We start from the raw sequence: 60,683 nt of genomic DNA, 5'->3' as shown, positions 1-60,683 counted from the left end.
TGAACATAGGAAATAATGCGGTGATCAAATGGGATAGTATATTGTGCAGTCACCTCCCTTTTCCGACAATTCAACACTATAGTGGAAGAACTATCTCATACTATCTGTGAACGATGCGTATTTTGTTGGTATAATTATACAGGATTAGAAGGACCAGGCTCCATTACCTAAAAAGTTCAAATTACATTATATAATAAAATCCATGACATAAAAATACATAAAAAGTACATAAAAAGATAAAATTACATAAAATAAATTTATTATATAAATTCATTACATAAATACATTATAAGTACATAAAGAATACAAGTACATAAAATATACGATTACATGAAAAATATAAGTACATAAAGAATACAAGTACATAAAATATACAATTACATGAAAAATATAAGTACATAGAGAATACAAGTACATAAAATATACAATTACATGAAAAATATAAATACATAAATAATACAATTACATAAAATATACAATTACATGAAAAATATAAGAACATAAAGAATACAAGTACAAAAAATATACAAGTAAAAAAAAAAAACACCTAATGACCCGAAGACGACGAAGCACCCAGTGTACGTTATGGATAAGTGCGTCTATTATGTCCTTTTCTCTTGCAAATTGTACATCATACTTTTTGGCTTGCTTCTCTCCAATCCATTTCATTTTGAATACGCGTACTTTTTGGCTGACCTTGTTCTCTTAGTGAGTCCGCATTTGGACGAACTTCTGTAAATGATAATTCTAGCAATAATCTGGGTGTTGAATTGGTTGGAAGCGACCTTCATAACAACGCTTGTAATTAGACAATTTGTAGCATTCATCAATAAATGGTAGGTATGTCATATGCATATAATTACAAACTACAATTACATGAGAGCATGGAATCTTGAATGATTGCCACTTATTGTAAGGACATGTTCCTTCTTTCAAGCTCAAAACTTGGGTGTGTTGTTCTTTATAGGGAGAAATCATACTTATGCCAGTTTGTACTTCGAAAGTTTGACTTTCCCTGTCAATGGATGTCACCGTATGTGCAGATACTCGTTTTCCCCACCTCTCAAGTTTTTTTAGGGCATATTCTGTATACATGTCTCCACGATCGAGTGCTTCACTTATTTCTTATCTCCGACGTTCAAAATACAGTAGTGTGTGAAAGAATGTTAGCCTAACCAAAGAAGTAATTGGTAACATTCTAGCACCTTTAAAAACACCGTTCATGCATTCAGCTGCATTGCTTGTCATCCACCGTCGTGTGACTGTGTCCATTTTTTCAAGTCAATGTCTGAAAAAAAATTCAAGACATTGAAGGTGACTAAAATTGAATGTCGGTCAACCTTTAATGGCAGGAAGTGACTAAAATTGAAGGTGGTTGTCATTAAACACCAACAATAACATATACTTCGATGTTGGTCACCCATCCTTCATTGTGCCCGATAATATTGTATTAGTATTTAATTTTAGTTTTTATACTTTCAAATCTCAAATTTTAATTTCAATACTTTCAATAAATCTTAAATTTTAGTCTTTTATTATTAGTTTTTGAATTTTTTAAATAATATTTTTTAATATATAATGACAAAAATAGGGTTGGAGAGAAAGTATTCCCAAAAAAAGGTTTTTAAATCGTGTACCAGATACACGATTAGCTCTAAATCGTGTATCGGTACATGAGTTCCTGTCCATCTGGCACATGCAGTCTGTCGTAGCAGTCTGCAGAGTTGACTAAGGTAATCATGTACCCGGTATACGATTACCTTAAGTCGTGTACTCGGTACATGACTTCCTCTCCATTAAATCGTCGTCCGCCCCTTCATCTTCCTCACCGAGCTTTTTGCCTTCCGAATGAAACGTTTCTCCATCCGAACGATTTTGCTTCTTTTGTTGCGTTTCTCCGTCCAAAATTCCGAAATCTTCCTCATTTTGCTTCTGTCTTGTGCATCCAAACGCCTCCATTTGCTCAAAATTGTTCGTCTATTCGTCCATATAACATTTGTGTTTCTCCATTTGTTCCAAACGCCTCCTTCCGTACAAAATTGTTCGAAATCGTCCTCCATTTGTTCGTCCATCCAAAATCGTCCGAACGTTTCTATCCTAATATATGTTTGGGTTGATTTAAACTTAGAAATATATGTATGTTAAAATTAGAAATATATGTATTTGTTGGGCTGATCTTATATGTATATATTTATAAATCTTAAATCTTAGATCTTATATTTTTTTATTTGTTTGGGCTGATTTAAACTTAGAAATATATGTATGTTAAATTTAGAAATATATGTATTTGTTGGGCTGATGATATGTTTATAAATCTTAAATCTTAAATCTTATTTTTTTTTATTTGTTTGGGTTGATTTAAACTTAGAAATATATGTATGTTAAACTTAGAAATATATGTGTTTGTTGGACTGATCTTATATGTATATGTTTATAAATCTTAAATATTAAATCTTAAATCTTATTTTTTTTTATTTGTTTGGGCTAATTTAAACTTATAAATATATGTTTGTTAAACTTAGAAATATATGTATTTGTTGGACTGATCTTATATGTATTTGTTGGGCTGATCTTATATGTATATGTTTATAAATTTTAAATCTTAGGTCTTATATTTTTTTATTTGTTTGGGCTGATTTAAACTTAGAAATATATATATGTTAAACTTAGAAATATATGTATTTTTTGGACTGATCTTATATGTATTTGTTGGGCCGATCTTATATGTATATGTTTATAAATCTTAAATCTTAGATTTTATATTTTTTTATTTGTTCGGGCTGATTTAAATATATAGTTTGTGAATCTTAGATTTGGGCTGATTTAAATGTATAATATTTAGATCATATGTTAAACTTAGAAATTGATTTTGTTGGGTTGATATTTTAACATATTTTTTTTGTCAACTATAACCGTTGAAAAAATCATAATAAATATGTTGATGCATCATAAAGATTTAGTTATTCTTGAACCTGGAAATGATAGAGATAGTGACATTGATGTTGAAGTTGATGAATTATTTGGAAACGACGGTGGGGAACATGATCTTGAGTTGGTACCGTCGAAAATGTTCACCCAAATAGATTGAGAAATGACAAATTCAACTGTATGAACTAGGGTCTACTTTGGAAGAACGAAATATAGGTGTATAATTATTATCTTGGGGTTTAAACTGATACAATTCTCGAAATTCAGGGTTTAAATTGATACAAAAATTAGTTTATAGTTTAAATTGATACAACTCCAAAGTTTAGGAGTATAAATTGATATTTGCCATTTTTTAAATGTCCAATGCATTATCAAGCGTGTAATTGAGATTGCTTTTGGGAGAGATAGAAGCGATTATAAACAAATTTTAAACTTTTTTTACTTTTGGTAAAACAAATTCAATTTAAATATGTTAAAACCACTTTTAAAAAATATGTTAATTTCACGCTTACTTTAAAAATGGTATGCTACTAGCTTTTAGATTCTCTTAAAATCAAGTAGAGTTTTTAATTTTATATTTTAAAAATAAGATTTGTTTTATATATTTGGTTTTTAATACATTACAACATAATGTTCATACAAGTTCAACTCCAACCAAGATAACTTAACCTTAACATTAGATTCATTAACTGCTACAAATTTGGGTTTTAATGTGGGTCTAAAATTGACATTATAGGGATAAAATATCAATTGAGAATCGACATCAAAGATCGTATTATAAAAGGTCTTTAATGTCAGTTTTAAACCGACATTATAGATGACCAAGATTTCAATGCCAATTATCTTCAATGTCAGTTTTTAACTGATATTGAATACTATTTTCAATGTCAATTTTCACCTATTTTGTTGTCAGTAATTGTTCGATATTAAACGTCTATCATCGTGTTGTCATTGAAAAAATAATACATACACACACACACACACACATATATATTTATTGCTTACCCACGTGCAAATCAATAATACTTCTCTTTTACCTGTATAGGTACAAAATAAAATCTTAATCGCTTTCAAAAATTCCCAAAAAGTCACAAAGAAAAATTGGATGATAATTTAATTCTAAAACCAAGATAAAATATATTTTTCATCCAAATCAATTCCATATGGTTTTGACAGCAAATCCCTACGTATCAACCATGAAATTACACATATATATTCTATATTGAATAAGTAGAGTATACATGCTAAGTTACATACAACAATAAAATTCAAAATAAATGAACTACAAAATGGTTAAAATGACTAAAAATAAGCTGAAGATAAATGATGAGTGTTCAACTATCTTCCCAAGTTTCTCTAATGTCAATTTTTGGAACATAGAGACTATTCTCCCACTTACAAAGTAGATAAAACAACAATATGAACAAATAAGTAAAAAATAGAACATAATATCACCCTCAGTGAAGAGTAATAGAAAAACTAGTAAGATAACAAATAAATGCAAGCTTGCCAAACATAAAACTATGATGATATGTAAAATAAATATCAAAATCTCATGTAATTTAAGTGTATAAAATACAAGTGAGCCCCAGAGTAATTACAAATGAGTTTAAAATGACTTACAAGTATTGTTTTATATGAAAACCTTTCCTACAAACACTTCTAAGAAAAGTACTAATTAATGTACTCCAAAAACACCTTAAAATACGTCAAGTAGTCTAGAATTCTACTTACCTAAAAAGTACTTCTAAAATAATCAAAAGGCTCTTGAAATAATAAACCAAAGTCCCAATGTTAGAACTTAGTTCAAAACCTAATTTAGAGACTGAAGAAATATTCCGAATGGGTAATCTTATCCAAAATAACCTTAAACCTCAATTCATACACCTCGAACCAAATCTAAACTATAATTAAAACATATCCATGAGTTAACGATTAATTTATAGAATCTAAATTTAATCCGAAAAGGTCTAAAAAAGAGTTTTCAACCGCTACAGAAACATCTAACCTTTACTTCAAGAGACAGATCATCGACAGTTACCTTTACCTTCACATCTATAACAAAGGCCAACACCAACTCATCACTGAGTAACGAGAGATTAAACTGAAACTAGAAAATTCAATAACCAAAAAGGTAATAAAGAAACCACCTAACAGCAAATCATAGATGAGATTTAATAATAAATCGATACAAGTTGTTTCTCACTCAAGTTGCTTTCAAAAATGAAAAAGTGATACTCTCTCGGAGGATAAGAGCCTGAGCCAAAAGGAAAATTAGAAAAAATGAACAAAACAAATTAGGGAGGGATAAATCTCAAAACAAACAAGAGGAAATGGGAAAATGTTGTTTACATCTTAGTGAAAGAGATGTCAATGAAGATGTTAGGACACTGATCTTTTAAAAGGACTTTATTGACCTAACGAATTGACACAATCGCTCGAAATAACAGGTAAATGATGAACGTGTTCTTCATTAAACGATATGAGTCAAACAAAGACTAGACAATCGCTTACAGTTGTTACTCGATCGCTTACCAAACTCTAAACGATTGTTTACAAACTATATACGATCGCTTACAGACTCTACACGATCGCTGAGTATGCTAGACGATCGCTTACAAAATGTAAAACGATCACTTACCAAATACTACACGATCGTTGGGCTCTGCTACTCGATCGCTTATTAGAAGGGGTAGACGATGAGCGGCACACTACGATTGATTCTACACGATAGAGATTTCTGAACTCCAGATTCCTGAACTCCTACCCTCGAGAGCTCACCTTTTTCACTCCAGATATTCAAACTTCCGTACCTCTCTTTCTGTTTCTTTCTTCTTTTAAACACTCAACTTCCCAAACAGAATTGAAAGTAAATTTAGTTGCGGACCTTAACCTCCTTAACCGACTCAACTGTCAAATTTCCCTTTAACTCTTTTATTCTTCCTTCATTGATATTATAGTATAATTGGAGGTCATCAGAAGACTTACAAATTATTATGGATCCTTTAACTACATCAGCTTATGGATCCTGACAAATTATTGGATTACAAATTTACTTGGCATCTAGATGAGTTAAATAAATTGAGAGGAATGTAACATCCCAAGTTTATTGGTAATTTAAATTCAGTATTTTGTAAAATTTGTGAATATTTTGAATTTTGGAAGTTAAATTGAATTACTATAAAAGGATAATTCTATTTTATTATTTGTTCGGAAGAAAATTTTGAATTTGATTGAAGGAAAATTTAGGATTTATGTCTCGTTATCTCAATTTTAATTTAGTTAGGAGAAATTGAATTAAAATTTGGAGAAGGTATTTCAAATCAAATTGAATCGACTAATTGAGATAATTGGTTAAAATTACTTTCCCAAAAAGATTTGGATTTTTAAATCCAAAAAGATTTGGAATTTGCGTTTGGATTGAGATAATTAGAATGAGAATAAGAGTGGGAATGGGAAGGGATACCAATCCCTTGTTTGATACAAGTTTTGAAGTTTTAGACATGAGAATATGCTTTTCCCATGCATCATTTATACCCATCCAAAAAGGTGAGCTGCTTCATTCCTACTCTCTCCTCTTTTAATACATTTATTTATTCTTTTATTTTTATATATTATTAAAATTGAGTAATTTAAATTATTTATTATATGAAAATTAAATTTATATTTTATAAAATTATATTAAATTTAAAATTATTGGGTATGAATTTAACCATTACTATTTAATAAATTAATTAATTTAAATATATATAAATATAAATTTTTATTTTAGTTTAATAAACTAGTTTATATATACACATATATACCCATAAACTATCAATTAATTAATTATATTTATAGTTAATTAATGATCATTACGATTAATATAATATGAATTAATTTTTTTATAATTATAATTAGTTTATTATTGATTAAATAGAATTTATTGGTTGTTCCTTTAATTAATACATCATAATTATATAAATTCATCAAATCGATCCCATCAAATTATGTAATCAAGTAGCTTTAATTGTAAATTTTTCATTTTACAAATACTTGTAATTAATAATTTAATTAATATTATTATTTGATTGTTAAATAATTAATTTTCTCAAAATTTTGAATTGAATTTTCATTCATTCTCATCAATCTTATTCTCAGGCTTATAATTTCAAGTATCCTTAATTATTGGGCATATATAAAATCTTAAACTAAACCGCCATAATTTTCAAATATCCTTAATTATTGGGCATATATAAAATCTTAAACAAAACGGCTCTAGAGAGGAAAATGATTGGGAATTAAATATGTGTGTTGGAATGAAAGAAAAAAAAAATAATAGTAAAAACTTTATATCCCTCTCGTTTATAGTCCGACGTGTTGTTAATCGGGGGCAATTGGGTGTCCAGATCCGGTAGTGCACCACTGCCTCGTTGCTCTACCGCTGCTCAAACCACCTGTCGTCGTCGCTCGCGTCGTCGCTAATCTGTGGCTAGTTATCGGAATTTTGGGCTTTAGGTAAGGTTGTGCTATTTTTTTTTTTTTTTGGATTCCTTGGAGATTCTTGAAAACCGTTCAATTTTGGTTTAATATTTGGCTTGCACTTGATGTCTTGATGGTAGGATTGAGTTTCAAGACTTTTGGTTCGTTGTCTAGCTTATTCGAGACCGTTTCAATAGATATTTGGGTAAGCGTTATAAAAAAAAGAAAAGAACAAAGTAAGAAAGCAAATAGGATTCGTGAAAATTTCTTTTCACTTCGCGAACTTACCTGGACTCTGTCGAACATATCACCAAGAATTAGCGGTTGGCCACTATAATATGCATCCCTAAACCAAACAACAAAACAAGAACACAAATTAAAGAAGGAGAAGAGAGAGAGAGAAAGGCGGCAAAGTAATCCGTAACCTGAAAGTAGAGAGCTTATAGGGTTTCTTGAGTAGCGATATCGATGTGGCTGACGAATATGCAAGAGGGGCCTTGAGCGACGTCGTTGAAAGAGGAAAAAGGATTACTGGGAGTTTTGGTTGAGAATGGAACAAGATGAAAGAGGTGGTACCGCGGATTGTTCTGGTGAGGGCGGCGGGGGGTCGAGTGGGGTTTAGGGAAAGTGAGAGAGAAAAAAAAAAGGGAGGAAAGGGAAGACGAGGTTGATGGGTTGACAATCAACATGCGGAACTAATCGGATCTTAAATACTTTAACTGCATTCATTTTAGACATAAAGTATGCATGTATATAGGAAGGAGATAGGGTTTCTGAAATACAACATTTATAGAATTTTCCAATTAGCTCTAATCTTCAGCTGTAATCTCTTCTTCAATAGCTTGTAGACCATGATAAGTGTCTTCCCTAATATCCTTTAACCTTAGATTAGATTGGAGATCCAAATGAGAAGTAATTGAAGGGAGAAATTGGAGAACTTGAGTGATTTGGTAGGTTCAACTTGAGAAAACAACTTCTTTCTAAAAATTGAAATTTTGAATGAAAATTATTTCAGCAATTAAACTTCAATTTTATAGAAAGTTAACATGCAATTGATTGCATTAATAGTTGACAACAATCCCACTAAAATAAGAATGAAAATAGGTGTTCATTTTAGTAGAAAATATGGGATAATCCCACTAATATTTCAGTTTGAAGAAATCCTAACGATAAGATCCTTGAGCGGAAGGGGGATCGATAAAAAAATCTCAATTTTATAGAATTGAAATTTTACCAAAAAGAAAAAAAATATGCAATTACAGAGAATATAAAATAGCATGCTTAAAGAAGTGGAGAAAAAAAAGGTAAAAAAAGGATTTACCCTTGAAGATCTCAAAACTTTATGTTAAAACCCATTCTCCATCCGAAATTCACAACCAAAAAACCAAATGGCCAAATGGGCAATGTGGGCTCTAGTGATTTTAGTAAGGGAAAGGAGAAGAGGTTAAGAGAAGAGAGGAGGAGAGGAGAAATTTCTTTTTCTTTTTCTTCTTTGAACACTAAACTTTCTGTGTTGCAGGAGGAAGAAGAAGAAAGCCCAGAAACTCGGTTAACCACTCACATCAAACATGGGTGGAAAGAAAATTGGGGAAGGAAGTTAATTTCCTTCCAATTAAATCAAATATTAGATAATTAATTTACAAAAAATTTAATTAATTAATTAATAAATAATATATATATATATATATATATTTCTGTGTCCATTGGATATAACCAATTAACAGTACGATGACCCTTCACAAATTGCTCGTATGTACAGCTGAGCCAAAATTACCGTTTTGCCTCTATAGTTACATCTAACTCCTTAAGTACCATTGATACCTTTAATGAACAATAAATCATAGTCTAACCATGATTAAACCTCTCTTGAGCCAGAAGAGGGTGTGGCGCCATATTGTTCAAGCCCCATAATCAACCTTTAAGGGAGCAACTGATCTATTTGCCCTGACATTAGGGAAGGAGTGAATTCCTTCTTGTGTAACTATGTTTTCAGCTTCCCAATCAAACGAATCCCCAAAGTGGTAGGCTTGTTGAGTCGGCGATCTAGCCACTCTCACCCATACAAATTAAAGAACCGCCCTCATAAATAGGAGTTCATAACTCACTCAAGATTCAAGTCACGTTACCTATGGTCATCCTGGTGAAATGTAAGTCTCTATTATGAACGACGTTATATAATGAGACAAAACATTTTGTGGTCTGGTCTTATACAAACTTCTTTGTATAAAATATCTCCATTCACATGTCTTCACATGAATAATTAGGATCATATCATTTGTAGCACTTTATTACAATTGTAACACCTACAAAGTGGGCTATACTTGTAGTGTCACCAGGATAAGGTATCCAGCCTTATCCATCTACTATAGATCATTTAGGTTATCACTTAAACATGATTCACCTGTATGTCTCTACATACATGTTTAAGTTACAAGATAACCCTTGATGTTAGTTTATTGGGTTGTGGTTAATGCAACTGATTTTGAAATAAAACATCAAATATTTTATTACATAAATAAATTGTTTGTATATTATAAGGGCATCAACCCCAACAATCTCCCACTTGATGAAAGCTAGTGGAGTGTACAGTGTAAAAATCAAACTATAATACAAAGTACATAAAATAATAAACTAGGGCACAAAACATCTAGTACAAAATCTCCCACTTGCCCTAATCTAAACATGGCCTGTCCCATAGACCCATACGTTGTAGGTGACCCTCAAACACCTTAGCCATGAGGGCCTTTGTAAATAGATCACAATATTGTGCTTCGAAGCAATCTACGTGATGATCACGTCTCCTTGATACACAATCTCTTGGATGAGATGATACCTTTGTTCGATGTGTTTGTTGCGCTTATGACTCCTAGGCTCTCGAGAATTAGCCACATCACCACTATTATCACAATAAAGTGTGATGGGCTTTGACATGTCTGGAACGACTTCCAGATTCATCAAGAATTTCCTGAGCCAAACAGCTTCCTTAGCAGCTTCACAAGCTGCTACATACTCGACCTTCATAGTGAAGCCAACAATGCACCCTTGCTTGGTGCTCTTCTAGACTATTGCTCCTCCGTTAAGAATGAACACTGATCCTGATATGGATTTCCTAGAATTCTTATCAGTCTGAAAATCAGAGTCTGTGTATCCAGTAAAAATTAGATCCTTAGAACCATACACGAGCATGTAGTCTCTCGTTCTCTATAGATATTTGAGAATATTTTTAATGGCGGTCCAGTGATCAAATCTTAGATTAGACTGATATCTATTGACTATCCCCACGGCATAGCAGATGTCAGGTTTCGTACATAACATCGCATACATCAGACTGCCAACAGCCAATGCAAAGGGTTCCATCTCATCTCCTCAACCTCTTGAGGTGTCTTAGGACACTGTTATTTAGACAATATCACTCCATGCCTGAAAGGAAATAAGCCTCTCTTGGAGTTATGTATCGAATACTTGATAAGCATCTTGTCAATATACGATGCTTGAGATAGAGCTAGTGTTTTGTTCTTTCAATCTCGAAAGATTTGAATTCCCAGAACAAACTGAGTTTCTCCCAAATCTTTCATTTGGAATTGGGTCGCTAACCAGTTCTTAACTTTAATCAGTAGACCTACATCATTCCCAATGTGTAGGATATCGTTTACATATAACACTAAGAAAGCTACTGAACTGTTGATCTTTTTGTATACACAAGGCTCATCAACATTTTGATCAAAGTCATAAGATTTGATCGCAGTATCAAACCTTATGTTCCAAGATTGAGAAGCCTGCTTCAGTCCATAAATAAACCAATTAAGCCTGCAAACCTTTTGCTATTGACCTTGGGTTATGAATCCCTCAGGCTACTTCATATAAATGGTCTCCTCAAGATTGCCATTCAAAAAGGCAGTCTTTACGTCCATTTGCCAAATCTCATAGTCATAATATGAGGCAATGGATAGGAGGATTCTGATAGACTTCAGCATGGTAACAGGTGAGAAAGTTTCCTCATAGTTGACTCCCTCAACCTGGGTATAATCCTTTGCCACTAGTCTAGCCTTGAAGGTTTGCATCTTCCTATCAGCACCCTGTTTTCTCTTATAGATCCATTTGCAACCTATAGGTTTTACTCCATCAGGTCGATCTACAAGATCTCATATTGAATTGAAGTACATTAACTCCATCTTGAGATCCATAGTTTTGATTAATTCATCTTTGTTAACATCCTCCATTATCTTTTTGTAAGACAATTGATCCTTGACATCTCTGTCAGTTACCATAACAAGAAGTTCTGTTAAACCCATGTAATAGACAGGTGGATTCACAACCCTCCCACTACGTCAAGGTTCCCTCAACACTTGAGGTGGATTTGACCTATTAGATGATTTAACTTCAACAATTCTTGTTGAGGTTTTGGGTTCTTCAATAACTCTTCTTGAAGGTTTAGTAGTTTCTTTGGAAAGTTCATTCAACACAATTTTACTGTGGGACTTGTGCTCCCTTATGTGGTCTTCTTAAGAAAAGTAGCATTTGTTGATACAAACATTTTGTTTTCTTTTGGGTCAAAGAAGTAACCACCTCTCGTTCCTTTGGGATAGCCTACAAATAGGCACAATTTTGAACTAGATTCCAATTTCTTAGGATTAGGCTTAAGCACATGTGTTGGCCAACCCTGGGTTTTGAAATAACGTAAACTAGCTTTACGACCATTCGATAACTCCAAAGGTATTCTAGTAACACTCTTGGATGGAATGCAGTTCAAAATATACGCTGTAGTCTCTATTACATAACCCCAAAATGAGTCAGGTAAGGAAATGTAACTCATCATAGACCGAACTATGTCCAATAGAGTTTGATTTCTCCTTTCTGATACACCATTCTGCTGAGGTGTACCAGGTGCTGAGAGTTGAGATACAATTCCATGTTCTATCAAATATTTTTGGAATGTTAGATCCATAAACTCTCCACCTCGATAAGATCGAAATGTCTTTATTATTTTACTTAATGCATTTTCAACTTCAGCCTTGAATTCTTTGAACTTTTCAAAAGATTCAGACTTATGTTGCACTAAATAAACGTACCCATATCTTGAATAATCATTAGTAAAGGTGATGAAATATTCATAACCTCCCCTAATTTTTACATTCATCGGACCACAAAGGTCTGAATGTACTAGCTCTAAAGGTTCTTCGGCTCTGTGACCTTTTCAAGTAAAGGGTCTTTTAGTCATTTTTTCTTCAAGGCTTGACTTACACACAGGTAAATAATTTTCTTCTAACTCGCTTAGATGTCCATTTTTTACCAGCCTCTCAATCCTATTTAGATTGATGTGTCTTAACCTTAGGTGCCAAAATTGGGCATTATCTTTAGGAGAAATTTTAAATCTTTTATGTTGATTGACCACAGTTTTAAACATCTCAGTGTTATGGAGGGCTTTAGTAGCTAACGACCTTAACACATATAAATTATTTTCTAGTTCAATTGAACAAATATTGACACCATTCTTAGAAATAAACACTTTATTTACAAGAAAATTAATACAATATTTTTGTTCAAGTAAACACTTTACAGAAATTAGGTTCCTTTTCAAACCAAGAACTACATATATATTTTCTAATAAAATGAATTTATTATGCAAGGTCAACTGGAGACCTCCCACTACCACACCCGACACGACATGCCTAGTTCCAACCCGCATTGTCATTTCACCAGCATCTAATTGCCGCTAGGAACTAATTTCCTGAAATGAAGAACAAACGTGGTTAGTGGTGCTAGAATCTATAATCCAAGCCGAATCATCATTCTCCACTAAACATGTTTCTAATACAAGCAAATCAAATTTACCTTGCTTGGCCTTCTTCTTTTCTACTAAGTATTTGGGGAAGTTTCTTTTCCAATGCCCATCTTGGTTGCAATGGAAACAGATTCCCTTTGCAGCCTTGTCTTTCTATTGAGCAGCGGCCGGTGGGTTAGCTTTCCCCTTTCCATCTTTCTTCTTCTTCCACCTTTTATTGCCGGAGGAAGAAGGTATAAACTTTGTCCCAGAGGTCCAACCTTTGTGGAACTTCTTAGAGAATGAAGCAATATTTGCTTCACCCTTCTATCCCTTTCTTTTCATTAAAGACGGGAAGGTTTGTAGCTCGTTGAGGAGGGTGGTTAGGTTGTAGTCAATCCTGTTCAAAATAGCATTGCCGCAGAAGTGAAGGAAACTTTCATGTAAAGATTTGAAAATGAAGCTAACCTGACTGGCTTCATCATTCATCTCTGCCACGTGAAGTGGACCTCACATTGAGAATATGTTCTCAAATAGATGCCTCTTCTTGCATACGGGCATTGAAGATGTCTTTGAGAGCGTCATGCTTAAGCTGTGCAGACGGTTGTCCGAACATTCCCTTCTAGGACTCCATGATCTCACAGGCTGTGAGTATGGGCTCATGCTTCTTGGCCAAGACTTTAGAAAGACTAGCCAAGATATGTGCTCGAGCCTTTTTGTTTGCCCGTGTCCAACGCTCGTATGCTTCTCGAACATTTTGAGCAGCATTTGGAGCTGGAATAGAAGGACAGTCCTCCATCAGGATGAAACGAGGTCATCGATTATTAAAATTGTGTTGATTGTATTTTTCCATGAAATATAGTTTCACCCATTAACTTTTTAGTGGCAAGTAGATTTAATGTCATGGAAGTCATAGTGAAAAACGTTTGTTGAAACCATATAAATTTTTTTTTTATTAGCTTGTTTGCATTAAACCACCAAGACAACCAATAAGATTTAGTAAAATAGTCTAGTGTATCCTAAGTTACATCTATTTTGCAATGATGTTTTAGTGAGGTAGGAAAAAAGTCACCGTAGAGTGATCAAGTGCCTCTTAACTGAAATGAGACATTCTCAACCATTAGACAGAAACAACACCTTGTCGCTGTAACTAAAAGTCACCATTGTTCGGTCCAGATTTTGTTAACTTGCTTAACAATTCTTGTAAGTGTAACCCCTCATTTTAGGTTCTAGAGTTCTGCCCTAATGAGCCGTTATAGGAAAAAACCGATTGGGACATGAAACTAAAGGAACCTTATCCATTTCTGGAGATTGAATAAAATGTCATGCAAAAATGCCATCCTTTAGTGGAACACCCACGATGTCACGAGATCATGCACGAAACTTTACTTCAACTTAATGAGAGAGACCGAGAGATGTCTTGTCATGCGTCCCACTCTCATTTACTATAAACACTCTCTCTATTCACCTTGATATTGATCTATACAAATGCCACCCGTACGAGGACACCCATAATGCCTCGAGGCCGAGTATAGACCTCACGGTGTGAATTTTAAGGAGAAACGTGAAGAGGATAAAATGAACTATCATATACCTAGGCTAATTAACTTAGGAAAATCTGACTACTGATTTTATCTAAGTGATGTTTAATTTGTCTAAAAATAACAACATTTGTCTTTGGATAGTTAAACAATTTTGATCAAGGACTATTAAACTCTTTAATAAACTTTAATCAAACTTGCATGCATGTAACAAATCTATCTAATTCACCTTTCCAGGTAAGTTCCCAGGTAGGGGTGTTACATTTCAGTCAACCTAAATACCCTAGCCTAGACAAAACTCACCTTAGACAAAAGACCCCTTATAGATATATTTGTTACATTGTTAATCTTTTATTAAGATCAATTTAATCCTAATAAACCGATTAAAAGATTAAACTAAGATTTCTAATCTCATTAGAAACGTGATCTTAGGTGTATGTGAATCATAATTTAAAACAATTTTAAAAGATGATTAAAACATAAAGTTTACAAGCAGTTCTTAATTATAGATTTTAATTTCTAATTCCACTTTGTTATAACAATTATATACAAAAGAAATAAATTAAAACCATACATTGTATGCTTTGACAAACTTTAGTAAATTATAACATTTATAAAATAGCCTAAAGTACTGTCATGCTTCATGAAATTTCATTTCATTACTAAAATATAACATTTATATAATAAAGTAATGAAACCTGCAATAGCATATTTATTGAACTATATATTATAACACTTATAATATAAATTATGCATGAATATGCTATTAATGCATGCATGCATATATTATAACATTAATACTACATGATGCATGAGCATGCTATATAATTTAAATCATGCATATACATATATTATAACAATTATAATATAAAATGATACATGAAACTAAATGCATAACCTATGGTGGAATTTTATATTATATGACATACTATATGACATATATATATAATTAAAACATACATCATATGTATAATTAATAAACAAAATTATTGGACTGGGATTGGACGCTAAACAATTAATTAAATTAATGTAACACTTATATTAATTTAATTAACCAATCTACTAACTATTACAAGCATTGAATCAATCGATTAAACAACAAGCGAACTGGGCCTTGAACCGCTCGAATTGGACCAACAGCTATCGAACCGAACCCGAATCTGTCGAATTGATTGAACTGCAATCGAACCAAGTGAGCCACGAATCGAACCAAACTAGAACTGATTGGTTCTTTTTGCATCGCAGCGTTGCAATGTTATGGAAAGAACACAACACTGTGTAGTTGAGTGAATTCCATATTGTGTAGCTGAGTTCCCTTACCCTTGCTTTGGGATCAGCCCTTAAGGGAGCAATCTATCTACTTACCTCTGCTTCGGGGAACCCATCTTGTGTAGCTGAGTTCCCAGCTCTCAAATCAGACGAATCCCCAAAGTGGTAGGTTTGAGTGGGCGACCTGGCCACTTGTACCCATACAAATCAAAGGACCACCATCAAAGGTAGAAGTTCCTAACTCACTCAGGATTGATGTCATGTTACCTATGGTCATCCTAGTGAAGTGAAGTTTCTATCATGAACGACGTTATATAACGAGACGTTAACACTTCGTGGTCAGGTCTTATACAAACTATTTGTATAGGACACCTTCGCTTGCACGTCCTCACATGAATTATCAGGATTAAACTATCTGTAGCAAGTTACAACATTTGTAATTATTCTACAAAGCGGGCTGTATCCGTAGCATTACCAGGATAAGGTTTCCCTCCTATATCCATATACTATAGATCATTTTGGTTATCACTTAAGACATGATCCACTTGTATGTCTCTACATACATGCTTAAATTACATAATGACAACCAGAGATTTTAGTTTATTGGTTTGTGGTAAAGTAAATAAAACATTAAATGTTCAAAGACAAGTAGTGAAGAGAATATCATATATTATACATCACAAATATTCATACAAAACTGTGTTTACAAATTAAAGGACACGAGAGTTTAGGGCATCATTCCCAACAAGATTAATACAATAAAAGCATAAAAATTACCTATAAACGAGTCTTTATAGTGGTAATACATCACTAGGTACATCCTTCCACTTAGAACAACGCAATGAAATTGTGTCTCGGGTCGTGGTCCCAATGGCATTGCTAAACTTTGTAGCAAAGACGCTTACTGGTTTTCCAACATCCTCAGAAATGGTAATTGGGATCTGCCCATGTCGATGTACATATACATCCAAATTAATGTTTTGACTGTGCCCTCACCCACGTTTTCGTTTTGTTATAGAATTGGATCCTGTAACAAGATCAAATACACTACTTCAATTAGAGGTTACAATAATATTTAGACATTCAACCTAAGACATACTACTATCACCTGATGCGATGGTCGTTCCTACCTCTATCGAGGGATTTGTAGTCAAAGTGTTAGCTTCCCTCATTAGTTCATTTGCTAGACGATCTTGATGTTACCCTACCATAATTCTACAACCACACTTGAAATAATGAATTATTATGAATTACTCGTAGCCAAAACATGAATAACATCAAACATACTTGTACAACTATACAAAACATGAATAACATCAAACATACTTAAACGTACATAACACCTGAAATTTCAAATTACACGTAGTCAACAGAATTTAGATATTGAAATTATGAATTACACTAGTGTTGTTATACAGTTATTCACTATCTCGATCATCAGAATCTAGATATTGATTTGAACTAGAACTCTTCTCAATGGACGCTTCTACATCTTCAGGTTCATTATTTATAAAACCGTCATCGTCTGAATATGGTACACTATGATTCAATTGTTGTGGATTAACTTGAGGTTCTACAGTAGTAGGATTAATAACATCTCGACATAATATGTCATCCTGGATAGATTCATCGACCTCAATCCTTCCAACTACTTCCAACAACTTTAATTCATCATTTTCACCTCCATCTGCTTCTGGAACGTCCCATATGTATTTATTTTGGACAATTTGCACAACTTTCCAACTATTGCCCAGTTTATTGTTGTTGATGTAAAAAACTTGTTTGGCTTTAGTTGCAAAGATGAAAGGTGCATCTGTATACCAATAATGAGATGTATTTATTGACATGAACCCTAAATCCTGTCGTACTTTACTTTTCTTAGGGTTTGTGTCAAACCACTTACATTTGAAAAGGATCACACATCTTTCATTGCTATATTTTAAGTCCAATACATCAACTAGTATACCATAATAATTACTTTCAACTCCTTTTGTTTCTCCAGGCACCATGATGCTACTATTTTGAGTTGATCTTTTATTGTCACGATCAATATAGTGAAAACGAACTCCATTAACAATGCAACCATTGTAGGAGCGAACTTGATTAGAAGGACCAAGTGATATTGAATAAAGATCATCAGATGCTTCTCCTATTTGATGCAGTGAGTAAACCTACTAATACTTAATGGATTATTGGAACTCAATATTTTTTTTAAACTCATTATTGATGTTCAAATATCTAAGTGAAGAAGTATACTTACATGATCTTTGAACCAAGGAATTGTGATTGATGCCTTTGAGATAATTCTGAGGTTGTGTCTGATTGAGTATGAATTAGTCCCAAAGGTTCCCTAGTCATAAATTTAACATTAGATATAATATTGACTTTGAAAACTAAGGATATTAACTAAACATATAGGATCTGAAACATACCTATGATAAGACGTTATCTCAAAGCTGTTGTTCAATATTTATCAATGTGCCATTCTTTTCTCATTTTCAGTTAGCGTCTTCACAATTGACCCCCTTAATGGCCGTACATTTTGCCTAAACACATAAAAATCTCCACAACTTGAGCCATGGAGAATTGAATCATCATTACATGGGTCCTTATTGAATCTAGTTTCATTCCAGATAGATACATGGAACAAAAAGTCAAAGATTCTTTCATGATAAATCCCTCTGCTATTGAACCCTCGGGATGGGCTTGTTTCTTACGTATTGTTTCAAGGTTCGCAAGCTTCTCTCAATAGGGTACATCCAACTATACGTAACTGGACCAACGACCTTTGCTTCGTAAGGCAAGTGAACAACAAGATGAACCATTACATCAAAAAAAGCTGGCAGAATTTTTTTTTTTCAAACATACATAATATGAGTACAATATCTGATTGCAATCGGTCCAAGTCTATGACACATATTACTTTCGCACATAAATCACGAAAAAAATTACATAACTCCATAATAGGTGTATACACATCCATTCGTAATTATGCTTGAACACCAATAGAAATAAGTCACTGGAGTAGAATATGAGAGTCGTGCGTCTTTAATCCCCATAATTTTCCATCATTCACACTAACACATCGTGATATATTTGAGGCAAATCCATCAAGAAACTTAACTGATTTCAAGAACTTACAAAAAGCTATCTTCTCACTTGCAGTAAAAGTATATGCTGCACGTGGTTTTACAAATTTAGATCCTTCTTTTTATAAGTTTAAGTCCTTTTGTATATTTAAATCTTCAAGGTCCAAATGGACATTTGTCGTGTCTTTCGTTTTTCCTTCAATATTCACCAAAGTCCCAAGCAAGCTATCGCATATATTTTTTTTCAATATGCATCACATTTAACTTATGTCGTAACATTAGTTTAGACCAGTATGGGAGCTCAAAAAATATACTTTTTTTTGTCCAATTAATAGTCCTTTTTCTTTTCTTATCTCGTTTGGATGGATACTTACTTAGTACTGGAAAGTTTAGTGCATTGACTTGTTCTAGGATCTCATCTCCATTCATTACAATGGGTGGAAGTCTACGCTCCAATTTACCATCATGTTGCTTACTCTTACGCCAATTGTGGTTATCTGGAAGATAATGTTGATGACCCATGAAAGAGATTTTTCCTCTTATATTAAACGGCGATCTATCTTGTTTACAAATGGGACATGCTTGATAACCTTTGGTACTCCATCCTGACAAGTCCCCATATGCAGGAAAGTCATTAATGGTCCACAACAAACATGCACGTAACTAAAAGTACCCCCCACGCATGCAATCGTAAGTGCGCACACCATTGTTCCATAACTCTTTCAACTCTTCAATTAGTGGTTGTAAATTGACGTCAATTTCTTTTCTAGGAGACTTTTGTCTTGGTATAAGTAAAGACATGAAAAAATTAAATTCCTTCATGCACTTCCATGGTGGCAAATTGTAAGGAACAAGCATCACGAGCCACATACTATATGTAGTACTCATATTCCCAAATGGATTAAATCCATCGGAAGCTAAGGCTAACAGAACATTCCTTGGGTCTGAAGCAAATTCAGGAAACTCTCTATTAAAATGTTTCCACCTTTCAGCATTAGCTAGATGTCGCAACACACCATTGGTTTCAACTTGTTTATCCTTATGCCATCGCATCTCAGAAGCAATATGTTTTGATGAAAACAATTGCTTCAACCTCGGTATTAATGGACAATGACGTAAAATTTTGTTAGGGATATTCTTATTCTTGCCATCTTTTATTTTATATTGAGACTCACCACACACTGGACAACTTTGACAATAGAATATCTTTTCCAAAATAAAACGTAGTTGTACTTGCAAGCATGAATAGAATCATATCCTAGTCTTAGGTCACATAATTTCCTCTTGGCTTCATAAAAAGAACTAGGTATGCATGCACCAGTTGGAAAGACATCTTTCAACAAATCTAGTAACATATCAAAGGATTTGTTACTCCAATTATTGAGAACCTTAATATGCATCAATCTCACCAAGAAGTTCAATGAGAAAAAATTTGTACAACTAGGGTACAACGTGTTACGTGCTTCATCCGTCAACTCCTTAAAAATGTTTGAAGTATCCCTTAGTTTGATGTTCTTAGGAATTTCATCTCCAAGTCTTCTTCATTTTCATCATATCCCCCTTCTCTCATCGGTCCTTGCAAATCATTTAAAAGATTGAACAACTCATCATCATCATTGTGTGCAGTAGGTTCTTCCCTTGATCCATCATCCACTGAAGGAGCTAAAGGAGTCCTGACTCTTTGAAATTGAGCTAAATTTATCGGTTCTCTATGATAAATCCATTGACTATATGGAGGAGATATTCCATTAGCAAATAAATGTCGTTCTACTCCATTTAATGTTTGAGACATTGAATTTTGACAATTTTTACACGGGCATCTCGTTTTCCTCTCTCCATTTACATGACACTTTGTCACTTCCATGAACTTTGCAACTCCGTCAATGTACTCTCGAGAATCTATCTCTAAGCTTAATCTAATCCTTATTGACCGTCGAACCAAATAAATACAGCATGTCTAAGTTTTGGCTATATGAAGGAGATTTTCCATTATCTCTAAGTTTAGGCTTTTATGATGAGAACAAGAGAGAAATCACTATATTTCTAGTGTTCCTTCCCTTCTTACTTTACAAAAGGGTCGGTCTGCATCAAGCATGTGACGAGAATATTAATAAGGAAAAATGGTCAAATATTTACGATTGTGAACCTTTATTGATAAAAACTAAATAAATGAAGCTAAAGGGTCAAATGTTTTCCATTTTCTAATTCTACTAGAGTTTTTTTTTAAAACAACTCTTTACTAGAGTTTTTTTAAATGATATGATATCAAATTTACATTTACCTATCAACTTATATTTTTCGGATCAATCGATGATTTAACATTAGCAAGTAAAAAGTGTGAAATTTAGTAATTTTCTTTAAACATCCTTAGCAATTTCATAAAACTTAAAGCATATTATATCCATAAAAAGGAAAGATTAAACTTCAATCTTAACAAAAGATTAAACTTCAATCTTAACAAAAGATTAAACTTCAATCTTAACAAATGAATCTCATGTACAAAATTAAAATCAAAATACACAAATAATTCATCCTTCATTATATCCATCCACATATAAACCAAAGATAGAACAACAATTTCATTCATAAACAAATCTATATCATAATTCAAATCTGAAACAAAACCATTTATCAGAATAATAATATATACAAAACCTACGAATAATATTTAATAGAAAAAAGCAAAGAGAAAAAGTACCAACCAGTGCGTGCGGTGGCGAAAGTAGTGTGCGACAATGTGCGTTGGCGTTCGGTATTGGAGAGGTGACCGTTTGTGTAAAAAAAAATGGAGGGAGAAAGGGAAAATAATAGGGAAATGAGGGGAGATTTTAATCAGTGGGGAACTTAAAAGAAGGGAAACGAAATGGGTGGGGAGGGTGAGCGATTGAAAATCGAAGAAATGGATGGGTTGGAGGGGGAGGGGGAGGGGCTGGGAAAAGGAAAGGGAAGGGACAGAGGAGTGGGCTCGGGCTGGGATAAAAGATAGGGAAGGGATGTAAAACTGGGGAGGAAAAAGAAAGGAGACGGAGGGGATCGGGAGGCTGGTGGCTGGGGGGCGGGGGTTTCGATCGGTGGTCGGAGGAGCTGGGGGTGGCCATTGGTTTGTTGGGCTGGCCGGAAAAGAGAAGAAAGCTGGGTTTGGCTGGAAAAGAGAATAAAAAGGGGAAAAAAAGGGTGGAGTGGGGGTTGGCCATAAAAGAGAAGAGAAAGAAGAAGGGGGAAAAGAGAAAGAGAAAGGAAAAAGAAAAAGAAAGAAAAAAGAAAAAGAAAGAAAAAATTGGGGGGAAAATAAAAGTGAGGGGAGGGGAAGAGAATAGAAGGTTTTTAAAGACCCTTTCCTACACATATTTTTGTCGGGAAAAGTTTCAATTTTTGTTGGCATAAATTTTTTAAAAAAATGTGTACATTACTCTATTTTGGCCAGATACATTAAATTTTGGTCAAGATAAATACGCCTATGCCAACAAAAATGAATGCATCGGAAAAAAAAAAATATCGAAACAGGTAAAAATTCTTGTAATGATTGTTCTTCATCTTCGGTGTTCTCTCCACCGATGGTACGACCTCCTTTTCGTATCTGGAACTGTTAACCTGTTCTCGTCGTTGTTTACAGCTATGGAGAGTTTCAGCTTTTGGCATCTATGGATACCTCAACTTTACCAAATCTACATTCATGTAAAATTTCACTCTTTCCATTTCTCAATGGAAGTTGTTTGATTGGGTCATGTTTTGATTAGAAGGAAAACTTGCATTGGTAATTAGAAAACTACACTTGTGAATATCATTTCGTTATCAATTGCTTCCCTTTAAAGTGCTTAGCCAAGGAGTACTTTTAGAAACAACTTTTTATCAAAAACCTTGACCACTTTGTTTAGGGTGGTTCGTCTACTCATTTACTCATTCTTCAAATGTTTACGTTTTTTAAGAAATTTATGCTAGCTTCTAGGAGTCCTTAGTATTGTTTTTCCAACTATGGTGGTCTTCTTGACCTTCTTTAACACTTTTTCTTATACAAGATATTTGTAGCAGTCCTATTAGGCTATGCTATATTTAAAATGATATTACTATATCATTTACATAAATGATGGTAGGTATGTGTGAATAAATTATCTAAAATACAAAGAAATTAAATAAAATTAAAAAAAATATATGTATATATAATTGTATCATAAGTAAAAAAATAACATATTTTTTAAAATTAATAATAATTTCGAGTTGGTTCAAGTTGAATTAGGTTATTATAGGTGAACCCATGAACCAACCTAACCCATGAAATTTTAATTTATTTGAACTCAATCAAACCTAAATGAGTTGATAACCCCACCAAAATCGTAAAAGTTAGGTTGGGTTAATTGCGTTTTTCGAGTCATCGGATTTTTCAAACATCCCTACTAGTAAACTACCTATCATAATTTTCAAAAGTATTTTGAAGTATTTAGAAAATCATTCCAAATAAACTTATAAACAAAAGAGAGGTGAAAGTGGAAAAGAGCTCTAGAAAACTCCCAAAGGAAAGAGAGAGTAATTATTTGATCCATAAACAAAAAAGTTGAAGTTTTATTCATATTTCTTTCCACCACATACCATAATTTCCAAAAGTACACAAATCACATCATTGGGCATTACAACAACCCTAGAAATATATATATATATATATATATTCACCACCCAACCATATAAATAGCCACAAAATAACAACTTAAACAAAATTCCCCACATAAAAACCAAAACCAAAATCACCATAACTTATGTATTACATATATATATATATATATATATATGCTAAATAATTTGATCTCCTACTCTTCATTTGCATAATAAAACACATAACATAAATATATTATAAGCAAGTCCTATTAATAGAGGTTAATGTCAGTGTCATAAGCAACTCCTGCCTTCCAATAAGTTGGGAGAGCAGTGGTTGCCACCATCCATCTTCCATATCCCATACTTCCACTCACTTGAAATCTCAATTTTATGTCTCCTTTAGGAGGGTTTGCCATGTCCCAAACAGCTCCATGGGATCTCCTCATCCCCTTCCATTCATTGCAATCCTCCTGCCATACACCACAAACCCCTAATTACACCAATAACAACTATGACATCTTAATTATCACATCTAATAACTATATTCTTACTAAGAGTTGTTGCATTATGAAACATGTGTATATTGCAATGATATATCATGAGATGTGTCATTCAAGTAGTTTTGTAGAATGTTGCTAGATCTCTCTCTTAACACAACTTTTGTAGAATGAGCATCAAATAGTAATAATTAATTGATAAATATTTTTTAAAAGAAAAAAAGCCATGTTTCAGCATGAAAAAATCGAGATTTTTCGTATTTTAAAAAGGGATCTTTTCAAAAATAAAAAATATTTTATAGCAAAAAGTTTAAAAAAAATACAAAACACTTTTAGAATTTGTGCTATAAAATGTAAATATTTTTTAAATTTTTATATTGATAAAAATTTCCCTACATTTCGTAGGGAGAAAAACAAAGATTTTTGGTTAAGGATTGTTTTTAAATATAGAAAAATGAATCAAAATATTTACAAAATATAGCAAAATTTTAGAACTATCAATACTAGAAGTCTATTAATGTCTATCAACATCTATCATTGATAGTTCCAAAATTTTGTTATATCTTGTAAATATTTTCAATAATTCTACTATTTGACAATAATTAATTCCCAAATATTTTTTTTAAGAAAATGAAAAAAAAAATGCTACGTGTTGATGGGGAAAAAACGGAGATTATCGCATTTTGAAGAATGAATGACAATTTTATGAAATCTTACATGAATTAATCTTCTTGTTAGCCTAATTAATCTTGGTAATGAAGATGATTAGAAAGGGATGAAGGTGCAAACCTGCCACAATTCAACAGCAGTGATATCATTTTTTCCAGCAACATAAATGATAACAATGGCCAAATAATCAGGGTATCTACTATGTTCATGAACCTTAAATTTGAGTGTATTGTAATTAGGGTATTGGCAAGAAACCCTTCTGAATTCAACATCAACAACACCATATGAGAACAATTCTAAGGCTGTGTTTGGATGAGCCAATTTTGCATAGGCTCTTGGGCTTAATATAAAGTCAGTGTAATCCCCTTCACCATGGTCTGTCACCACTACAAATGCTCCACTTCCACTGCAATATTTTGGATTGGTGCACCTAACCTGATTCATTCATTCATTAATATTATTATTATTATATATTACCAACTTTAATCCTATTTTAATGCTTAATTAGCAAGTGGATTATTTCAAATACTACAACTTTTCTTTTACATTCTCCAAAAACTTTGCCTCTCTCTCTTTTATCTTAAATATAGGTTTAAATATACAACTTTAGTTTGTATGTACTGCTTTATTTTAGTTATTCAAATGTTCTTTTTGACTTTGGATTTTGTAGTTGCAAAAGTTTCGTTTTTGACCTTGTAGTTTCAACTTTGGTTCAATTTGGTCTCTTAAAAATGAAATATATATTAAGACGTAGGGACTGATCGAATTAGTCATTTTTTAAAATATGACTAAAATGAACCTTTTTAAAATACAGAGATAAAAATGAACAAAAAAAAATTATATATGTGAATCAAAATAAGTATTTTAAAACTATGTTAACTAAAATGAAATAAAGTGATTAAATCAGTATTTAAACCTTAATATTTTCAAAATGAATTAATTGTCATGTATTGCATAAAAAGACCAGTTTTTCTCAAGTGGGATTAATCATTTTTGTTTCTAGTTTAAGGTTTTTTTTTTTTTTTTTTTTTTTTTTCATTTTTTTGGTAATAAATTTCAATATAATATCTTTTGATCTAATTTCAACTTTTTTTTTAAACTACTACTATTTTACTGAGCCAAAATTAAAGGGGACAAAAAAAAATCAGAACTAATATTTTGGATGTAAATCTTAAATGATGAGTTAACTTTACAAATCAATATTGCAATGAAGCTTTATAAATAGTTTATAAAAACTTATTCATTGGTTAATATATATATATATATTATGAATATATGATATTTTATATATGTTAAGAGATAATTTATAAATGAAAATACCTGGTAGCATGCACCACAACCAGAACCATTTCTATAGAGATAGGAAACTGCAGCAACACTGCCATCATTCACAGTCCTTCCAAATTCACCAAATCCACAAGCCCCAGCTGAAAATTATAGAGCATCAGAATGTAATTTACTACCTTAATCTTTAGAGAAATTGCATAAAGAGACATCAAGTTCTAGTGAATTAATTTAAAGAATTGTTTGATGCTTTAGCAATTTCTCTATAAAGACTTTTTAATAAAACACTACTAGAGAGCTTTTAAATTACTTTTAAATCATTTTAAAAATTTAAAAATATCACTACCATAATTGGGTAAATCTTGAAAAAGGCTAATTTTAACATTATTGAGAAACCTTTTTCTCAAAGTCATCATAAACTTATCTTTTAAGTAAGTCTTGGTTGATAACCATTTTTTTTTTTAAAATATAAGATTATAAGTACTATATGTTTGCTTCCTATTCTTAAAAATGTTTTCAAAATTCAATCCAATAATTTGAGAACTTAAAAACAGAAGAGTAGTTTTTAAAAATAACCGTTTTTAGATATAGGAAAATGAGCCAACATATTTACAGATATAATAAAATTTTACTGTCTACCAGTGATAGAAAGTGATAGACATCTATCAATATTAGTGATAGATACTGATAGATATCTATTAGTATTTATTACTAATAGACTAATGACATTTTGTTATATATGAAAATATTTTCAACAGTTTTGCTATTAAAGTCATTACTCTTTCACGAACTTTATATTTGTAATCAAATAGGACCTCAAATGTTACACTTTTAGTTAGGAAATAGTAACGAAAGTAATAGTAGGGCTATTTACGAGAAGTTTATCAAATCATAAATCATAGAGATTGAATTCTCACTTTTAAAACTAAATTCTAAGTTTTTTAGAATTATAGGGACTATACTTGTAATTTAACCTAACATAAAGGAAGGAAGATGAAATAATTGAAATGTGCATACATGGTGTTCCATAGCAATCAGGGCTGCCATAATAAGTGGCTCTAGAGTAAACAAAATTGTCTTGAGAGTAGCACAGAGCAGGCAAGAGCACAATCAATAGGCAGCCAAAAAAGGCACATTTAATTGAGGGCTCCATTTTTGGCTCCAGAAGCAAAACTGAAAATTCTCAAAGAATAATGTTTTAGAGAGAGTTGGAATTGAGATGAAAAGGGAAACATAAGAAATGATGAGATTGTTGGGAAGATTTGGATTGAGAGACCCTTTATTTATAGGTGTGGGATTTTGGGTGTCAATTACTTAATGGGATTTAAGCCAACTTTTTGTTCTTTCAAGAAAAGGGATGGAATTTGCTGAGTCTAATGGCTACAATTTTTAATTTCTTTTGCCCTTTTTCATTTAGCCTTGGCTGCATACACTCAAGGGTTGGGAGAATCCCATTATCAAAACCCAAATCAAAATGTTTAAAAACACACACAAAAAATATTTTTGTGTGGGTTAAAGTGATATAATATTAAATTTACAGATTATATCTTTTAGGTCAATCGGTGATTTTATGGATGGTCGAAAAAGGATTTGATCAAGCTTTCGAATCCATTGATAATTTAAGTGTGTGTTTTAGTTCAATCTTTTGTGTTTAAAGACTATATCTTACCATAGATATAGTTTGTTTTTTGCGTCAATAGGTGGTCTATTGACTCCATTTGATTTTTTTTTTTTTTAAATTAAGTCTATAGACACTACGTTTACGTTCAAATTTCTTTATTTATTATCCACTTTTTATCAATATTTTAAAAAACCAAGCCGTAATTTGAAAACTAAAAAGAATTAGCTTTTAAAAATTTGTGTTTTGTTTTTCGAATTTTGTTAAGAACTTAATCATTATACTTCAGAGATGCAAATCACGGTAAGAAATGAGGAGGAAATAAGCTAAACTTTCAAAAACTAAAAACAAAAAATGAAATGGTTATAAAATGGGACCTAAATAATTATTATATGATGTATTAGTTTTTTACTTTTTGTTTTTAGTTTTCGAAAACTAATAAGCTTATAAATGCTACACCCACTTATGGATTTGTTTATTTTGTTATCTATGGGATTAGCTCCAATACAATTGCAAAATTTAAAAGTTAAAAGAGTAACTTTTTTCTTAAAAGAAAAACCCAATTTTTTGTTCGAATTTTACTTGATATTTAAATATATTTTTTTCAAGAGAAGTGAAAACTAGTAATAAATTCCATATAAAAAATTATATAATTATATAAGAAGTATGTGTTTCTGTTTAATTTTTAAAATAAGTTATTTTAAAAAAAATTGAAGTTTTTTATAACCATTTAGAGTAGCTTTCGAAATACTTTCAAAGTATATTTTAAACCATTTTTTAAAAAAATTAAAATAATAATTAACTTTTTTTATAATACTTTCTTCTCTAATCATTTCGGATTTTTATCAAAAAAAAAAAAAAAATTAAATAGTAATAATTTTCTTTTAAATAAATTTGTTTTATTTAATCACCTAAAAATGTCCAAAATCAGTCAAACTTAATTAAAAAAAATTCATTAATTTTGATGGATGTAAAATAAATATGATGAAGGATGTAAATTTCTATCCACTAACTAGCTTCGTGGCGGCTAAGTTTACTTTGATCTCAAATGAATATTTGAATTTCCAAATTTGTCTTAAATAATCATTTCAATCAAAATCAAAATCTCTCTTTGGATTTTTTTTTAAGTATTAAAATTAAAGTATGAGGTGGGAAAATCGAACTTTTGACTTCGAAATCGATGATACGAGCACTATGCTGATTGAGCTACGCTCATATGTCTCTATGAAAATTCGAATTTTTTTTTTTTTTCTTTTTTAAGGAAGAGAAAGTGCTTATTTGGAAGATAAATAAGCCAAAGTTTGCACACATCTGTCCTTGGCTGATGCACAATCCCACTATTGGCCAATTGTAACCTAAAGCACAAAAAAGTTGGACTTGTGTTTGAAAAAGTTGGGGAGATTCAATCTTTCTTATATATATATATATATAAAAGAAGATTTTTATGAGATAGAGATTCAAACCTATGATTCGAAAATATAGATGTCTAATGTAAGTTCAATAATTCAATAGTTGTTGACATGTATTTATTTCATTAAGATTAAATGTTTAAATTCTCATATACCTACTTTTATTGTATTAAAAAGAAAGAGAGAAATGTTGATATTAAACATAAATGCTCTATTTGATAACTATGTTTTTTTTTTTTTTTTTTTTTTTTTTTTTTTTGTTTTTGGAAATTATAAGCTTATAAATTCTAATTCTACTTATAAGTTGATTTGTTTTATTATAGAAAATTATTTTAAATAAAAAAATTATTTAAAATATTTACACATAATAGTAAAATACAGCGATTAACAGTGATAGACTACTATGTCTAGTTATATCAGGATAGATACGGATAGTAGTCTATCGCGATCTATTATAGATAAATGTGATATTTTACTATCATTTGTAAATATTTTTGTTCATTTTCTTCTATTTGAAACGAGTCATTTTCTAATCTACTTTTGTAAAAAGGTTTTTAAAATCAAAAGCAAGCGGTAAAAACTAAAAAGGTAATTTATACAAATTTTATTTTTTAAAATTTCATTAAGAATTCAATTTTTTATTTGACAATATGCAAAAGATGGCAAAGAAGTAGCAGACAAAGTAGCATAAATTTCAAAAATAAAATCTCATTTGATAACTATTATTTAGTTTTTGAAAATTAAGCTTATAAACACTGCTTTCACTTATAAGCTTGTTCGTTCTGTTATTCACTTTCCACCAATCTTTTTAAAAAGTAAACAATGTTTTGAAAACTAAAATAAATAATATTTTTTTTTAGAATTTGGATAAGAATTAAGTTTCTTTTAACAAATGTGAAAAATCACCTAGAATAGAAATTGGAAGAAAAACAAGTATTAATTTCAACAACTAAAAGCAAAGAACAAAAGAAAAATAAAAAAGATGATGATATAAGTTTTCAAGGATGAAAAAATGGCCAATATAGATATTAATAATAAAAAAAAAAGTTGTACCAACTATTTTTTGCAAGATACACTTGTGGAGTCAAAATCAAAGACTACTACACTTGAAGGCCATTTCCAAAAGAACCAAATGGATTAACACACACCCACCAAAGAGCCATCCTATGTGTTTGGTTGTAATGCACTAACCTTTTTTATTCAAATAATCAAATTAATTAAGCAATAATTAAGCTCAAGTTTTGTGTGTGTTATATATATCCTTTGGACTATAGTCTATTATTCTAAAAAAAAAAAAAAAAAAATCAATTCACAATGAACAATAGTTATTGAAACATGGGTAATTTTGATTTTTTTTTTCAATCTTTTATTAGATTGAAAGTAATTATAAAACAAGATACATATAACTAGTATTGTTTTTTCGATAAGCTAAAATTTTAACTCGTAAATATTTCGGAGTTGGTTGTTGAAAGATAAAATACAATTTGATTAGTTCCATGGTCAAATTCTTTAATGGAGTCTTTCATAAGTGAATTAGAGGTAGTTATTTCCAATACCAACCCACTAGGTCATGGGAAAAAAAACAAGAATTCTTAGTTGCAAATTTCTCCCGCTTTTCTCTACGTCTTATTATGATGTCGCGATGTTCGTCACTAACTGACATGTATTCATTTCTTCAAAGTTAGAGATTCAAATCATTCCTACTCCATTTACTATAAGAAATAATATGCTACTAAACGTGTTCAATTAATTTTCTTTTAATTCATATCACTTTCCAACCAACTTAATTCCACTTTATTATGAGAGCTTTCACTTAAGTCACTTCACTAAATTAAGGGCAAACTCCCCATCTTTTTGCCCCCACTAGCTTTGTTGTTTAAGGTATAAAGGCACTACCTTCTACACTATATAGCAATTCAATAAGATTTTAAATATAAAAGCTCCTTCTTTAATACAATTTTTGGTTATATATAGGGTATATCTTCCATACATAAGTTATATACATTTTTTTTTCATTTTTTAATTGGGAAATTTCTTATTTTTACAATTATGAAAATAGTTGAATAATATACTACCATATTAAAAGAGATAATTTACACATAAAAGAAACTTCAATTTAGATTCTATTATAAATGGTGTTAGGTGAATTTTTGATCCTGCCATCCTCAAAGTGACTCTTCAACCCACTAAGCAAAAATATGATAAACTTTGAATTAAAAAAAAAAAAAGAAGAAGAAGAAGAAGAAGAAGAAGAAGAAGAAGAAGATTTAATCATCACATTTGCTTATGTGTGTATATATTATTATATAACAATATTACACAGAAAAAATAGTTTATAAGCTTTTCATTAGAGGGTCTTTTTCTTTTCTTCAAGATTCATCATCATGCGATCTTGATGGCTGCGCTGATGGAAAATTTGTGGAAAAAAAATCAAAACAAAAAACTTTGGGCTTGAGGGAAAATCTTGAACTTTGACCTATTTTTCTTCCACAAGAATGGAAACCAAAAGGAAAATTGCTCTTGGTTTCAAATATAAGCTTGTATAGTTTTTTTTTTTTTTTTTTTTTTTTTAGAATAGAACCTTTAATCTCGAGATCGATTAATATAAGTTTTATGTCAGTTGAATTATATGGTCAGATTGGTAAGAACTAGTGTAGTTTGTGTGGTTGAAAGTTTTAATATATATAATTTTAATTGAAAAAAGTGATTAAAAAAAAAAAAGAAAGAGAAATACACTTTTCTTTTTGATATTTCGTTTAAGTTAGAATTTGGATCTTTGAGTTTTCAATGTCAATAATTTTACCCATGAAATTTCTTTTGGTAGCATCTTAAGTCTCCCCATTAGGTTTTTTTTTTTTTTTTTTTTTTTTTTTTTTTTTTTTTTTTTTTTTTTTCTTTCTTTTGGTTAATTACTAATAAAAAGCTAACGTAACACATTTTTATTGAAAGGACATTTTTCTTAAAATTTTAATTATTCACGCTCCAGATGTCGTGGGTCCATTTTCTCATAAATTTCCAACTTAGGTTGCAAATCGAAGGAGGGATTATTCTTCGTTCCAGATCTGGTACAAACAATTTTATATGATAGTCGAACGACTGCTTAAGTAAATCGAGAGCCTATATGATAGTTGCTTTTCGCCTAAACGATCGTCCACCTCGCGTCTAAACGATCGCACACACCCTACACGATCAGATAGCTTCCCTAACGATTGTATAGTGTGCCGAATTTGCTAAACGATCGTATACCATTTTCTAAACAATCGTTCAGTAAAACCTACACAATCGTCTAGTTTCTTTTAAAGATAAGCACCTTGCTATACGATAGCATCTTCTTCCCTCCCACTTGCTTATCGCCTACACGATCTGTTCATTCTCCTTCCTCTACCAAATTCACCAAAGACCACGCTTTGGGTTCTCACTCCGAGAATTCCTGGGGCTCTTTTCTAGTAGTGTCGTCCCCGCAGCGTTTGTGTTCGTGCAGTTGTTTGTGCTACTGTAGTCAATGCTTCTGCTGGGCGTTAGTTGATCAGGTAGAGGTTTCTGTTGCGTTGAGTCCCGAAGTTTGAAGAATGTCTTCAACTGGTATGACAACTCTCTCCCTCGTTTATTTTTGTTCAAAGCATGCCTTTAATTACTGTTTGTTTGCATAACTGTGCATTTGAATGTATAATGTGTATTTCGGTCACAATGAGATCGGAGTGATCTGAACGTGCTCATGGAACTCTTCAGTAAGAGATCCTTCAAAAAGAACCTAGGAGTCACAAATGTGGAAAACACATTGAAAGAAAGTATTATCTCATCCGGGAGATAATGCACAGAGGAGATGTGATCGTCACAAAGATAGCCTTTGAAGACAACCTTGTTGATCCATTCACAAAGGCCCTCTCGGTAAAGTGTTTGAGGACCACCTAGTTGGACTAGAACTCCAAGTAGTGTAATCTAGGGCAAGTGGGAGAATATCTATGGTATTAGAGATGCCCTAGTTTATTGTATTTTTCCTTTATATTTCTCAACATTATATTATATATATTTGATTTCACCGGAGTTTTAGTCCAAGTGGAAGATTGTCAGGAATGTCCTAGAACTCGCAGTTCGTGTTAAATATTCTATTTATCAATAATAATAAATGGTTGATTTTTCATTCTATTATGAAAATCTAATAAACATATCCATGACTATAGTCTGAATACTGTAACTTTATGTAGTGACATAAACAGGATCAAGTTAATAGTATATAGCCTAAATGGTCTAATAAGTATATGGATGGAATTGAGTATCTCATCCTGGTAACACTATTGGATGTGGCCCACTCTATAGTTGTTACAAAGAGTTGTAAAGTGTTACAAACGATGGGATCCACAGATCATTCATGTTGAGACATGTGAGTGGGGGCATCCTATGCAATGAGTTTCCATATAGACTGGACCATGAAAATAGTCACTTTTCTTTATAATGATCGTTTACTGTTAAAACTGACTATTTCATTTATTAAATAACTTAGGTTAACTCGATCTTAATCCTGAGCTAGCTATGAACTTCTGTTTGTTCGGGATTATCCTTTGATCTGCAAACGGTGAGAGTAGTCCAACAACACTACTCAATAAGTCTCCCATTTTGGGATAAGACCAGATGAATAGCTGGGGACATAGCCCTGTAAGATAGAATTCACTCATACCCAATTTAGGGTTAGCAGATAGGTTGTTCTCTTAAGTATTGATTACAGGTCTTAAACAATCGAGGCCCCGCCTTCTCATGATACAGAAAGGACTTGATTTATAAGTGTTATAAATCAAAATTATTCATTAAAGGGTCAGTGAGAACTTAAGGAGCAAGATATATTCACAGGAGTAAAATGGTTATCTTGACCCAACTGTGATTACGACTACCTGTGAAGGATCGACTTACTGATTATGGTTATATAAAGTGGACATAATATATCTACAGTGGAGTTCAACTATAGGCTATAGTGGACTGTCCCATTAGTTAACACATAGAGTTTGATCAGTCTAATGTGTTTAGCTGACTAATCTAGGATCGTTGGAGCCCATGATCTGTAGGTCCGCGAGGTCCCCCTACTCTTGCCTATGAGGGCAGTCCTTTGATTTGCATGGGTGCGAGTGGCAAGATTATCGACTCAAACCTACCACTTTGGGAATTTGTCTGATTAGGGAGCTGAGAACTCAGCTAAACTAGAGGAAATTCACTCCTTCTCCGAAGTAGGGGTAAGTAGATAAATTTCTCCCTTAAGGGCTTGAACAATGTGGTGTCACACCTTCTCTTGGCCCAAGAAGGATTACTCATTAGAGGAATCAGTGGTACTTAAGGAGTTAGATGTAACTTTAGAGGCAAAACGGTAAATTGACCTAACTGTACTTACGAGCGATTTGCTTTGATCATCGTACTATTGATTGGTTATATCCAATGGATATGGAAATATATCTGCAGTGCGAAGAGTACAGCTGTCGGTCTTTAGTGGAGTGCCCGACAGTTAACGGATGGTGGATATTGTGATTAAAGAATTTAGTCAGTTATTCACGTACTGTTGGAGCTTCAAACTACAAGTCTATAAGGTTCCCTTGGTAGCTCAATGCATTCATGTTGAGAATCAGTTTTTGGGTTAGTTTGAAGTGTTCAAATTAATAAGAGGGAATTTGATTATATATGATATAATTAAATTGATTCAATTATATGTGATATAATTGATTTGATGTATTAGATACATTAATTGAAGGAATTAATATAGATATGATTTATATTAAATGTCATAAAGGAGAAAAAAAACTATGTTTTATATATTACATATGATGTGATATTGAAACTATAGGTTATAAATATAATATGATAAATTAGTTATACTTATTTATAATTAAATCAATTATGAGATAATTGAATTTTGGTTTTTTCTCCTAATAACCGACTTAGTGGGAAGTTATAATAAGTTTTTGGTAACTGATGAATAAAATGAAAATGGTTTTCAATTTTTCAAAGATCGAACGCGCATAAAGAAAATGTTATACTATAGCATTGAGAGAGTAAACGATCAAGCATTGAGTTTTCCTATACGATAGCTACTCGCTGCTAAACGATTGAGTACCCAAGTCTAAATGATAGATTTCTATCTTCTCCTACTTACTCGATCATCTACATGACTGTTCAGTTCCTTCTTCCCTCTACCAAATCTAAATAGAGCCCACACCTCCTGGATTCTCACACCGAGAATACCAAGGTAGCCTAGTGGTAGTGTCGAGTTTACATTTGAGGGTCAAGTATCGATTGAACTCGATTATGATCGAGAATTTACTAGCTTCTGTTCTTCACTAGTTTGTTTGCGTTGCATTCGTGGTGTTGGACACTTTGCTGTTTGATCGAGGGAATACGAGAAGAAACATTCTTCAAGGGTATGTTCACTCGATCTGTTGTACTTTCCTTTTGAAGCATGCTGTAATTTAGACTTGATGCAGAACTATTATGTGTTAGATTGTAAATGTTGATGTTCTTTCAGAACGGGATTTGGAATGACCTGCTTCCACTCATTGGTTCTCTATGAATAGAGATCATTCACTTAAAGCACAGGCTTTCGAACTACACCCTAATGACATTATGTGTGAGATGTTGTTAGAGATAGAGTTCAAAACCAAGGGTTACTTTAGTATATTCTGAATCATCTACACTACGTAAAGGTTCAATCGTAAGACATCTTTGCTTATGCATAGTGTTGTATAGATTGAAACTGCTTGATGGAAAATATTTTTCTTATGTTTTTTTTTTAAATTTTGAAGTGGGGGATTGTTGGTGAAAATTGAGTTTTTAGAAGAAAAATGACTTTTTGAAGATCCCACCTTAGTTAAGTTGAGGAATGAACTCTCCTTCTTATACTCCCATGTTGGATCTTGGGTTTGGGCCTCAAGGGGTACTCATGTTTTAGAGGAAGTGAGGAGATAGATAAATCAAGGCGCATACCCACTTATCTCACTTCTTTATTAGTGAACACCCTCTAGAGAGGGTATTTGTGTTTTGATATCTCCTTTTGGGATGTTTAATATTCCTAATTTCTTTACTTCATCTCCATAACATCCTTTAGTTGAAAATCACCTCATATTTAAAACAATACCATATATCTTCTACTCATATTTAAAACACTAGAGCAAATACTTTGTACTGCTAAAATTTTGTTAGGCTTTTAGAAATACAAAATAATACTCTACTAAAAACAATTTAAATCTTCGATATCTTATAACAACTAAAAATATAACTAAAAAGAGCTTAAGGCGAGCCTTCTAAATACACACCTTGTAAATACCATGTATTAAAAATAACTAAAATCTTCATCAATTGAACTACATAAATATCTTGTATGTTTATTTTAGTAGATGTGTCATACGAAATCCAACCTCAAATTCCTTAACTCATCCATTTTTAGATTGAATTTCAATTCGATTCATCCCTCATTTTTGAGTTCACATCTTTGAACCGGTAGCTTTGATCTATGGTTTATTTTGATTTACCCTCCCAATTTCATTCAAAAACTTGCAAAAGTTAGAGAAATTTGGTACTTAAAAAAAAAAAAATCAAGAAAGAAATCGTAAAACTAAAAAAAAAATAAATGAAAGCCGATTTGAATCTGTCTCATGAGTAAAACAAATCTTAAGGAGATAATACCGAATTTAAATGGAGAAAAAAATTTGGGGAGAATTGATGTTTAGATACACCATTTATATAAAAAAGAGATTAATTAAAAAATGAAGAGATTTTAACATTAAATTTAAATAAGGTAACAATTCAAAATTTATATTAAAATTTTAAATAGAAATATATTAGATATAATATTTTATAGTTCAACTACATCATCATCAAAAGTAGTATAAAATTTAGATCACAAATATTAAACTTGTTTTTGAATTTTGTTTAAAGAAATTTGTTTTTGAATTTTTTCAAAACCAACCTTTTATATATTTTCATCATACAGTACAATTTCACTTATTCTGACCCATGATTAGCTATAGTGAAGACTATTTAAGAACTCACCTTATATACAGTGAAGACGGTTTTCAAATCATCTTTATCTACAACGAACTCACAATTATCTATAGTAAACATATAATGTACTTTTTTTTCCCCAAGATAGACACTTGTAAAATTTTAGTTTGGTTTTTGTATGTTGAAGTACGTAGAAATTCACATAATTTTGAATGATTTTTCTATTTTCATTTAAATACTTAATATAGAACTACTAAATGACAAAATAATGTTTTCTTAAATTAAAGTATAAAAATGTAATTAAAAAAATTGAAAAAAAGTTTCAACTTTGAACTTATTTTTAGTTTTATTATAGTCATAGAAAATGTAACATTAAAAAAGGTAATCAAACCCCTTCTTAAAAAATGTAATTACAAACAAAGAATTGAAAAAGTTTCGACTTTTAACTATTTTTTTTTTTGGTAGCTTTAGTATAGTTATAAAAAAATGTTATCAAATTTCTTTCTTATATTAAAATATATACCATGTAATTACAACAAAAATTGAAAAAGGTTTCACATTTTTTTTTTTTTTTTAAATGGAAGTTAGTAAAATAAATCCCACAACAAATACAGGATATTATAAATCAGGTTAAAATAATTTGCACTCTTAACATAGACTATTATAAGTTATAAAGTTTTATAAAAAATTTATTTTAAATATAGAAAAATAAACCAAAATATTTATATGATATAGCAAATTTTAGAACTATCAATGATAGACGTTGATAGACACTGATAGACATTGATAGACTTCTATCAATATATATCAGTGGTATTGATAGACACTAATAAATGTCTATCAGTGTTTATCAACGTCTATCATTGATGAGTCTAAAATTTTGTTTATATCGTGTAAAAATTTTCAATAATTTTACTTTTATAAATCACAACCATAATAAACCTCACACTATAATAAACTCAGCCAAAGTGCTTTTTAGTTTATTTCATATGCTTTAAGGCAGTTGTGTTTTACGTCAAAATAATAAGAAATAACAAAATAGTTAATTGTTAAGGATTATAGATTTCTTTTGTTTGTTTGTTTGGTTTTTTTTGTTTATTTTTTCTTTTTAATTTGTCTGTCGTCTTTATTTGCTTTATTTCTTTCACAAACACATATCTTGATTTACGTACATTTTGTTTCATCGTTTCAAATCGATTAGATATTTTATTTCAATAAAATTATTTCATATAAAAGCTTCAAATTAAGTCTTCAATGTGAAATTTATAGGTCTTCCTCAATTTAATCAAAATGGGAAAAAAAAAAATCAATAGAGCATGGAGCTTTAAAAAATATCTAATAAATTTCTCAACTTTCAAATTTACCTCTACAATATTAAAAAGTGTCTAATAAATTCTTAAGTTACTTTTAATTTTATATTTAACCAAATCCTCGAATTTTCACTTTTATAATTTAGTTATTGACCTATTTGATATATATATAAACATCACAAGTTTAATATTTTATTAAATATAAAATATAAAATATAAAATATAAATTTTATATTTCATAAGTTCGTTAAATTAATTTATAAAACGTCAAATATTTAAGAAACTTAACAAGTACAACATTAAAAGTTCCATTCTATTTTTTTTAATATAACAATTATAGTGGTATGGGATTAAACCTCCAACATACATGAACAATCAATATCACTGAGTTAAGCTCACTTTGGTATTCAAACATTCTATTTGACATATTTACAATCAAGATATTTATTAGACACAAACACATAATTAAAATCAACATCTTTTCCTCACATTTTTCCAAATTGAAAACTGTAAAGGTCGTTTATGATAATCATTTATTTTTTAGGTTTTGGTTTCTAAAAATTTAAGCTCACAAACACTATCACGATTTATTTATTTTGGTATCTACTTTTTTAGGAGTATTTTAAAAAATCAAGGCAATTTTCTAATAGTTTTTGAATATTTGGTTCTACTTTTAAAATTTGGCCAAGAATTTAAATGTTTAGTGAGAACAAACAAGAAGTACAGTAAAAATACAAGAAACAGAAAATTAAATGGTTATCAAATGAGGTTAACGTAAGAACGGTAAATGAAAATATCATTGCTATAACTAAACATAAACATGTTATGATATACAACGCACATTGATTAAAATATTACAATAAAATTTTAAAAAATTTAAAACCAAATATAGCCTAAAATTTACTTCAAAGATATTTGTTGGAATGCCTTGAATTTGTTTGTTGACGCTTTGAACAACTAAGTACGAGATCTCGTGTAATTATTTACGATTATGACCCTAGGGTTTAGAGTAGTGCACTATATAAACTTTCTAACTCTAGAGGCGCCATTTGATATAATTTTCTGAAAACATTCTCCCTAATAATACTGTTCTCCCTCTACCCGTGGACGTAGCTAACACACCGTTAGTAAACTATGTATATCTGTGTGTCGATCTTCTTTATCTCTACGTTCTTTTTTTGTGTTCTTTAGTCGTCGATTTCATAAAATTATTATTTAGTATAACCCTTTGATCATATATGCTTGTTCAACAAACATTTAATTCCACCAACACTAAGTTCATGAAAGGAACACAAAAAGAAGTAATGAAATGGGGTTTCTTGAGAACCTTATTAATAAAGTAATTAACCTAAGGTAACATCTAAAAGCAAAGTAAATTGATTACAATTTTTGGTTAAGAGAAAAATGACCAAGTGTAAGTGATTGTCACTATATATATAGAGAGATGAATAAGGGAATTTGACAAAGACATATCAACTTCCAAAAATGGCTCACTCTCTTTACCACTACAAGCAAAATAATTCTATAAAGTATTTTACAAGTGTAGGGTTGATAATTGGCTAGGGTTTCTTTGTATCCTTCTTGTACACTTGTAAAGAAGAAGGATATGTAGTTGGTGGGAGATAGAATAGTGGGAATAAAAATTAAGAACCCAAAAGAATTGCACACCCACCAACCAACAAACAGTTCATTTTTTTTTTTTTGGAGTCCTTCCCTCTCCATATTAATTATTGGCCATTAAAATGAGGATATTGAAATTTCTTTCTTTTCCCTTTATGTAGCATGTATTGCATTGGAAACTACTAGATCACTCTAAACAATGATTAAAAAGAAAAGGTTATATTTGATGGGATACCAAACCCAAATGGGGGAAGAAAATAACTTATAGGTGAAGTAGGATTGGTTGAAAAAAAAAAAAAAAGAAAAAGTTAAGGAAGGTTTAAAATAATTGAAAGCTACTATCTAACTTTATCATTACGATGGCTCAATTATAGAAACTTCAAGCAGTTCTATATTGGATTACCTCATTGGAATTTTCTCAGGAAGTATGTGAGCAAAGTCAAAGTAGCTGAAAGAACCCTTGTTAGTTTATGGAAATCAAATAATCTTCACTCTTAGAAGCAGTTCAAGACAAACATCTTAAGCCTGAGGCATTATAGAAAAGATGACAAAACTAGATTTTTTTCAAAGGTAGTAGATTACTAAAAGAATGCAGAACCTCAAGGTTTAAGGTCAAAGCACATGTAGAACACTATCAAACTACCCAGAAAACATACACAAGTAAAAAAAAATCAAACTCAAAAGAATAAAACACATACAAATTAAAGGAAAAAGATTCCAAAGAGAAAAGAACCCTCTCAATTCTCTCAATAGAAGCTCCAAGCCAATTATAACAACAAAGAAAATTTGATAACCCTAAAACTATTTGAATATATTACACTAGTATCTCTTAAAAGATATTGACAATTTAAAAACCAATACATCAAAAGGTTCTAAAACTAAATGGCTTTTTACTGATAAAAACTTTATTGTTTCTCTATCTGTATATTTATGATCCTTTTAATTCTTAATTGATATGAATTTACGTTTACATCTCTTACAAATGCTCAAGTAACTAAAATTAACCATAAATCAATATGTAGTTGATGAAAGACAGGAAAATAAAAAGGACATCAAAGAGGCTATATGTAGAAAGGGAAGAAGTATGATAAATGTGTCAATAGGTCGGCGAGGAAAACTATAAAAAGGGAGACAACCTTCCATAATCAACTCGAACACAACTTTATTGGTTAAAATATTATATGACTTCAATTACATAATATTAAAAGTTTAGATAACTATATCGTTGAACTAAAAAAAATAATTACCTAAAAACAAGATAATTTTTTTCTATTCAAATACCTATGAAGAATGACTAGTAGCTGTTCATTGCAAATAATTTTTTTTTTATCTAGAGTTCAAGTTTGCCCTACTAATTATTCTCACTTTACTCTAAAGACAAGAAATCCATGTGTTATTTTGTTCCAAATTTCAAAATCATAAGATACTTTTTTTTTTTTTTTTTTTTTTTTTTGCAAATTTAATGAAATTAATCCAATAATCATATTATTTGGTGTACATCAAAATTGAATTAGAAAGGCAAATTGCATTTGACTTACTTTCATAAAAGGTCAACTAATTATTAAATTGCAAGGGTCAAGCAACATATTATTAGTAATAGTGTGTCTAATAAAAACTCGATTACAATTTATATTTATCGAGTAATATGATAAGTCGGATTTCATCAAATCTCAATAGAAGAAAATATAATATCATAGAACTTATTTTTATCTATTAATCTTTGAGTACAGCTCAATTAGTTTAAGTATATTGTCCTCGACTATGAAATATACATTCAAAACTTATTTATCTAACTTTCACTTGTTAAGACTATACATTAATTGGGTTGAATAAAAGGGATGTCATAAATAAAATGGATAAAAGTATAGGAGCTAAAATGCTATAACCACCCTTCGAAGTTAGATACTAAAACTATATTTTAATAAAATATAATCAAAATGAAGATCTTTAATACACTTAAATAATTTAAAGAGAATGAAAATTTGAATAACAAGAAGATATTTTGCATTAAATAACAAGGACTTTGGGTTCAACATATTAAATGCAAAAGCAACCAAGTGAGATGATGGAAAAAGCAATATCAATATTGAAAAGTGAGGTCTCATAGGCCTTTTCCAAGTGTCTTTCTCTCAAAATATTTTTGGGATTGAATTATTATATAGAAGAAAAAGTGGGACTTAAAGGCATGGTGGCTAATAAAAAAGATGAAATTAATGAGATATGGTATGTGGGAATGGTGTATCCATGAAAACAACCACCAATAATTACTTTGAGAAATCTAGAAGCTCAAAGAGATTCTATTCATGTTTATAGAATTATGATTAAGAGTTTTGCTTTTAAATTTTTATGCTTGAAGTTTTGTAGGTTTATCGATCTTTATTTTGAGCTTTCAATATCATCAAATTGAACTCTAAATTAGAAGTGTGTAACTAAGCATAATAATAATAATAAATCAATAATTTAAATTAAAATCGTGTACAAATTTGTACGAGTAAATCTCAAAACTAATAAATATTAGTAATAGTCTATTAAAAAGTTCGTTGGGTTAATGTAAGGATTTTCTCTTGCGACTGATCTCTTCGGTGTCCCTCCTAAAAGATTGTCAATCAAATAATATTTATAAATCATCGAACAAACTACCTATACTAACTAGTAGTACAAGCGGCAAGTCCAGGGTTGAACCACAAGAAAGTACGAAAGATTAATTTATTGAATCTTATTTTCAGTTAAAGTGGTAAAATGTAAGGAGGGTTGGTGTGGATTGATAATCAAAATGCATCAAAAAATAAAATGCAAGGAAAGTAAGAGAAAGAAATGCAATTAAAGGAAACGACCTAGCTTATAGGAATTGGAATTGCTCAATGTAATCTTGATCGTTGAATTGCTCAATGTTATGTTAGTTTCTTAACTATCCCTAGTCCGATTGATTGGACATTCAACTTAGTTAAACACGCTTAAATGAATCCATATTAAACATGATTAACCAACAACATTATGCTTTAGGGCTTACGCTAGAGTGAATGATTAATTTCCATCGTCTAATTACACCCACTATGGTTTTCTCTACTTGATAGGAACAATACAATTCATTTTAGACAACAAATTGCAAGTGTAACTAACCTATTGCTTCTTATAGACTCATTAACAATTTTATGTCACATATTGCTAGATAATCCTGGGCATTTAATTACAAAATCCCAAGTAGTTTGTCAGACAATCAAAAGATAATATAATTGATTAAGAAGATAAACAGAGACAAACCCGTAACCAAGATATGAAAATTAGAATTAAACAAAACTCCCAAAATTTCATTGTTCCAAAATCCCCTAAATTAGAAAATAGCTAGAACTTACCTTCCCATTGAGGTGGAGAAGACAACTCTCGGCACCGTTTCATTCATTACATGAGAAAAAGGAAGAAAATAGAGAAAAATACAAGTGGAAGATGTGAGAAGGTGGAGAAATCGGCTAGAGGCCGATTGGAGATGTTAGCCCCCTCTACCCTCGAAATGAAGAAGAAGAATTTAAACCCAGCGCCGCAGTGTCCCAACGCTCGACAAGATCATTGCAACATTGGTCTTCTTCTTATCGCAACGTTGGGGCGAGCGTTGAGACAGCATGTGCACTGCATTGCCTTCGTTAAACTTTGTAACGTTGCAACGCTACATGCAGCATTATGACGCTGCCCTGTCTTTTCAGAAATGCGAGGCTATTGTCTTGTAGCATTGCAACGCTCCGTCTAGGGTTATTTTTGTCCTTGTACATCCTTTTGAAGTCCTATTGCTTACTTTAGCTCCCAATTTCTCCAAATTAACCTCGAATAGTTCGTAACTACCGATTCTACTTAATAGGTGCCCGAAACCTACAAAAACACTAAAGAAACACATTCAAACATAGTAACAGTTGGGTTGTATGTCCTAAAACTCGCATTTTGTAATGTTAAACATATTATATTTGCAATAAAGATATTATTGAGGTTTATTCAATAAATATGTTTTTCAATATGTAAATTGTACTTGTAAAACCTAAATCCAATAAACTAAGATCTATGCTATTAAATAAGTACTTGGACGGTATGTGGAGATATAAAAATGAATCAAATTTGAGTAAAAAGCCAAAATGATCTATATATACAAATAAGATTGGGTACCTTATTCTAATAATACTATCGGATGCGGCCCACATTGTATCTAGTGCAAACGATGTGATCTTGAATCGTTCATGTGGAAGCATGTGAGTGGGGAGTTTGTATAAGACTAGGAACAAGAAATAAGTCACTTTTACTTTCTAATGTTGTTTATTATTTAAGGCCGACTATTTTAAATCAACTTATTGATTACTGTTAAATCAAATGGACATAAATATATCTAAAATGAGGGGAGTGCAACTACTAGGCTTTAGTGGAGTGACCTGGTAGTTAACGAATGTTGATTAATTCGGTTTAAAGAGTTTAGCGAATTAATCTCGGATTGTTAGAGCCCATAATCTGTAGGTCCACTAGGTCCCTTACTAGCTCACAAACGGATTAAATCTTAGAATAGTGTGATGAGTAAATTTGGAACGTTCAAATTTGAATTAAAGGAATTAGTAATTATATATGATATAATTACACGTTTAATTATCTAATTAAACGAAATTAGAAATTGGATAATATTTAAATTTCATTAAAATATGAATTACATGAATAGAGATTATTGATTACGGAATTGGTGTTTTAATAATTTAATATTGAATATTGAATTATTTTAATTAATTAAATTGTTTAATTAAATAAATAAATAATTTATTTTAATTTATTTTATATAAAATTAGAAATTTGAATTGTATGAAAATACAAATTTGAATATTCGGTTTTTGTTTTAATTTAATATTCTGAAAATTAAATTTTAAATTTGAGAATTCCCATTAGTGGGTTTATCCCACATTGAACAACAAATTTCCCACTAAAAGCCAATTAGCTAAGATTTTAGCCATGCAAATTGAAATTTCTATATTGAGAGGTTGAAAAAGAAGTCTTCTCTCTCTAGCCTAAGGTCCAAGAGAATATTTTTAGAGTGAGAGTATTCTTTGAAGGTATATGATGTCTTAGTAGCTAAAATTGATGAATTAGAGTGCTTAATGATCGTATTTTCTTTCGCTAATTTCATACTAACTCCATCAATTGGTATCAGAGCATGAACTATTTCGCATTCTTTAGTTGGTAACCGATTATTTGGTTGGAGAACAATATTTGGACTTGCAATTTGAGGTTAGTGTCGACCAGTCGTCGACTGATTATTCTAGACTATTTGGACGGATAGTTTATGACTGATTTAACTACATGACTTAATCGCATTGATTGATTGGACTGGATTGTTTTAACCATGATAAATGTATTGTTGACTGAGGATATACTAATAGTTTTACCCCTAAGATAAACTATTGTAAAATATAGAGTTATATGAAAACTGATACATGCTAAGTTAAAAGGTTCTTGTTAGCTTTTCTTATCTGAGTAGATGTACACATATGACTGTATATGTGTACATTATGACTGATTTTTTGACCTTCAGGTTACACATAATGATTGAGCATATTTTTTTGAGTTCATGTTTATGACTGATTTGTGGACCTTTGTGTTACATACTATGATTGATGCATGATCCATTAGGTTCATGTTTACGACTGATTTGTGGACCTTCGGGTTACACACTATGACTAATGCATGTTCCTCTGGGTTCATGTTTACGATTGATTTGTGTACCTTCAGGATACACACTATGACTGATGCGTGTTCCTTCAAGATCGCGTTTATAACTGATAGGGGACCCTTCAGGATCACTACGACTGTTATGATATGTGTGTACATCGATGCCTAGATAACTTGTTAACAGGTAACCTAGAAAGCCTGTACCGGGTCACTTACTGGGTATTATTATACTCATCCTTTCTTCTTCTGTATTTTTCATGTAATGATAGAAACAGATCGATGACTGATAGACGGGACCCATGACAAAGCCATATGGGGATATCAAAATCACTTCCGCTCAGTCTATGTTTTTTTAGTCATTTGATGTTTTGAAACTAAAATTTAGTGTTAGACAGAAAATTTTAATGTGTTTAAATGTTTTCTTTATAAATGTTTTTATGAGACCTCAGATAAATTATTTATTTATTTGTTCATTTATTAAATTTATAAATTGTTTTGAAAGTTGTTTCTATTGTTTTAATGAATTTTACTTCAACAGTAAGTGTAATTTGTATTTATGAGTAACAGCCCATGTCAGAAGAAAATTTGGGTTGTTACAAATTCTATCTTGTCACAATTGCAATTGAAGTTGGGATAAAACTGTCCAAATATGAAGAAAGAGATGTTGATCCTTCTTATTTCAAAAACTTAATTGGAAGTTTGAGATATTTGACTTGCACATAACTATTTTTTTTCGGCATTGGATTTATAAATCGATTTATGGAATCTCCTACAATTACTCATTTGAAAGTGGCAAAGAGAATTCTTTGTTACCTCAAAGGTATGTTTGATTATGGATTATTTTAGTCTCCGTCTAAAGAATTCAGGCTTGAAGGTTATTGTAATAGTGACTGGGCTGGAGATGTTAATGATCGATAAAGTACACGTGGATATGTGTTCTTTGTTGGTAATACTGTATTTACTTGGAGTTCTAAGAAGCAACCTCTTGTGACATTATCTACTTGTGAGACAGAATATGTTGTTGTAGCCTCATGTATGTTTCGTGCAATTTGGTTAAGAAATTTATTGAAGACAATTGGAATTTTGCAAGATGATACAACTGTGATCCATGTAGATATTAAGTCAACAATTGCTCTAGCAAAGAACCCGGTGTTTCATGATCATAGCAAGTACATTGATGCAAGATTGCGTTTTATTAGATATTGCATTTCAAGAAAGGAGGTTCAAGTTGAATATGTGACGACTGAAGATCAAATTATGGATATTTTCATGAAGCCATTCAAAGTTGATGTGTTTAACGAGTTAAGAACTTTGCTTAGAGTTTTTAGAAAGCATGTTTAAGAGGGGATGTTGAAAATTAAACATGTTTTAATTACATAAGTTATAGATGAATTAAAAGATGAGAGTTAATTAAGTATGTTAACGTAAGAGTTAATTTAGTAGAGTTTCACATGATTTAAGTGTAGGATTTTAATTATTCCATGTATATATAATTAGAGAGTGAGTTATGTATTTAAATTTACTCCCATTACAATCCTATAAATAGGATTGACATTGACATTGTTGATGCATTCAAGTGTATACAGAATCACACACAAAAAGAGTTCAATCAAAAACTGTAAACCAATTTTGAAGAATCTTTCAATCAATTTTTGTTTCCTCTCAATTAATCGTTTGTTGGTTATTTATTTGTGAGTGTCCATCACACGCTTCCAACAGAGAAACAGAATACTAAAACAACTAAGACTTGTAAAGTTAATGTTGACTTGGACAATGTCGTTTATAAAAAGATTAATGTTTACAGATCATCGTGAAATTTTACACATGTCGAAAGAGGATCGAAACGCGATATCAGTAGTTTCTGTGCTCATTGCTACAGCAACCTACCAAGCTACCGTATTTCCACCCGACAAAGACCATACTCATTTGAAAGGTACAAAACCATATTATAATGCTGCATATGAACTTTCTAAATATTTCAACAATTAGGCCTTTGTTGCATCAATGGTAGAGATTTTTCTTCATCTTCCTTCTGGCACTTACTACACGCTTCATTTGGTTCTCCCTTTAATCATATGCTATTTATTGCTAATGGTTTTTTGGTGGCCAAATTGTTCATGTATAGCTTTGGCAGTTTTTGTTCTTAATTTGACTAGAATCCCAGTCTATGAAGTATAGATATAGATACGACTACACGATACGGATACGATCAGATATAGCGATTCGCCAATTTCTAAAAAACTAAGATACGAATACGTTTAAGGATACGTCACTTTTTTATATATATTTCTAAAAAATGAGGATACTGATACATTGAAGATATATTTTTTTCTTTAAAAAAATTTCGGATATAGATAAATTTAGCATACAAGTTAATAACAATATTACAAAATAGAATACAAACATTGAAATACAATACAAAAAAAGCAAAATCGAAGATGTTGAAGTACAATAGTTAATAAAAATGACTCAGATTGCAAAGAAGAAGAAGAAGAAAATTAGAGAGAAGTATGAAGATAAATTGAGAACTTATTGTTGAAGACATCCAAATGGTACATATTTTGGTGGATTTTGTGGGAACTCAAATGTGAAGATGGAGATTAAATGATTCTAGTATATGGTTTAGTTCATTATTTATTTTTTAGTTTTGGACTTGAGTAGTGAGCTTTTTAAATAGGTTGCCTAATTTTATATTAGGAAAGATTAGATGAGTTACTTGTCTTTTTTTTTTAAACAAAAAAAGTACGCATAGAAATAGATATGTCAAATCACATGTCAGATACGTATCTGGAAAGTATCTGAAAGTATAGATACGTCAAATCACGTGTTAGATACGTATCTGAAAGTATCGATATCCTAGACGTGTCTGATACTGATTCTTTGCTTCATATGAAGTATCTGTATTTCATAGATCCCAGTACTTCGACAAAAGATAACAGGAAATCTCCAACCAAAGAAGTTGATCAAACTTGGTGCTCTCTTAAAGTGCAACCCAACATGGAGAAAGAATTGATTGAAATGTGTACTTTTCCCGATGAGTATAGTTAGTTAATTAGAGGTGGAGTCTAGTATTGATAGTGTAGAAAATAACAAATTTTTTAAGTGGTTTTTTATTGAGTTTTAGGAAATTTAAAGGTCCAATGGCATTATTGTAATTATTGAACAGTGGCAAACTTGTAATTATCCATTCTTCTACAAAATTAGGGCATTTTCATTTTGTCTTATTAGCTGAAGAGAAAATTGAGAGAGGCGGCTGACTTGGACTTGAAGACAGATCTGTAGCCGTCTGAAAGGGAGAGCTGAAAGCCGTCTGAAGCAATCCGTCCGTCGCTGTCCATGGGTGACGAGTTTTGGCGTGGGCGAGCGTTCGCGGTGGTGGCGTGGGTGTCCGACAAGATTGTTGGGTGTCGGCTTTGTGGAAATGCAGTGGCTGGTCGAAGAGTCGCTCGGCTGGACAGTGGGAGCAGCAGCCGGTCAGATCCGGTTTAGCACGTGGGTGCGCTGATCAGCTCCGGTTTAGGGCGTGGGTGCGCCAGTCAGTTCCGTTTTAGCGCGTGGGTTTGCATACAGATCTAGTTTTGGTGGTTCGCCAGTCAGAGGTGAGTAGCACATTGTTTTGGGTTGTTTAGCAACAGGTTGTTCTCAGTTTTCAGAGGCGACGTTGTGTGCGGGTCTCTCTCGGTATTAATTGATATTGAAATTACAGATTGATGATTTCGTTGATTATCTGTAAGTTGTAAATTCCTTTATTGCTCATTAATAAATTAATTCAAGCTGGTTCTCAAAGTGGATGTAGACCAAACTGGTCGAACCACTATATATCTTGGCATTCTTTACTGCTTTCGATTTATTTTTGCTGATTATTTGCGTCTGTTTGGTCATCTAAGTTAGGTTCAGAAACTCTCACAGATAGGTTATAATTTAATTGCAGCTACACATGTTGATTTATAATTATATATCACTTGGAGTCTAGTTAACTTATGTATCATAGTCATTTGATAAGTTATTCAAAATTGTCTCAATTATGTTTGTGGTTCTGGTCCATTACCATTGATCTATTAATGAAATCTCATTTTTATATTGTTGATTATGGCTTGTTTTGACCCGGCCTATTTTCTTGGTGACAATTGTTATGACTGATGTGGGGTCTACATTAGCAATAATATTTAGAGGAACGGGACAAATGTCAAATTTTTAAATGAAATTTAAAAAAATATCTAAACATAGTTTTTATCCTAAAAATATCTAATTATAAAATATTAAATTAAAATACACGATAATTATTTGAAATTATAGATAGATAGACCCTTCCTGGAAAATAAAATTACACAATATTTAAATACTAAATCTTATCTAAAAATCAAAGATGGCGTAAATAAAAGAATCAATTCTAATATAATAATTCAAAATAACAAAAAAATAAAGGAATATTTATTGGAAAAAAAATTTGTATGAAAAGCAAAAATTAGTCCCTCTCAAAATACCTACATTGTACTATGAACAAATATAAACAGACTCAATATGAAAACAAAAAATAAACATTGAAAAAAATAAATCAACACAAATAATACACTTCTGAGCTTGAAGCAATGAAAGATGAGATTAAGTTTTTAAATGAAAACCACATTTTTGAGCTTGTTACATTGCCTAAAGGAATAACTGCACTGAAAAATAAGTGAGTTCAAATAGGAATGTTAATTGTTGGTAGGAATGTTCCGAATAATTGACATGTTGAAGAAACAGTTGTGCAAATCCTTTGCCATGAAGGATTTGGGCCAACAAAGAAAATTCTTGGAATTCAAATAGTTCGAGACAAAGCATTCAAAAAGTTGTATATGTGACAGGACTAATACATAGAGAAGGTGCTTGAGCGTTTCAATATGAGTAAAATAAAATTGGTTAGTTCTCCTATAGATGAAGAAAAGGAAGATATGAGTAAGATCCTATATGCTTCAGCAGTCGGGAGCTTGATGTATGTCATGGTATGTGCTAGACCTGATATTGTTCATGTTGTTGGTGTTCTTAGTCGTTTTATGTCAAATCTAGGAAAACAACATTCGGAGGCAGGCAAGTACATCATGAGATATTTGTGAGGCACATCTAGTTTGAATCTCATATTTGAAACTGGAAAACCAGTACTTGTTGGCTACACTAATTCAAATATGGTAGGAGATCGAGACAACCGAATGTCTACTTCCGATTACTTGATGACATTTTTAAGTGTTGTAGTTCAAAGGATTGAATCCCAATGCAGACGCGTGTAATCACTTTTGTCTTTAAATTTGCATGAGAAAAACAGAATCAATTTACAAGAAAAACAAAATAAGGTTAAGCATTAAATTAGTGAAATTTAGAAGAAAATACCCTTGAAGACCGAAGACCTATTCAAGAAATCTATGTGAACTTCCTCTACACAAAATCCCAAGAACTTGAATGGTAAGACATCACCAATAGGGCTTTCCCGATATATCTTTGGGAGGATCAAAGGATGGTGAGATCCAATATTTACAAGGAAATTTTTTCTTTTGAATTGAGAGAGAATATAGAGAGATGAGAGTGAGAGACCAATAAACCAATTCATTTTGTGTTTCTATGTTTTTAACGCAGAAACCAATACGAGGGAAAAGTAACCCCTCACCCCACTCTCTAGATAAATGTAGAGGAGTTATTTTATTTTAAATTAATTAATTCATTTAATTAATATATATATATATATATATATATATATCAAAACATATTTAATATATAATAAATAATTAAATAAATATTAATTAATTAATTAATATAAATATCTCATATTTATTTAATCATGCATTTGAATCATATAAAATACATATCTCTCGCTTAACCTATGGATTAATATGAAACCAATTCATATCAAATTTTACTCTATAGTTTTAATATGAAACCAATTCATATTAATTCAAAATTTGGATCTTATTCAAATATTATTCTCTTATATTATATAGTTTTAATTATGAATCATATTTATAATTAATTATATACTATAATGTATCATTATACATTATACTTTATATTAATCCTTATTAATATAAAATTTCTTAAAATAATTCGAACAATTCAAATTAGTCCAAAATTAATTGATCCTTGTTTTATCCTTAGTGAGCAATCAGGGGAACCTAATGGACCTGCAGATTAGAAGCTCTAATGATTCAAAATTAAATTATTCAAACTCTTTAATTAATATAATCAACATTCATTAACTGTGAGTCACTCCACTAAAGATTCACAGTTGCATTCTTCGAACTGTAGATATATTTTTATATCCATGGATATATTTGTAATTACAACTTGATCAAAATTACTGTTTTACCACTGCAATTGCATCTTTCTTTTTAAGTCCTACTAATCCTCTAGTGAACAACCTGTTTATGGCCCTACCATAAATGAATCTCTCTTAGACCAATGAGAGGGAGGGGCTTCTTGTTTAAGACCGGAGTCAGCACTTAAGAGAGCAACTCATCTACTTTACCTTGAAAGCGGGAAGGAGTTGTCTCTATCTTGTGTAACTATGTTCCCAGCTACCTACTTAGATAAATCTTTAAAATGGTAGACTTATTGAGTCAGCGACTCAGGCCAATCTCATCCATACAAATCAAAGGATTTTCCTCATATACACGAGTCCATAACTCACTTAGGATTGAGATAGAGTTACCTACGGTCATCCTATGAAATGCTAGTCTTTTCAATCAGCAGTGTCATAAAGAGAGATTAATCATTTCTTGGTCCGGTCTTATACAAACTCTTTGTATAGAATACCCCACCCACATGTCTACACATGCACGATTTGGATCAAACCATTTGTAACACTTACAACTCTTGTAACACTTACAAAATGAGTCGTATCCGCAGTATCACCAGGACAAGGCACCTAATCTTATCTATATACTGCAAACTTTTTAGGTTATTATTTGAACATAATCCACTTGTAAGTCTACCACATACTGTTCAAGTTATATTAAATAAGCGTGGATTTTAGTTTATTGTATTGAGTTAATACATTCTTAATGTCGAACAAAATAATTCCTATTTTATTATCTAAATCATCTGTGTTTACAAAATACAAACTATAAGATCCACGAGATTTAGGACACTAAATCCAACAGTAGTGTCTTGGCAGTCAAGGTTTCAAAAGTGTGTTGCACTTACTGTCTACAATGAAGTATATTGTAACAGTAGAGGCATGCAAAGAGATGTTGTGGGTGAAGCACTTTATACAGGAGCTTGGCTTCAAGCAACAACAATATGTGATATAATGCAATAATCAGAGTGTTATTCATCTTGATAAGAATGCTACATTTCATTCTAAAACAAAGCATATAGATGTGAGATATCACTGGATGAGAGATGCTTTAAATGATGGATTATTTGAGCTTGAAAAGATACATACTGATCATAAAAAATCTGATATGTTGACGAAGAATATACCAAGAGAGAAGCTTGAATTTCGTCATTCTACTATAGGAATGACAAGTTCCTCCATAAAGTGAAATAGGGGGAGACTTGTTGGATTTATTTCAGTGAAAAGCTCAATTTAAGGCCCATTAAATGGGCAAGGTAGGTTTTATTTAAAACTCTTTCAGCAGTCAGTCAAATACAGTCACATGAAAACCAAGAGAAGATAAAATGGCAGCGGGGAAAAATTGTCATCCGTATAACAACATTTCTTAGCCATTTAGAGGTCAACCCGTGGTACGATCGAGTTGAAATTTTGACAATGTGTTCTTGATACGTGAGTCTTCAATCTAGATGGCAGAGATTTTCTTTGGAGCTATCTAAAATTAGATTCTAATAGATAATTGTTTACCACTTATAACGAGATCTTTCTAATGTATTTTTCTTTATTGTTGTCGTTTGTTGCCGAGATTGTTAATCTTGAGATATAATTTGTGTATGCCTCTAGTTGTGACTAGGAAGAATTTGTTGTAACCCATTATTGATTATAATGGAGATTTTGACTTCGATCTGTGGTTTCTTATTCCTCACATTGAGGAGGTTTTGCAACGTTAAAATTGCTTGTATTCTTACTTGATTATTATTATTGTTTCTAGTTGATTAGTATTCTATTAGATCACACAAAAGGAGATAATTGATCCAAAAACTGTAGTTTTCATCCCAATAGGATTATGCCTACAACATCTTCTCATAAATGCTTAGAAATGCAAATCAAGTTAATTCCTCTCTACTCTCTCTGTTTTTTTTTCTTTTTTTTTAAGATTGTAAGGAGGCTAAGAAAACAAACTCATTGAAGGAATGAAATTTTTGAAGCGCAAGCGATTGATCGTATTTGTGTTTTAGAATTCGTTTGCAAAACTTAACAAATATAGAGAATGACGAAAATATGGATAAACAATTTATATCTAAGCATGCTTTTTTATAGAAAATGATGGAGAGGAAAGGGAATGGTATACATACCCTGGAAGAACCGTTTTTATCGAATTTCTTTCCGATAGCAAGATCACGAACAATATCTCCTTTTGATGAACACGACAACCAAAACAAATAATATCAAAGGTTCCAAACCAGAATACCACCATAAAAGTTATCTCGTTATTCTCAAGATGAGAACCAAGGAGAATGTGTTGGTTTCCTTGATTAATTTTGGTGAAAGGGATCTAAGTTCTTGAGAGAAAATTAGCAAAGGGATGAAGATGAAAATCTTGAGTGTAATGAAAATCATGAATTGGAAATAATAATTCCTCTTACACTTTGCACACCATATGAGAGATAGCGAGTGAGGGAGTTAATAACTCCCTCCACAATTTATCGAATAACTCTCGAGGAGTTAATATTTTTTAATTCAAAATTTAAAATTTAAATTATAATTATATTAACTAATTCGATATAATTAAATCTAAACTATATATTATATCTCATATAATACAGAACCTATAGTATATATTATATCACGTAGAATATAACCTATAGTTTATGTTATCTCATATAATCTATAGTTTTAATATGACTTAAATTCACATTAATTTTAACCTACAGTTTAATTTTTTTAATGAATCATATTCATAAAATTAATATTTGGATCATATTCAAATATTTATTTCTCTCATTTAAACTTTATAATATAATGTATCAATATATATTATATTAATTGCATCTCATACATTTTAATTTGAACAATTCAAATTAATCCAAATTAATTGATTCTCATTAATCCTTATTGAGCTAACAATGGGACCTTATGGACCTACAGATTAGAAACTCCAATGATACGAGGCTGATTAATTAAACTCTTTAACTAAATTAATCAACCTTCATGAATTTCCCGTGACTCCATTAAACACCGATAGCTGCACTTTTGGCATTGTAAATATATTTCTGTGTCCATTCGATATAACAAATCAATAGTGCGTTGACCCTTCACAAATTGCTTGTCAGTACAACTGGGTGAGAATTACTATTTTACCCCTATAGTTACATCTAACTCATTAAGTACCCCTGATCACATTAATGAACTATTAATCATAGTCCCACTATAACTAGATCCCCTCTGTTCAAGATTCGAAATCAACCTATGAGGGAGCAATTTATCTACTTATCCTAACAACGAGAAGGAGTGAACTCTTTTTAGTGTAGCCGTGTTCCCAGCTCCCCACGTAGGTGAATCCCTAGAATCGTAGGCATATTGAGTTGGTAAATTTGGCCACTCTCACCCATGCAGATCAAAGAACCACCCTTATAGGTACGAGTTTACAACTCACTGAGGGTTAAGATCAAGTCACCATGGTGATCCTGGTGAAATGTAAGTCTCTTGAAGTAACGGTGTTATAAAGAGCGACTAATCATTTCGTGGTTTGGTCTTACGCCAGCTCTTTGTTTAGAAAACTCCTGCTCACATGTCTCCACATGAATAATCAAGATCAGATTATTTATAACACTTTACAACAATTGTGACAATTACAAAGCGCGTTGTATCAGAAGTGTCACCAAGATAAGGTACCCAACCTTATCCATCTACTGACTATTCAGGCTATTACTTAAATATGATATACCTATATATCTCCACATACATGTTTAAGTTTCATCAAATAACCTTGGATCTTAGTTTATTAGTTTTGGGTTAATGAAACTAAATATCAAATAAAATAACAATTTATTTTATTAAATAAATCCGTTTGTACAAATGATTTACTAATACAAAACCACGAGATTTAGAGCATGTTTTTGTATAAATAATCTTTTGATTTCATTTATCTAGAATTATGAATCTGTCATATTTTAATGTTACCATTATCGTTACCATTACCGTTGTTATTTGACCCTAATGATAACGATAACGGTAACAATAAATGTGGCAGATTCATAATTTTTATACTGTTATAGTAACAATATCTGTAACGGTAATGATAGCGGTAACAGTAAAGGTAGTGGGTTCTACGTAATTTTCAACTTCAATAAGATTGAACACCTTCTATTCCTCGATTAGATTACACGATATGATTACAAATTTCAAGACGAGTCCCACATCTCATAACGATTACGAAAAGTAAGTAAATAACAACAAAAAATTTATTTAGTATAACTTTTTTTTATTGCCATTGATGGATAACGTTGAGGATAAAAGTTAGTTTGCTGATATCCATTATTGGTCATGCGTTGATCATGCGATGGTTTGAGGAGTACGTGTTAAGTGTATATGAGATGATCATGCGCTCCTGTCACAAGTTTTCTTGCTCTCTGGCCAAGTATAATAAGATCACAAGTTTCTCGAGATGATTTGAGGTTGAACACAAGGACTTGCAACTAAAAGATGAATGTAAGCGATGTGTTTGAAGCAGGGAATAAAAATACAAAGAAAGAAGCTGATTAACATGCGTTACTCACACTCCTAGCCAAACAAGCTGAACAATTGAAGTTTAACTATGAGAATCGATAGAGATACGACAACTTTTAACGCGTAAGAAGATGCATGGAGAAATAGAGTTGGGGAGGAGATATTGCCAAGTCCTTAAGTTTGGTTGCAAGGGTAATCCCAGCTGGCCACACTTGCGCATTTCACACCTCTCGTGGTCAACTACATGTGTCATATCTCTATAATGCATGATTGATGTTGCGTTGAGCATAAGGTTGTTCCTATCTCTAGGAACACTTCTTACTTTGCTTAATGAGTTCCACAACTACTTACCCTCTCGGGCAGTTGGTTATAGCTACTTGTTGCTATGAGCGATCATAGACAAACCTTGCGATAACCTCACACTAAGCAAACAGGATTGAATCTCTACACTCGCACATCGCACACCTCTTGGTGGTCCGCTACCTGTGTCATATCTCTATGACGCATGATTATAAAGGAATTCATATACTAGAGTACCTCTGAGCGAAAGTGGATCGTTCCAAATACATTGTGACAGAATTATCACATTTACATTGAAAAAGAAAAGATACGCAAGATACTAAAAATTTTCGGCATGCTTTGAACAATAAATAATAAGAGAACAAGAAAACATACCAGTTGAAGAACCTTTCTTCACCGAAATCTCGCTCTCTCCAAGCGGTTGTTCCTCTCACTCTCGCTGGAACGTTCAAACAATCGTCGATCGTCTACTCACGAACGGCCTCCACAGGAGCAGGACAAATGGGGATGACACCACCACTTAGAACCCTCGATATTCTCACTATAAGAATCCAACGTGTGGGCTCTGTTGGAATTTGGTAGAGGAAGGAGGAAAGAAGATTGAATACAACGACCAAGCAAGTGAGAGAAGGCAGAGTCTATCGTATAGACAATGCTTGATCGTTTAGAAGAAAGTACATGATCATGTAGTAAATAGGTTACGATCGTATAGATGATCGTTTAGTAAATGCTTGGGAGCTAGACGATCGTTTAGAAAAACTTATGCAATCATTTAGAAAGAGGTGCGCGTTTATACGATCGTGTAGCAACGATGAGCTATCATGTAGTCTCTCGGTTTGTTATGCGATAGGCTGTATACACTTTTCTTGAGCGAATTACGTGATCTCTCTACAAAATGAAAATGATTTTTATTTTATTCTTCAATTACAAAAAATGAATGAAACCTCACACTAACACACGGTTACGGATAAAACGCCGACCCAATTATCCCATAATTGTCCAATTAAAAATAATAAATCTAATTATATTATATTAATTAACCTATAGTTTAATATCACATATAAACCATAGTGTTTTCTCCTCCATTAGATATAAATCATATTTATATCCATTTTTCTCCAATTAATGTATCTCATACATAAAGTCAATCATATCATATATAATTAACCAGTTTAATCATATCATATATAATCGAACTCCCTCTTGTCAATTTGAACATTTCAAATTGACTCAGAAACTGATTCTCAACTTGAATCCATTGAGCTACCTAGGGGACCACATGGACCTATGGCTCGAAGCTCCAATAGTACGTGAATAGCTGACTAAACTCTTTAGCCACGAGATCCATCATCCGTTAACTGCCAGACATTCCACTAAAGACCGACAGCTGAACTCTTCTTACCAAAGATATATTTTTTTGTCCATCGGATATAACCAATCAACAGTACGATAACCCTTCACAGATGCTCGTAAGTACAGTTGGACCAATTTACCATTTTGCCCCTGTAGTTACATCTAACTTCTTAAGTACCATTGATCCCTCTAATGAACAATAAAACATAGTCCTACTAAGTGTGGACACCTCTCAGGCCATGAGAAGTGTGTGGCACCACATCTTTCAAGCCCCGGGATCAGCCTTTAAGGGAGCAATCTATCTAACTACCCCTGCTTCGGTGAATGAGTGAATTTCATCTTGTGTAGCTGAGTTCGTAGCTCCCAAATTAGACTAATCCCAGAGTGGTAGGTTTGAGTCGACAACCTGTCCACTTGCATCCATGCAAATCAAAAGACCGCCCTCAAAGGCAGAAGTTATCAACTCACTTAAGAGTGAGTCATGTTACTTATGGTCATCCTAGTAAAGTGAAGTCTCTGTCATGAACGGCGTTATATAACGAGACTATAACACTTCGTGGTCAGGTCTTATACAAACTCTTTGTATAGGACACCCCCACTTGCATGTCCTCACATGAATGATCAGGATCAGACCATCTGTAGCAAGTCACAACACTTGCAACTATTCTACAAAGCAGGTCGCATTCGTAGTGTTACCAGGATAAGGTTTCCCTCCTATATCCATATACTATAGACTATTTTGGTTATCACTTAAGACATGATCCACTTGTATGTCTCCACATACAAGCTTAAGTTACATAATGATAACTAGGGATTTTAGTTTATTAGTATGGTAAAGAAAATAAAACATTCAATGTCCAAAGACAATAAGTGAAGAAAATATCATAACTATACATCAAAAGAATTTGTTCAAAACTGTGTTTACAAAGTACAAGACATGAGAGTTTAGGGCCTCATCCCCAACAGATTGAGTATGCGATAACTCTTGCTATCTATAGTTAGCTCATGGCGATGGAAGAAAAGATCCTAAAATAGAAGAGGTTAATGGAAATGATAATGAAGGAACTAAAAAGATGTATTGATTACAAAGCGTATTAATGTTTTAAGCCAAAATGTAATAATATAGAGATGAGAAGAAGGAGGTGGAAGGCTAGATGTAGGAAATCTCATGCTTCCATCAGATGTGTGTTAAGGCTGCTGGTGGTGCAGTGGATGGGTGGTGGAGTAATCCCTCTCGGGCTCTATCTCTAACGAAGATCTAGTCCTCAATTGGAGAAAGTCATGGAAATGAAGAACACTTAGAGAAATTCTTGCTCATAATCTTGTCTATGATCATAAGAATCTGCCCAAGGCAGAAGTCTCAGGTGTTTGAATTTTGGCTCTAAGGCTCTATTTACAGAGCCAAATACTGACAACTTTGATAATCCCACTCTGAATCATCACCATTACTTACACGTAGGTGAGAATGTCAGGGCTGTATCATGGTCTGACTACTTTTCAGAAGGTCTACTTAGTAGCTCAGATATCCCGAGGTATGCATTCATATTCGTTTCTTCTGAAAGATCAATGCATTCCACCCACTTTTTGCGATCATAATTCTATCATGGTTATCATTCTATAGTTGCGGCAATGCATGCAACCAACTTTTCTTCAATGAGATCAACACATGTGACCGACTCCTGCTATAACTACAAAATAGACACTTTGATGCATGATATGGGGTTAGCATGGATTTTTAGTGCAAATCAACGCAAGTTCATTATTTCACATGAATTCTTGGTAATATCAACACATGTTTTGCTCAACAATCATCATTATTCTAAGTAAAAGGCTCTATCATACCCTTAAATTTAGAATCATGCTTGTCCTCACGCATGTCTTAGACTAAGGAAATTTAAACTTGCCCTATACCCTTTCCTCTGTGTTAACTAGCTTTTTAGAATGTAATTCACTTGCACTTCTAATCTAGGTTGCAGTACTCTTCTTAAACTTAGCCACTTCTTCTAAGAAATATTTTCTAAGTTTAAATCTGACAAGCCTCCACTCAAAACTTTTTACTCATCGTAGAAAGCTTTGTTTTCAGCTTTGTACAATGCAATCGCCTAAACGATTCAAAGCTCACGACTTATTATTAGATTATCAGCAAGGCGTTAAACCTGACTACACTCTTCGTTTTGGCTTACCCCCATGAGTGTCATGCGAGCATCCAACTTTGGTTGCGTGCTATATTCAACTTAACCCTTATCTTAGCTAAAATTAATTTATGCTAGACAGTGGAGTTGTTATTATGCATTAATTCTAGTCACCTACTTTCGTTTTGGCCTACTAATAACTTGTAGAAATACAAGTTATTTATACTGTTCTATGTAGATATTGCGGCTAAAAGAAAGGAAATTTGCGTCGATTGTATAGAAATTGGCTAAGAAATGCAAGATTTATAAACTATTGTAAATACACCCACTAACACCATTTCAATGGTAGAATGGAATGTTTTGGTTCTGTTTTTCAGGAA

At 31.8% G+C, this 60,683-nt stretch overlaps 1 protein-coding gene and 1 long non-coding RNA gene across 2 annotated transcripts; both read right to left on the bottom strand.

Annotated features, from left to right (window-relative positions):
* Nucleotides 1-16,675: 16,675 nt before the first annotated feature.
* LOC120078465 (uncharacterized) lies at nt 16,676-22,233 on the bottom strand. The gene is made up of 3 exons (XR_005482018.2): nt 21,752-22,233; nt 17,091-17,175; nt 16,676-16,987 (listed from the first exon to the last, which is right to left on the bottom strand). It is a non-coding gene; the product is annotated as an uncharacterized LOC120078465 (long non-coding RNA).
* Nucleotides 22,234-23,577: 1,344 nt separating this feature from the next.
* On the bottom strand, nt 23,578-27,576 carry EXLB1 (expansin-like B1). Its single transcript, XM_039032444.2, has 4 exons — nt 27,104-27,576; nt 26,123-26,229; nt 24,923-25,237; nt 23,578-24,106 (listed from the first exon to the last, which is right to left on the bottom strand). The coding sequence occupies exons 1-4, from the start codon at nt 27,237-27,239 to the stop codon at nt 23,906-23,908; spliced, it is 759 nt and encodes a 252-aa protein (XP_038888372.1). The 5' UTR covers nt 27,240-27,576; the 3' UTR covers nt 23,578-23,905.
* Nucleotides 27,577-60,683: the final 33,107 nt, after the last annotated feature.

The sequence above is a fragment of the Benincasa hispida genome, chromosome 5 (genome assembly GCF_027475165.1).
Source record: "Benincasa hispida cultivar pf3 chromosome 5, pf3_genome.v1.1, whole genome shotgun sequence".
In the NCBI taxonomy this organism is placed as follows: domain Eukaryota; kingdom Viridiplantae; phylum Streptophyta; class Magnoliopsida; order Cucurbitales; family Cucurbitaceae; genus Benincasa; species Benincasa hispida.
The sequence above is the reverse complement of the archived record's forward strand: the minus strand, read 5'-3'. Positions and strand labels throughout refer to the sequence as shown.

What these genes read in the sequence shown, in the direction of transcription:
- EXLB1 (XM_039032444.2), bottom strand. Translation starts at nt 27,239, where the DNA reads ATGGAGCCCTCAATTAAATGTGCCTTTTTTGGCTGCCTATTGATTGTG. An exon ending in TGATTGCTATGGAACACCAT is followed by an intron (nt 26,230 to 27,103) that starts GTATGCACATTT and finishes TATAATTTTCAG; the next exon opens with CTGGGGCTTGTGGATTTGGT. An exon ending in CTGCTGTTGAATTGTGGCAG is followed by an intron (nt 24,107 to 24,922) that starts GTTTGCACCTTC and finishes GGTGTATGGCAG; the next exon opens with GAGGATTGCAATGAATGGAA.